General features: G+C 41.0%; 9 protein-coding genes across 9 annotated transcripts; 1 reads left to right on the plus strand and 8 right to left on the minus strand.

The window, feature by feature from the left end:
* Positions 1–6,043: 6,043 nt before the first annotated feature.
* On the minus strand, positions 6,044–8,128 carry fam181b (family with sequence similarity 181 member B). Its single transcript, XM_084019088.1, is given in 3 exon segments — positions 6,044–7,874; positions 7,877–7,947; positions 7,949–8,128. Coding segments are annotated over 3 exon segments (1,227 nt in total). The 5' UTR covers positions 7,981–8,128; the 3' UTR covers positions 6,044–6,750.
* A 2,954-nt stretch (positions 8,129–11,082) lies between these two features.
* Positions 11,083–22,535, minus strand: prcp (prolylcarboxypeptidase (angiotensinase C)). The gene is made up of 9 exons (XM_084019423.1): positions 22,089–22,535; positions 18,549–18,689; positions 18,373–18,474; positions 17,967–18,148; positions 17,568–17,725; positions 15,081–15,253; positions 13,106–13,273; positions 12,809–12,996; positions 11,083–12,088 (listed from the first exon to the last, which is right to left on the minus strand). Exons 1-9 carry the CDS (start codon positions 22,272–22,274, stop codon positions 11,866–11,868), a joined length of 1,521 nt encoding a protein of 506 aa, XP_083875549.1. The 5' UTR covers positions 22,275–22,535; the 3' UTR covers positions 11,083–11,865.
* A 1,131-nt stretch (positions 22,536–23,666) lies between these two features.
* Positions 23,667–27,347, minus strand: rab30 (RAB30, member RAS oncogene family). The gene is made up of 5 exons (XM_084020425.1): positions 27,205–27,347; positions 26,193–26,291; positions 26,011–26,094; positions 25,742–25,925; positions 23,667–25,386 (listed from the first exon to the last, which is right to left on the minus strand). Exons 2-5 carry the CDS (start codon positions 26,283–26,285, stop codon positions 25,136–25,138), a joined length of 612 nt encoding a protein of 203 aa, XP_083876551.1. The 5' UTR covers positions 26,286–26,291; positions 27,205–27,347; the 3' UTR covers positions 23,667–25,135.
* Positions 27,348–27,733: 386 nt separating this feature from the next.
* On the plus strand, positions 27,734–29,505 carry ndufc2 (NADH:ubiquinone oxidoreductase subunit C2). Its single transcript, XM_084019620.1, has 3 exons — positions 27,734–27,977; positions 28,621–28,764; positions 29,310–29,505. The coding sequence occupies exons 1-3, from the start codon at positions 27,839–27,841 to the stop codon at positions 29,357–29,359; spliced, it is 333 nt and encodes a 110-aa protein (XP_083875746.1). The 5' UTR covers positions 27,734–27,838; the 3' UTR covers positions 29,360–29,505.
* A 309-nt stretch (positions 29,506–29,814) lies between these two features.
* Positions 29,815–30,323, minus strand: thrsp (thyroid hormone responsive). The gene has a single exon (XM_084019619.1). The coding sequence runs from the start codon at positions 30,234–30,236 to the stop codon at positions 29,817–29,819; it is 420 nt and encodes a 139-aa protein (XP_083875745.1). The 5' UTR covers positions 30,237–30,323; the 3' UTR covers positions 29,815–29,816.
* A 1,219-nt stretch (positions 30,324–31,542) lies between these two features.
* On the minus strand, positions 31,543–33,211 carry guca1c (guanylate cyclase activator 1C; the record flags this gene model as incomplete). Its single annotated transcript, XM_084019605.1, has 4 exons — positions 32,953–33,211; positions 32,480–32,629; positions 31,842–31,929; positions 31,543–31,676 (listed from the first exon to the last, which is right to left on the minus strand). Exons 1-4 carry the CDS (start codon positions 33,145–33,147, stop codon positions 31,543–31,545), a joined length of 567 nt encoding a protein of 188 aa, XP_083875731.1. The 5' UTR covers positions 33,148–33,211.
* A 2,229-nt stretch (positions 33,212–35,440) lies between these two features.
* On the minus strand, positions 35,441–39,350 carry c15h3orf52 (chromosome 15 C3orf52 homolog). Its single transcript, XM_084018880.1, has 7 exons — positions 38,991–39,350; positions 38,692–38,769; positions 38,465–38,551; positions 38,092–38,224; positions 37,816–37,976; positions 37,134–37,204; positions 35,441–37,036 (listed from the first exon to the last, which is right to left on the minus strand). Exons 1-7 carry the CDS (start codon positions 39,057–39,059, stop codon positions 36,841–36,843), a joined length of 795 nt encoding a protein of 264 aa, XP_083875006.1. The 5' UTR covers positions 39,060–39,350; the 3' UTR covers positions 35,441–36,840.
* A 1,195-nt stretch (positions 39,351–40,545) lies between these two features.
* On the minus strand, positions 40,546–51,777 carry LOC311019916 (capZ-interacting protein). The gene is made up of 6 exons (XM_084019578.1): positions 51,627–51,777; positions 43,466–43,549; positions 43,217–43,285; positions 42,953–43,021; positions 42,133–42,345; positions 40,546–41,584 (listed from the first exon to the last, which is right to left on the minus strand). The coding sequence occupies exons 1-6, from the start codon at positions 51,630–51,632 to the stop codon at positions 41,195–41,197; spliced, it is 831 nt and encodes a 276-aa protein (XP_083875704.1). The 5' UTR covers positions 51,633–51,777; the 3' UTR covers positions 40,546–41,194.
* Positions 51,778–54,392: 2,615 nt separating this feature from the next.
* Positions 54,393–57,854, minus strand: mlnr (motilin receptor; the record flags this gene model as incomplete). Its single annotated transcript, XM_084018886.1, has 2 exons — positions 54,393–55,840; positions 57,071–57,854. 2 exons carry the CDS (start codon positions 57,852–57,854, stop codon positions 55,533–55,535), a joined length of 1,092 nt encoding a protein of 363 aa, XP_083875012.1. The 3' UTR covers positions 54,393–55,532.
* Between the last annotated feature and the right edge of the window lie 1,979 nt (positions 57,855–59,833).

Raw genomic sequence — 59,833 nt, forward strand, 5'->3', positions numbered from 1 at the left:
TACTTTGCATGAAGACAAGCAGAATTCATAAAAAGAAGTGTTATCATGCCTTGTGCAGTGGCAGACTTGGCAGTATTAAATTAACACAGAAAGTCTATACATATCCGGCCCTCAGCAAAAATGTAATGCCACAATCTTGTTTCTCAAGTTTGTTGTTACCGAAAGCCAGTAAGTGATAAGGGAAATTAATTTTGTTTCGTATTGTTGTCTGCTGAAATGGTAGTGGATACAACTAGATGTCAGGACTTGCCAAATGGGGCCCACTCCCAAAGCCTCCCCTCAACCCGAAGCCCACACGGACTTAACTGACATCACCCGAGTCTGTGAGTGCAAGAGCTCAAAAGAGTAGAAAAAGAGCAACGGGACACCACTTTGTGACATGTCACGTTATCGTGACAGCACCCACATGTTACAGGCAACGGTTTGAGACTTCTTATTTTACATTTTTGCCGTCTTCACAGCCAAGAAAATCAAGGGAATTAAGCACCAGGATCTCGTCTTACAGAGTGGATGAGAGCTATTGTGAAATAATCAATTCTTGTTTTTGTCAACAGCATAATTAAGCAAACATTAAAGTAAATGGTTAATGTATAAACTTGAAGTGTAATATAGCCTATTCTTGCGTGGTTTTGAAGCCTTGAGTTCAGCAACTCGTTTTTTTTTCCAATCAAAAATAAAATGAATTTTTGGCAACCAAATTGTTAAGAGATGTGTTTTCTTTCCCACATTTCAAAATGCCCCACAATTACATTACGTAAAGGCATGTTTTTTTTTCTTAACTGGGTACAGGTTGTGTAACAGGAGGTGTCACATAAACAGTGTCAGTATATTTCATCCCACAAGTCATGTAGCTGTTGAAAGGATGGGACTTGGCTCACTGAGCCACTGGACATGTTTCCCAAATTAATTTTCCTGCAGTTAACAATTAGCATCAACCACTGGCACACAGCAGAGAAAGAAAACAAACCGACAGGTAAATAAATGAGCGGTCACAATTAGTTTTATCTGTAAGCGTTTGGGCGAGGCAGCAGGCCCTGCACAATTGATTGGACTGAAAAGAGACATTGATAATTATTAGTATGTCTGAAGTAATGTTTGTGCTAGCTGCTGTCACCTGCGTGGTTGAGAATCCTGCACTGTTGGTTTATGCACAGAAGGCCAATGCCAAAGTGGTGGGGAAAGGACTTAACTTTTCTGCCTTGATATGGAACATGGACACACTTTGTATAAAGATAATTGGGGGCTTGAATATGTAAATCCTGACTACATGTGTGTGGAGGATTTGGAAAAGGTTAATGACCTCTGTTCTCTGAGGTGCTGCAGGAGTATGGTGGGCTGAGAGCACCAACAGTTACACCCTGTCCCCTCTCCTGTTTGGAATATTCAAAGACATGTCAATGTACATCAGCAGCATGTGCTCAAAACTCAAAAGGTTTGCAACAGAAAGTAGCCAAAATGCTGATGATTACCTCAAATATTAGGCAGGGGTTGTCCCAGAAAAACTGGCCCTTCCAGGTGACGGAGCATGTCGCTATTTCAAGGCTAAGAAGGTTTTAGAGTCTGCCTGCCAGTTGTGAACATTAGCAATAGTAATACCATCACTGTACTAAAAGAATGAGGAAGCACAATGCAAAGTTCTTGACTTACCAGCTGATCCCCTTCACGACCTTCACCTGTGGTCACATTCTTTCGACAGAAACCAAATGGCAGTGACAAATGGCAGAAATTGACAGGATGAGGGGGTCATCAATAAAAGTTGACCTTGGTAGGAAGCCAGATGCACCTCTCCTTGGAGGTGCACAGAGACACTAATTGATGGGGGGGGGGGAGCCTTGAATAATTCAAGGGGGTCCAGAGCTTGACAGGATCTATTTAGAAATATTAGATATTCAGTGTGTTAAAGCTTCTGTTTAGCTGTTGTCAGGGATTCCAACATAGCAGTGACTTTCATGACCAACTATGGGCAAAACACACAGAATATATATTCTTTAAAAAATATCGTCCTACAAATTAAAGTACAAGAATGGCAGCATTTTAATTGTCTCTCAACAGCTCTAAGCATGGCGAAGGCTGAGCCAACAGCTCACAGCCAACAGTGCAAACTACTGCAAAACTTCGAACAGAGCTAAGAGTGTTTACCCGAAGGGTGTTATCAGCTGTAACCGCCATGAGTGCAGTGCAGAGTGGCTGCCGTGAGCTATCCCGAAGGGCACCCTCCGATACATTAGCATGCACTGGAAATACGTACGACGTATGTCAACAAAGCACAGAGGGAAAGCAAGTTAATTCTCTGCTCAGGTAGACATTACTTCACTATATCTTTACACAGCAAATAGGTGTTTGCTGCTCTGTTTATGCTCTGAATCTTGCGTATTGCACCTTTAGCACACCAGACATTTAGAGTCATTTTGCTTTCTTAGACCCCTTTGATAATTCAGGTTTGTCCATTTAATGAAGTAAAAGGAGTTCTCCTTTTAAGTGATAACAGGAGCTTCTTCATCTGAATAGGGAATGGCTTTTAGATTGATATTTATTCATGTGATTTGCATGAGAGACTTCTCTATCAACATTTGTTGCATCTGCTGGAAATGAAAAATCTCCCGCAGTATTGTTTATTATTTAGCCAAGACTTTTGTCATCTGAAAATTTTGCAATTGTTATCACACTGACAAAAACACACACATGTAAGCAAGAATATACCCACAACACCCTGAGGATGAAAACATCATAGCTGCTGAAAATGAGTGCAGACTTAAATGGAAAGCAGTGAGACATGAAATACATATGGGAATAAATATATTGTGCTGCGAGCAAATCGTCTTTTTGGGGTAATCTCACTAGCATAGACAAGAAAAGGATCAGGCAAGGATACATTATTCATTGTGAATTAATACTCACAGATAGTAACTGCGATGGTTGAAGCCTTGCAACACGAGGTGTGAGACTGAAGTCATCTCTGCACTGACTTTATTTACAGCCTTGCCGTAGGAGGTCCTTGAAAGGTGGGAAGCAGTCTACGACACCCTCTGTGATAAAATAACATTTCTAGAGTTAAGAGTTTAAGTTTAATTTAGAGTCACTTATCTGAAGTCTTTGATAGGACATTTTGCTGATGAAGAAAGGCACGATTTGGACATTGAAGCACAGCAGATATTACCTGCTAATATTTGGTTATGACTGATATATGACGTTACAGATGGTATTAGCATACGTATGTTTGCAAAAATACAAAAAGACGAATGTAATCTTTACAAGCAGATGAACTATAATCGGCTGAGCCACTCAGTTTATTTCATGAAGCCCAGCAGGAACCTGTTGTGATGTGTAATTTTCCTTGAAAAGCAATTAATTAAAGATAATGACAATGTCATGCTTCAATAGCCAACATGTGAATCATTTCTATCATTGTATTTATTTGCCCTCCGTGAAACCAACATTCAAAAATGATTCTTTGACTTGAGACGAGAGACAAAGTCACCGAGACAGGCTTGTGGATATCATCTGGCACTCTGCTTCCGTCCCGGTGGCGTTAACAAGACATGGGGAGAACTAGCTGTGAAAGGTCGGCGAGAGGGCAAGTGTGGATGGATACTCAATTTCCAGTGTAGCACTATGAAGCAAACAAGTCTAAAAATGTGTAACTTTTCTGCAGTTCATTTCAGTACTGGTTGTATTTTTACCACGCTGCTGTGTTTCCATTTGCCATACAGGTCTGCATATACAAGATATCATACCACGTGTGTGCATTTTCAGCATTATAGGACATCACATACCATGCGAGAGAGAATTTGCTTAATGTTATCTAGTTTACCTAGATATCTCTTATTATTCCGGTCCGTGCCGGCACAGATCTTGTTAATCTCTTTGACAAACAGTGCATCTCCAGTGTGCCATAAATCAAAGCGGGATACAGTTGTGGCTCCGTCAGTATAGCGTCTAATCTGAATGTATCAGCCAGTGTCAACTCGGGGACGGAAAATCCATATGGCCTCTGTGTGTGTCGTATTCTGCATTGCAATTCTCCAGATATAATGTTGTCCTGCATATGACAGAGTATTGTTGACCAATCTGCAAGCAAGGCCAACTGGCAGGAGGGAAGAAACAAATCCTGGCCGACGACATTACCTTCAAAATAGAGCATATATTACAATGAATATGTACATCACCATATAATATTCTTATGGGAGTACGCATCTTAACATTAGTCAAAGGAGATGCATTTATACCAACTTTGAAAAAAGACAGATTAAAAATAGTTTACAAGCATTCATTCCCCTCAAACATACTCAATCAGGACACATTCATTTTTATGGAAAAACATCAGAAAACGCACTCAGTTTGCACCACACAAGGCTGGAATTCCATCCATAATCTCATACATCACATCCAAGGGCCTTGCTGTCTGAAAGGGAGTGGTGGGAATGTGGTTTTCAATGGAACATTACTGCCACCTAGTGTTTTTGATGAGCAACTTGTTGCAGGCCTGAGGAAACGGCACTGATGGACAGTTTTGTGGTACTCTGCAATTTTATGTTGTTTCTTGATTGAAATTGGGCCAGAGAGGGAGTTATGGGTCAATACATCGTGGAAAACACAGAAAATTGCTCTTGCCTTCGTCAAAAAAACACCAAGGCACGCCCAGTGAACTTCATATGAGCTGCCAGTGAACAACTGACAGTCGTTATAAATGTGTGTACACTGTAATACAGAGAGTGAAGCACTGAGCCAGATCTACAGAAAAAGTAATCAAATAGTAAATAAATCTGAAAATTAAGAGTTTGAGGGCTTAATTTTACATTCATCTTCTATAGATTCTGACAATGCTGAAACAACTGGATACCACAGAAAGTCTCTTTGTGTTGTTAGAAAATACTTCAATAATGTTCTCGCTAGAATGTCTGTAAAAAATTATTCAGACAGAATTTCTGCACTATGATGAGGTTTGCCTCCATGTTGGAAGCTACATGAACGAACCTTCAACAGCCAGCAGAGGGAGATAATAATCTATACTGTTGGATATTCAAATGTATAGGGATAGATCCCCTGTGAGGAAGTTGTGTGGTAGTTTAAATCCCCATCTAATATAATGTCAAAAGTGCAAACAATTAATGGCTCCTCAACAATTATTAGCACAATGCCCGTATTATTAAATATTTAGCCAACCAATGGAGAAGTGGAGGGGAGTAATCCTTTAAATCAATGCCACACTTCCTCCATCTTTTCTCATTAGTAGAAATAAGACTGTTGATGTTAGTTAAAACATGGAGGGCAGTTAATGAAGGGCAATGTTCATTTACATGAACTCTCATTTTTCTAATTTCACAACACTTTGAGGTGTTTAAGCCACACAGGAGAATTAACAGCTAGTTCACTCCCAGGAGATGTGTTAAAATTAATCATACAGCATTGAACTCTGTAATTTTATTTAACATCCCTACAAATTAAACTGGAATGTATTGGTCCACACACAAAAGAATATTTATACAGTATGCAACCTACATTTTCTTTACAAGCAACATTAGAGTAAACCTATTAGTGTGAGTTCTATATGTATTACTTATTGTATGTTATTATATTAATGTATCACTCTGTTACTAGAACAATTATAAACACATCTATGATGTTATACAATGTAATATTTCAGCCCTGAAGTAAATAGTACTTAAATTGTTTTTCTTTATTGTTTGGTGTGCTGTCTCAACTGTCAGAGTTTATTACAAGACAATTGGACCAGTTTGCATTCAAATAGTAAGTAAGTAAAACTTCATTTATGAATTTAAAATCCAGGGTTACAAAGTGCTTTGATGAATAAATACAACAATCAGGCAAAAAGTTGAACAAAGAACAACAAATAAAGTAAATAAAAATATCTTTGAGATGAGTTTTAAAATGCTTAACAGAGTTTTTTTTGTTTTTTTTTGCTTTGTACCCTCGATGAACAAAAAAACAGACACTGTTGTCACAGTAATAAAGACCAGCTTTATTTTGTCCTCTTACAGTAACTAGATACATTTAAGGCTTTTTCAACAACAACAAAAAAATCTTTTCTGAGCTGTAACATGTTGCAAAACAAACATGGCATCATTGTTGTAAATATAATTTCATCAAAATGAGTTTCCCCCTCTATACAGAACATTTCATTACACAAACGAAAAAGTGCCTCACTGAGAGATTGTTTCTGCATGTTTTGTCAAATGTTTGCTGATGATATAATTTTCCTTTAGTGAACTAAACCATTTCTGTAGCTTGTATGTTTTCTTTTTGTAAAATATGTTAGAATTAAATGTCCTTGTTAACAAATTCTCAGATTAATAAGATACATCCTAATGAACAGACTCACGGAGGCAGTTGACAAAACTGAAAGCTACCATAAATCAGATGTATTTTCATTCAAAATGTCATTAGTAATTGCCTGAGATAAAGAAAAGAATATGTTTCAGATGTGGATATTAATATTAAACATGTCGTCAATAAAACTGGGATGTTGAAAAGTAGTATCCAGTTACTTGAAAAGCTTTGGATATTTTTTTATGAAAGACAACATTTTAAGCTGCTTGTTTCTCTCGAGAAAAGTGATGTGTTGTTGTCGAGCGGGGGTGATACAAAATATTTAAATCCAGCAATATTACTTCCACAACAGATTAACCAATATAATACAGTAATATGCAGCTCTCTTAGACTAGTGTTAAACTTATCACAGCATTTATTCTGCTTATTTCCAGCACTTCTAAGAACAAAATGGTCAGATTCTCATAGAGATGAATAATTAGCTTTGTTATAACCACCAGTTAAATCGTAAGTGGCCTGAGGTATGGAGCAGTCTGTGAAGAAGTTCGGGAAGGCCAAAGTGCACAGTGCGTTGTCGCCTATGGAGCCAGAAATAGCCTCAGAGGGACAGTAGACAGAAGGCTGGGTCAGGCCTGTACGCAGGCTCTCCCCTAGTTTCTTAGAGGGTCCTGAGCAGCTAGTCCAGGGCTCGGCGTAGAGGAGACCACCAGCTAAATGGTGAGCATCGTAGGAAGCAGGATCCAGACCTCCCATATCCGGCTGCACCCGGACAGGCATACTTTGATAAAGGTCCTGGTCACTGACCATGTTGCTGTAATCAGGCCCCAGGAGCTCAAAGAACTCTGCAGCCTCAGGATTGCCCCGTTCCAAGTCCTTGAGCGTCATCCCAGATGTGGAGCTGACTTTGGAGCAGTTGGCAGGCTCGGTGAAAAAAGAGGGGGGCAGATTGCGATGCCTCAGAGGTGGTTTCTTGGCTTTTTCCCCTCTTACATCCTTCACAGGGCTGAAGAGAGCTGCCAAGCTCTTGCTCTGCAAGTTGGCTTGGACCCCATCACGTTTAGGTAGAGTTTTGCTCTGCAGGGGCTGAGCCAGGGGCGAACCCTGTCTTTTAACTGGGGCTTCTGCTACGTTTCCGGGTGTTATAATACCTGTGCACCTTTTGATCTGCTTCTGTAGGTACTTCCGGTGGTTGACTTTCCTCTTGGATTTCACTGGCTTGTCCAGAGCCAGCTTGATGTTGCTCGAGGCAGAGTCTATGAAGCTCAGCAAGTCCCTAGTGGTCTCTTTGTAGTCCTCGTCATTTTCTGCCTCACCGAGGAGACTCCCATCCAGACTTTTCTCCACATCGTACTCCATCACAGAACCAGGGAAGCAGAAATTCATGAACTGAGAGTTCATGATTGCAGTCTGAACAGCCATTACTCTGTTGAGCCCAGCGGCTACACCTGTGGCACCGGCTGTGATCCCTGAACCAAAAGTTTCTTCAGAGCATGTCTTTTTCTCCCGTCGGACAAAGACTCGGTCCTGATGCTGCTCATGAAGTTGCTGTAAACATTCCAGAGTAGAAGTGACGAGCTCTGGGGAAAGCGAGGAGATCTTTCGGGGGGCTGGACTAATGATGTCAGAACATCAAAGAGGAGGGGCAAAGAGGCCGCAGGACTTAACTCTTTGCTTGTGCCTGACCACCTGCATCTAAGAGGGATTTGTCTAAAATTCCCTGCTGAGTTGAAGATAATAACCTCTGTCAGAGGGCTCCCCCTCCAGTTTAACTGTTTATGTGTGCTCTGAACCAAAACAGCCTTTCTGCAAGTGGAGGATATTACTGTAACAGTGAGGAGAAAAGCCTTTAAAATGTAGTATTTTTCTGGGGAGAATTATACCAAATTCTCTGTTAAATGTCTGCTTTGTTACAAGATAACATAAAATCACATTTAAACGAATTATCCCTCAAAAATCCTCAACTAATGTGTGTCCTTATTCATAAGATTCATGTTTGTTTTTCCAAAACCTTTTAACAACTTTACAATCACCGTGCTAACTCTCGTGTTTCCTGTCTGGATCATGAAATACAAGTTAACTTCTAATCTCATTTCTGTTCATTTAGGCACTGAAACAAAACCAACAGGGCAATACAGTAGAGAGAAAAGCCTCATTTTCTCTGGGAAAATGTTTGTGCCACAACAGATGTCACTATTTGGGAGGATCTTCCCAACTGTTTGCTTGTGTCTTGATCTGCTCATGGCAAAAGTTGATTTCTAGTGCATTCCCAGGCCAGTGGGAATTTCTGCCCTGGCCTGACAACTATTATGGGCTGCCTTTGACATAAAGCCCTACAGGGTCTAAATAGCCTCCATTCTTCGCCCGGCACTGAAAGGGAGCTTTGTGCCAGAGATTCATTAAATTGCACCTCACAGCCCCTTCGTAAAATGGGTCTCAATAATGAACAGTCGATTTAACTAGAAAAGCTGCCGGAGCTGTTAAATTAAAGGGGAATAAAGTGCAGTTCGGGCTCAGTGTGCCAGAAGAAATGTTGACCTTAAGAAATCCTGGGTATGAAACTTCTGCTTTAAACAATAACGTATTTACAGGAAGCTTCTTGGCCAACATTGAATACAACAGAGGATGTGTCCGAGAGCCAGACTGTTATGTTGCCAGCACTTATCCCAATTTAAGTGGAATTTCAACTGAATTTCAAGTGAATGAACTGTAAGGCATAGTTTAAATAAACAATAACATGCATAACTTGCTGTTACACGCTGCACATATATTATGAGAAAGCACACGTTTCTATCTGGATTACATTAAACATTAAATATTCTTATTTTAACTCAACAGATGCCGCAGCTGAATAATTGAAAGAAGATCTCTTCTTTAACAAAAGTGCGTGTTGAGGTGAGGCAGTGACTCATTTAAGAGTTTCGAGGGATGAAAAGAAAAGTCTGAAGCAATGAGGGAGTGAGGCCGTTAAAAATTCTTTCTTATGTTAATTCCTGGGGAGAAAAGGGGACAGTGAAAGTGATAGCACTGATCTAATTATCTGTGGCTCAACACAAGTCTGTTACTGAAAAGACATCTAGAAAAACTCTAATCTATGAGGAACACAGTTACTAAATAAAGTGTAGATTTTTGTTTATACATGTGTGGGAAGTGCAGAGACTTAAAGTCAGTTGCACTCATTTTGTCTGGCATTATATCGTAGTCAGGCATTTATTTGCAAACTCAAACCTTTTAGTTCATTACAGTAATACGTGTAGAAGGAAAATGAAGGTCTGCTGAAGCCGTATCACAACACAGCTCATGAATTCAATGGAGGAGCACTGTGCTTTTTATGCCTGCCCAAAGCGATCCTGCCTCCCTCTCTTTGCTTGCAGCACAATTTGGCAAAGTGACGTCATCACAGTCATGGCGGCTATACCCCCCCCCCCCCAGTCAAGGGGCTTTGGCTTTTGTGCTGGTGGGTCATTCAAATCACAGAGCCTGACGCACGGATCCCGGAAACAAGTTTCTATTGTTGCAGAAAGGCTGAGAGGGCGAGAGGGGATGGGTTGCGGTAGACCAGCTTGGAAAAAAATAGATATAAAGTGAGAGCTTTTGACTTGTTTCCACTCTCAAGACATTCAGTGTAAGGATATTTAAAAAATTAAAATCCTTTAACCCACCAGGGTCTATTTTTGTGTAATCGCCGAGGTCAAACTCTAGCGTGAATTTTCCAAAACTCATGTTTAGAGCTTTATTTGACACTTTTTTTAATAATCTGCTGTGCCTTTCCCAAAATGGTTAAGTACACAGATCCATATTTATTGTTAAACGCTACCACCACACCCTCTGTCCCATGGAATTCACTTATTCAGCACCCAACCCCAAGGCAGTGGGGCACTCAGTCCAATGTGATGTGACACACACAGGCTTAATCTCTTCCTACTAGTGTGTGGTCTCTGTCTGAGAAGGGACATCCTCGGAGTTTGGGGTCGAGAGAATACTAATAACACCTTTGATTGATGGCCAGTGTCAGGGACTAAGAAAAGACTGGCAAAATTAATGACCTCTCAAAGTCCTGAGAAAAGTTTAAGGACGGCATTTAGTGGTGGAGACCCCGTCCTCCCCCATGTTTAGCTGTGTTTGGGGAGTTTCAAATCCAGTCAAGCCTGTGACAAAATGTTGAGAAGTCAGGCATTGTGTCTCCCGGAGGAGAGTCAACCCACATACCAGTGCTGGACATGTTCCCCATCTGCTTAACCAAGTCATGTCCTGTCAGCAAGCTTTGCTTAAAAACAAGAGTGGGAGGAAAAAGAGTTGGGCCAGCAGACTGAAAAGCAAGATGTTTTTATTGTCAAGTGTATTAGTCTGTGTATTTTCCCGGTATTTGAGTCTTTAAGATAAAAAAAGAAAAGAAAAGAAAAAAAATTGCGACTACAAAAGGCTTCTTGGTCCCTGCCGATTCCTGATTCACCCTTCCATCAACCCTCTTCAACCTCTCTGGCACCCCAGGAGTTGTATTAATAATATTACTAGCAGGGGGGAACAAACCAGGGCCTATGGGCTGCCCTGTTGCTGCAATTTAGAGCTTCAATGGCAACGAGTGAATGAATGCGTGCCAGGGGGAATCCCACAGGTTCGTCCACAGGGGTGAGGTCAGCAGGCGGAGCTGCAATAATCTCCCACCACTAACTTTATTGGCCTCCTCTGATTTAGTTTTTATTAAATCTCAGGCACATGCAATTGTTCCTGCTAGGTGGAAGTAACTTAAAAGCCTCAGAGGACGATTAGAAATATTAAATGACATGATCATTAGTAGTGTTTTTTCTTATTTTATTTTATTACTGGAAGACGTGTCTCATGGGAATGACAGCATATTACATAAAGTGGTATAAGACAAAATAGAAAACGTAAAAAAGCGAGGAAGGCACTGTTCTTCTGTGAATAACAATTCAAGTTTAACATTACACTCACTTTCTCTTTCTATTTGGTGCCAATCTCTTCTCCTGAGACTTCTTTAAGTGTTAAGAAGAATAACACAATATACACATATTTTGAAAGAAGAAAAACACCTGAGTGACACATTGGCTGACACAAAACATATATTTAAGGGATGCCAATTGGTAATGATAACAAAAGGAAAAGTAAAGAATGGAATAACTTAATTTGTAACGCTGGCGTGCAACAAGAAAACACAAGCATGGAGGCAGATTTCACATGGAAGAAACAACAAAATGAGGATTGTCCAGTCTTTTGATGATGATAATGTGATTATATGACTTTATCTTATTTCTTCACATAAGAAAGTACCTCTCCAAGCCCTTGGATATAGTTTGGCATAAAGAAATGGAGTGCGTCTCATTAGGTCAAAGAATATTGCAATTTGATACTCCAGCACCGAACATGATTAAGATTGTTCTCAAGCGATTATTGACATTGTTATTAAAATCAAGAGCAGTGTTGCAATTTAAATATCATCATGTTAAAAAAAAATCATCCATACCATTCATTTAACAAAAAGGCAAACTTTGGTGTAATGATGCAAAGTGCACACTGTCGAATACGGTGTCACGCAGATTAACACTGTGCTGCTTTGAGGGTCTAAGGGGTCGATGCGGTTCTTGGGGTCTTTTTAGCCCGACTGATCCACTTTTGAAAATACATCACCTCTAACGCCCGGGCTGCACGGACTGAAGGCGGGTCACCGTCGTTGCTGTAGCGGAGGTCTAAGTGATGGGCTCCGTCGGGAATCAAAATGGAAACCAGAGAATCCGTTATGTTGTGAGTCACTCCGCCAGCCGACCACGGGTCCAGACCTCCGTTACTGAAACACAACAGCAGAGGCAGAGGATCTACTTGTGTATCACATATTAGGGTTTTCATTTATAGTATTTAGGGCCACACAGTAAAATCACAGGTGACTTTTGTTTGGAAAGTATAAAGTCTACGCCACCTTCACAAGAGGTAAATGAAAGTAATTCAGTTTACATAAATAGCACCATTCAACTCCAGAACCAATAAAAATAAGTCAAAAGGACATAAAATGCAGACATCAAGACTAAAAACACTATAAACCGGCTACACAAAATAATAAACACTTACATTTTAACGGATTAAACTACAGCAGCAAACATTGGTACAAAATTGGATCCTTAAGCTGTATATCATACCTGTCAACCTCCCACATCAGTTAGTCACAAATAAAACGGCTGGTCTTTGTGTGGGCGCTGTTTTTTAATGATCGGCATATGCTCCGTTATTTGGGCTGTTTTGAAAACTCACATAAAAAGTTCCGATTGCCAGAACTTTTTATAGCGTGACAAAAGCATCTAATTGGTATTAAACCTAATAACAGCCACCTCAGTGTTTGAGCTACAGTCTTTTTCATTAAAGTTTTAAATACTTCTGTCTACCTCCTGTGGCTATCCAGGTGGGGACGCTTTACTCGTCTGTAATAAAAGCCAGTAAAAAAACAGCACTTTAACGGCTCTCCCTGCAGTCGACAAACCCCAGAAAACAAAGCGAACCTTCAAGCCACGTTTACCTGAAGATGATGTTGCTGTGAGAGGCAATGTCCTTCGCCCCGTAGACGGTCCCCGCCCAGTCCGCTCGAGGTCGGACACCAAACATGGCTTTGCATTCATCAGAAAAGGCCTTGAAGTTCCATTCCTCGGGTTCAAACATGTCCTGGACGCCATCTGTGCACATGGGCATCACCATCTCTGTGCAGGCCTGGGAATGAAGGATTGAACATGGATTCATCGCGACAGGTAAAGCTGCCTAGTGACACATCGGTGCAGCGATTAGTTCGGCATGGCAGGAACCCCTGTGAAAACCACACCTGGTAAAACCAGCCGAGGGCGCCGAGGCTGGCGGTCGCTGTCTGCGATGTGTTGAGACAGGAAGAGCTTCCGGTGTAGTTGTAGTACACCTTTGCTGCGCGGGAGACACCTTGCAGCAGCTGGTGATCAGACACAGTGGCATCGAAGGCCAGATACTTGCACACCACCTTGAAAATACACGCACAAAACCACGAGGATTAATAAAAAAAGTGTGTGATTACATTACACGTTAGGTAAGCTGCTGAGGCTATTAACAGCTTCACATATTTTCTTTTAAAATAGCACTAAAGAGAAAAATATAAATATCTAGTCTACAATAGAGTTGTTTACAAAACTAGAGATTGCTTTCTTGTGGCCTATAAAGTGTTGTTCCACATAAAAAGTGGTGGCGCCTCATTTGCATATGAAATTCCCTGGAATGAACTTGAATTTATTGCTGTAATCTTGGCACGAGAGGAAAAAGCATCCATTAACTTAACGCTAATGATCTAAATTTTGTAAAGTTTCGCTCTCCTTGCTACTATTTTGTTGGACCGCGGCTGATTTCTCAGAATTAATAGCGCGGGGGATAAATATTTGAGTTTCAGCTTCTGCTTAATTTCAATGTGTGTTGTTATGGTTGCAGCAGCAGAGTTGGCTGTTGTTCTGCACTCTTTGTGAGGCGGAGAAACTCGGCTTTCTTGTTTGGAGGTTGGAGGGGAGCTGCGCTAGTGTGGAGTCTGTTACTAAGGCTTTTGTCTGCCGGCTGGGGAGGAGTTGGTGGTCGATGGATGAGGAGGGCCACAGACATGTCCAACCAAAGATTTATACCGTGAAAAAAACACTGCAATTGCTCCAAAGCATCTTCTCCTTACTTTTCAGATAGGATTAGGCTTATACATTCATCTCTGCCAACAGATTTCCCTCCTCTAAGCCCTCAATACCCCGTTCTCACACTCACTCAGATAATCACATTAGCTTTGTCATTAAAAAGGTCCTCTTTGCAACCACTGCCTAAACCGCTTAAACCACCCATAGGGGTCGCATACATTAAAAGGCAAGGAGCCAAAAAACTCAAAATGACAATTTAGTGTTCAATTCACCCGACATGGTGCTCTCGGTTCTATTCAGCGCCAAAATGATACACAAATAAGCAGAAAAAATGTATCGCACTAGTAAAAGTTTTGGGTGAGTCTGCTGCGTTTTAGGGTGCTTGGTAGGCAAACAGAGTCAGGGGTCAATAGAGTTTGGTTTATGCACGTGACATGCCAAGGTGACTAGTAGAATACACTGCATCCAAGTCAATCAGCCACCACTCACAAGCAGCTATACTGTCACAAACTGCTCTACATGAAAACAAAGGATCTTTTGTAAAGTTGCATTTCAAAAAAATAGTCACAATACTGCGATTGCAGTTTTTTTTTCTCTCTCTCCCAAATTTGGCAAGTTTTGTGATTATTCTTTCACACCAAGTGTCGAGTGAAGTATTTGTTCCAGCCTCATTCAAATGAGAGTGGTGAACCTTTGTTTTAATGGCCTCATGAGCTGCTCTGGGCAAATGTCCTCTTTCTGTGGTGCCATGTGAGCGTCCTAAGAGGAACACCTCTGAGATCTGACGGAGTGTGCAAATGAAAGGACTATTGGTACCAAAGAAGAGAAAGAATGGTGGCTTACTTGTAGCTGCTCATCTAAAGAATACTTAAAATTGAAAAGAAACTAGATCCTTGTGAATATTAATGAAGTTAATTGACAGATGTCGTAAACAAAAGTTTGGAAGACTACAACAAACACTTGTAACACAATCGGCTGAATCACACGTTCACTTCAATTAAGAGCAGACTGTCGGGTCAAATCAGGCATTTAACCAAACAAAAATGGAAGTTGCAATAAAGTAAAGACCATTAAAAGTAAATCAATTTAACATTAGATTGGATAACTTTAGCCAAAATAAAGTCCTGAATATTAGCTACAGCATATTATTAGTGGATGTTGTACCTGAATAGGCCAGGGAGGAAGTGGCTGCAGGAAATTTGCTTCGTAGGGGTAGTCCACCATAGCCAGGTCCACCCAGGTCTCCTGAAGCCAGTTCTTGAAGCCGACAGCATCATACATGTTTTTTAGGGGGGTGCACAAACCGAATTCTTCTGACAGCCACTGACGACCAGACGCTTGTCAAAAGAGAGCAAAAAATAATTAAATGTCATCACTGCACTTCATAAGGTAACACCGTTAGCTCTTACAGCACAGTTGCTGTTGTTAGCACTGTTAGCTGCAAACTGCCAGCTCAGCTCAGGGGTGCAAACTCATCAGGGATGAAAAAGGTGACAAGGACCCAAACCCCCTCGCGGAATATATATATATTCATATATATATACACACACAATATATATATATATACACACACACATATATATATATATTGCATATGCTTCAATGTTATTCCTCTGCCTCACTGAAGGGGGCTGGCGAGAGCCTGGAAAATGGACTTCCCTTCCAGTGAAGGTATAAATAATGGGAGACCAATGCCAGGGCTAAAAGGTTTGCTTCAAACGACGGAACATAAAATAACTCGATCGACTCCTCACATTGAAAGACAAACTGCTTTGAAAATATTTGGAACCTCAAGAATAGATTTGACTCTGGACGAACGGAATAAATATTAGCAAGGGGAGGTAGGGGGCTTCTCACCCCTCATTCGCTAACATTACATCGATATCAGAGTAAGCCTTTGCTCCGTTGATTTTCCATTATTTATTTTAGGTTTTTTTTTTTAATGTGAAGGTATGGTAGGTACATTTAACGTTGTTTTCTCGCTTAGATTTTTCAAAGGTTCCTGAGAAATAGACACTGTACTATCCGATAACACCGTTATTGTAACCAGCAAAAATGGTTGTGATTTGCGATGCGTATGTCAGCGAACTGTCTGACATTAGCACGTTAGCCTACGTTAGAAAGCCTGATGGTACAGACACACCAACTCCGGCAGCAGACGTCAAGTCAACGGATCCCATTCATTGTCTATGTAGAGCAGGAGCTCCGCTTGATGGATACGGCACGTCGAATTGGCGGCCCTGTCGCCGTACGTGAATTTGCATAAAGTTCGATGGATTGAACTTTATGCAAATGCAGTCCGTCCAACGCAATGCCGCCGGCTCCAGAAACTTCGTTCAAACTATCAAACTAGGCAGTGTTGATCAAATATGAATCCAGATTATGTTACTGCACTACACATTTCCCGCCTCAAATGTTTTCAGAAACATGCTTTAGCGTGTAGTTTAACTGTAAAATGAGATCGTTTGTGGCCCGGCCGCCATGTTGGAAACGGCAGAGCAAAACTCAAGTCCCGCCCACTTCGCAGGACGTCTATCCAATTGATCCAACTTGAACACAGAAGCGCCCACTCGCCGGTGCGTTCGACGGTCCGTTGCGTCGCTGCCGGAGTTGGTGTGTCTGTACCATGACGTTTTTGAAGCGTACCAACGTCACTCCTGTCTAGTACGGCATCAAGGCAGCTACAGACCCGAAGATGACATGATTACACGGGTTGGCCAAACGAACAAGCTTGGTATAAATATTTATGACAGCTTGCGTTCGCCGATTACTTGGACGCCCCCCCCCCCCCCCCCCCGAAATATTTTTATTGCAGATCTCCATGAATCACACAAATGACCTTTTTCGGAACAAAAACGGCGAATTTCGCCGAAAGGTGACAAGTTTGCATCCCTGTCAGCTATCGCCATGTTGAGGGGCTGAACGGAGGCAATGGAGATGCTTTGAATTTAAAATTTAGCACAGAAAGAAAAGGGGGAATAACGCTACGCTAGTAAAATAATGCCAACATTGTTGTTGAATAAATTGTGGCGTGGAGTAGTGTGCAGGCGTATTTCCCCATTTTTTCCCTCCACATATCACATCTTTTGCCTCGTAGCTTTTGATTCAGTCCACAGAATCTCAAGATTTTGGGACAGATGTTACCAGAAAACAGTCAACATGCACACGAGCATCAACTTTTGTTATTGATGTAGCCCTAATGAGATGTGATAGGAATAATAAAATACCACTCCAAGCAATAAAGCTTATTCTACAGTTAAGGATAGTGAAAATGGAAAAAGCTTCCAGGGGAACCAGGGCATCCTGCGGTGGACACTCTCATCTGTATCCAAGCGGAATACTAAAGAACTGTGCTCGTCTGAGTTATGCGATTGTAAATTTTATGGATCCACACATTACAATCTGTCCTCTGTGCTGTGAAGAGGCTCCAGACTTGAAGCCCACTTTATATAACAAGTTTTAGTAACAGCTGTCTGGTTTCAGGCTTCAGGAGAAAATGAATCAAACTCACGAATGTAGACGATACGGACAAACGTGCAGAAACTCTTAAAAATCCAGGAGCCTTCCTCATATTCATTTATCATTCAGAATAATTCAAACGAGACATATTTCCTACAATATGACACAAATCATCTCGTCTGTGCGACTTACCGGTGGAAAAGACGTTGTTAATAGCCTTCCAGGACCTTCTGATGTTGGCGTCACAGTTGTATCCACTCCTGGCGAAGTCCTGTGTGACTATTTTGTGGAAGTCTCCACACGGCACCATGCCGGGGAACTGCCATATCGGTGCAGACGCTGCCAGAGCGCTGAAATACAAGAAGAAGTTAAAGCATTTCCTCAAAATGACACAAGCTGCACATCCGTTATTCTGGCTAATATTTGTTGCATTTGTGCAACATGTTGATGGGACACAAAAGTGATTGCAAAGGCATTGTAGGAGTCAATGGGTCGCTGATTCAAACTCTGTCTCATACGTAAGCTGACTTGTCTGCTACATCTTTGGGGGAATCCTGCATGAAGGCACCCAGACCTGCACTAATATCTTACCCGACTACTACATTGGGGTATTTCATCCTGAACCAGGCGGCGAGCATCCCTCCATAGGACCCTCCCACGGCGATGGCGGGGCTGTGCTGAGCTCCAGGTAAAGTGCTCTTCAGGTTCTGGATCAGCATTGCAAAATCTGCCAGGGCTTGCTCCGAGGTCAGGTAGTTGAGATGTTTGCTGTCCTGCAAGCAAATAGTAAAGTTTTGGTGTGAAATTAAGAAATGAAGAAAGCACACAAATGCTGAAACACTGGCTGAAATTAAACAACTCTTAGACTAGAATTTCAGAATGGCATCTTTTTTGTTTGAACTTTATATTTATTACTGGCTGGGAAAACATAGATGTGATCAAACTTAATCAGATTTGAAATCAGTCAGCCCTCAGTTAACCCTGCATCTTCACTTACAGCGTAAGAATCTTGACCAAATGGCAGGGACTCTCCATAGTAACGATGTTCTGCAAAAACCAGCATGGCGCCCAACTCCTCTGCAATTTCCCACATGAAGCCCTGCAGGAGGGGGGGTTGAATTAGAGAGAGGACTCTGTGCAGTGAGAAAACAAGGTCACAGATGGGATATTTACAGTGTTGTTGCAGAACCAGGTGATGTCGCCCTCGTTGCCAGTGTAGAACAAAATAGGTCCTCCGGGCTGCTGCCAGTGTTTGTCAGCCACGAGGTATCGCTGCTTGAAGGTGCCATCCTCGAGGTAACCAAAGTGATCGATCTGTATCAAATCAAAACAGAAAAACAAGATAGAAAACGAGTGCATAACCTTCAACGTGGACGTGACACACATGATTACACACATCATAAATCGCTCCAAGTGTAGCTGAACTGTGTAACTTGCGATCGTCAAAACATCCAATTTAAATATCTCATATGAATCCATCACACGCATTAATCCTGATGTTAAAATCTACACATTTTACAGGATGCAGTCCAGTTCATATGAACCGCACTGAGCTGGAGGTCATCAGCAGATACCTGGCCCGGTGCCAACGACGGCGTTGTGAGATGACAGTCCCAAGGTTGGATTCGAGGGTAATTAGCCCCAATTTGTATTAAAATATGTTGGAGCCAGTTTAAGGGATGCCACATTAGTTCCACTTGAGATGAGCTCAGGGATCCTGTGGCATCCCCCCCTCTTTCAGCTACATATCCTGTATTCTTGATGAAACAAAGGCGGAAAGAAACCAACAACTTCACAGAGGGGACGGCCCCCTCCGGGCGGCCGAGCTGTCCAACCCTTGAAAACGGCACCAACACTTAATACAAAATGTTTTTGTTTTGTTTTCTCCCCCTCCTCACTCACTTCCCTCCTCGGTGAAATACAAAGGAGGCAGCAATTTTATGAGCCAGTGACACCAAAAAGATTCCGGGGCCTCAATGTGTTCATTCAAGCCTCGAATCCTCAGCGCTTGGCAATGCTTTTAAGTGTGAGGGGACCATGAGACGGTTCAAAAGGAGGAGTTTAGCAGTTTAGCAGCAAAATAAGTGTAATGTTGGAACATTTAAGTTGCTGTTTGTCCTTGCAAAAATAAAAATAAGATTTTGTGTTATTAGTTCTTTTCAATTCATACCAGGATTTTCAAACTGTCTGATTTTAGGAGTCAGCTTCAATTATCGAAAGTAAAGTTTTCTTGCGATGCAAACAGAAATATTCCGATAAACTGATCTAAATTCCAGAGTGAAGAGGTTGAATGCATAGTGCTTCACCAAAGAGACCCCTGGTGTGTAATGTATCATTTGCACTTACTCAGTATGCACATCACAAAACCCACAAGATCGGTTTCATAACAAATCCACACGCTGATGAGTAGCGCCGCCGTGTGGTTACTGCCGGCAGTGTTCTCCCATTTCAAATTCAATTCCCATGCTCCACATCTATTGGAGCAGAACTTTTAACTATTCTTCAAGCATCTGTTGTGTTACAGCAAATAAAGATACGAGGGGAACGACCGGACCCCGAGCTCCAGTAAACTACAACAGTTAATTTGGAGGATGCGAAAGGACGCTTCCATTTATTGTCTGATGGAAAAATCAAGAGGATTTCCTCTTCTTGATCACCTCACGGCAGCTCGTCCCACAGAGTAGAATAAGGCAGCATGACTGATGAGTCTTTAAAAAAAACACACACACACACACAACGAAAACAGCAGACGAGCTACCGGTACTGAAAAGTGCATTACAGGGATTTTATTTGTTGTACTTGTCAAGAAAAGAAACATCATTTTTGGTTGATTGGCCAAAAAACACGCATCAGACAAGACAATGGGCTTCAAGGGAGGAAATGGTGTTTATCTTTTTGTCAGTGTGGCTGATTAGGCAGGATGTCGGGGGTGGAGCAGGTGTGGCGCATTGTCCCCCCCCCCCCTAAATACTGTTTTTTTACACATACATCATCAGCAGTTTGTATGTTTTATACTCAGGAACGCAACTAACAGTTATTTTCATTTTTGATGGTTCTGACAATTATTTTTTGTTCATTCATCGATCAAACATCGGGTTTTTAACACATCAGAAAATAGTGAAAAATGCTTCTCATAATTTCTTAAAGCTCACAGTAACATAATCTAAGACAAATATATTTAATCTGCTATAATGTGAGACAATGAAAATAAGAGAATCTGGAACCATCAAACTGACTTAAATGATTCATTGAATATCAAAATAGCAGCAATGCTAAATCAATAAACAGGTCATCTCTAAAAAATATGAATATTCTGGGCTTTGGTAATATATGCGTCACAATAATCTGTAAAATCCTCAAGTGTTTATTAATCCTGTCAACATCGGTTGAAACAGCCTCAGGAATTGTTTCCATTTACAATCCTATGGACTTGTGATTGTAGTTCAGTGTCTACAAACAAACATGGATCAAAGCTGTCCAACGTCCAAGTGAGCCGGCAAACAATACAACCAGATACCGAGAATATGTGGTTTGACTCAACATGCATCCCTGATTGTAGGAATAGGAATGTCATTAAAGCTGCAGGCAGCGATGAACGGGCCCTCACAAGTCTGTGGGAGTGTCTGTGTGTCTGTGATTTCTCTATGAGAAGTGAAAATGTAGGTTACCACGTAGTCCTGTTGTACTTTGGTATTGCAGAAGTAGGGGGAGCGTACTGCTATTTCACTTCTTTATTCCAGACTTCACTGGTTACATCTACTTCTGTTCAGTCAGTCAGTCAATAAATCTCAGTGAAATGTAATCCTGTAGGACACGCACTAATCAAACGCAATGATGCCTTCTATTTATAGCCTTGTACATTTTGGATAAGGCGGATTCCTGTGGTCAGTATGTGACTCGATGTGTGTGTGTGTAGACGTCTTCAGGTTTGGACTCCTATCCAGCGTGTGACATGTGAGGCAGACTGGATGATGTAAAGTCAAGTCACAGCAGATTGAGACCCATGAGAGGAAGCTGTTGTAAGTGTAAATAAAATCTAAAATATTTACTATACGTTTCAAGATGAGTGCAATAACCCGTGCTCTGGCCCTAATTAATATACAACCACAGTCTTGTTTGTATGAGTCAGGTTGAAAAGTCACAACGATGCATACGATGAAGTAAATGGAAAATGTTAAGGCTGAATGAAGATCTCTCAACCCGCCCCGAGTGAATGTTTCACGTTCAGTGGACCCCGGAGACCTTTTTAGGCACGAAGCCAGACGGGATAGCTAAGGTTCTCGGCCACAACAGAGCCAATTGTGATGGTTTTCCCTTCACTACAGGAAGCCCAAGGGAAACACCTATTGTCTGCCAACACAACACATGAACAACTTCTACGGACATAAGTGCATTAATATTTTAGAAAGAGCAAGTGTTTGTGGATGTATGTAGAGCGGTGATAAATAAAAAGGGTGAGCAAAGTATCAAATAAAACAATTATAACTTCTGAAAACATTGTTTTTTTTGTGTAAAGATCATATTACATGACACAAGCCCAGCCATATTTACTGTTATTTTTAAACTTACTTACTTACTTTTATACACAACTAAATTCAGCCCTTAGGGTGCAAACCCAAAAAGTTAAAGTGAAGTGAAACAAGCAGAAGTGAAAGAGGAAGAAATCAGTGTAAAACGCAGGTATGTTTACACTAAAACGCATGTTAAACTCACCTTCTGGGCAAAGTAAAATGTTTGGTAGCTGATGGGGGTCTCGGTGGAGTGAGACGACCCTCCACGTCTGGTGAAGAGATGCGGTTTGATGGCGATCACGTGAACACAGCAGCCGAGCCACAGCGCTAGGATGCAGGTAGCTGCAGCAGCTCTGTCCCGAACCCGCGTCCCGACTCCAGCCTGCATCGCTGCTACCGTCAAACACCGCTCACGAGAAACTGCCCTTCAGCACAAGACAATGCGGTCGCATGATCTCTCTCTCTCTCTCTGCTTGCACCGGAAAGAAGAGGTCTGTCCCGTAAAAGAAAGGAAGTAAAGACTCGCCTGTCAGCAGATCCAGCGAGGTGTCGGCAGACAGCGTGTGACCTATATTTAGCAGCACGGCAGAGGGGGGGGAACAGGAAGCGTCGGGGTCAACGTCTTCCCGACATGTTTGAACAACTTCGGCGTCAATGTAGCTGATAGCAATCAGCTAGCAGAACGCAGGTGGCTCCCACTGTGGAGTAAACACGTTCGCAAGGGTTGATGGGAGTCTAAACGTCCATGTGTGCATGTTGAGTCTAAACACGGGAAAATATACCGGGGCATGTTTATGCTTCGAGCATAAAATCCCCTTGCGTTGCCACCACGGTGTATATCTATACTTGTTTGGGGCTTTTATTTATGAAAGTATATACCGGAAACGTGGCGAATGATGATACAGATTTGCTTCCCTCTCCCTCTGGTGGTCACTGTGGTGAACTGCAGTAGTGGTGCAGGGAGACGTAAACCACTCCCGGAAATTAGCATTGCACCGGTTCCCCTCACAAACAGACTGTATTTTTTAAATACTGCAGTATTAATATTTGTATGGGTTTCATTTTAAGTGTAAAGGCCAGTAATAAAAACCTCATATTAGACTGTAAACAAACTACACCACGGTCTTGGCCATGACTGTACAGGCTGTCGGGGCGGACTCGTTGGCGTGATGGCCTTTAGCCATTCGTTAGCAACCACATCTTTAAGACACATAAAACGTTAAAAATTAATGAGAGGGATATTTATTTACGTAAGGTATGTCGTAGAACAAAGCGTTAACATATCCTAAGCTTTTGTTATTTAATTACATACCTTATTTTATTTAAAAATGACTTCTTGACGGGCGAACTGAAAGTGCGAACATGCTAACTAATATCCTGGTCTACCCTAGGACTAACAGAAGTTTATCTTATCTCTTATCAGTATTGGTAACTGTATTAATCCTACTAAAGTTTAAAATAGCGATAAACGTGCTAGCGTGAGTAGTTTAACCTGAAGACTGTCTATATAGCTTTCCAGCATTAGCAGTTCGTCAGTTAGACTGACGCTGGATGTTGATCTTTGCATTTGAAAATCACGCCCTCTAGTGGTGACAACGAGGAACTGTCACATTAAATGTGTCAAGTTCGCGTTGATGCAGATAGTACTTACGTTTCCGGTAAACCATTTCAAAATAAAACAACAAAAAAATCAATATACACAGCTTCAGTTACGAGTTATTAACGCGAAAGGGCAGCGTAGTCGTAACGATCGGCTATAAACAATGACAATTACACGACATTTAGTGTAATTATTTATTGTTATACACAGTATTTTTAGGGATTATTTTGTACACATAAAGGAAAATAAGCACATCATCCCAATAGTGTTTTCCTTTGTATTTCCCATGTGTTGACAAGAAAATGCAAGGGAGTAACAATAAGTCACTGCTGTTAAATCTAAGTTAAAAGGCAAAACAAAATGCTCGCCAGTTGTACAAAGGGATTACAGAAAATAAAACGTATAAAAGCAAAGTGCCAAGATGTACTACAAGTCTGTACAACAAAGGACAACATGTTACAACAAAAATAATAAGTGTGCAGTATATGGCATTGTGCAATACAGTACATTACAGTTATGGCAAATATATGAAAGATAAAGTTAGACGCTACAAATTATGGCAAAAACATGCTGGACAATCAAGACATTTCACAATAAAAGCATATGAAGTACACAACAAGTCATATACGAAACTACATGAATATACCCCTTCAAACAAATAAGAAGTGATACAATTTCATGGCTAGGCAGCAACAACAAAGGCAGAAATATTCACTTCTATGGATAAAAGAAACAGCTGATAGTCAAATAAAAAAATCAACTGATTTAACTGTTTATAATCTCTACTGATGACTGAAAATGTCTGAGGCCTTTCCAACTGCTTCACACGATATCAACAGACTATTCGCAAGCACTTTTAGTACACTGAAAAAATAATGGTGTCACAGAATACTGTTTCAATGTAGTATTTATATGAGTGTTTATGTTATCTGACACACACACAAAAAACATTTTAGCAGCAAGTAAAAATATTCTATTGGGGAGAAATATTTCACAGTTTGTAATGACAAATAAAAAATATGTGCAAATAACTACTCAGAAATTTGATTATGAAAGTTAATAAAATTGTATGCAATTCTCAGAGCAAAAGAAACTAGTGGGGATGACTTTTAGGCTAAATTTGCAAAACTTTTTTTGCAACTTGATCAGACTTGTTAATCAAAAACAAACGGTATGTAAACATATCGTTACCATTTACTGATAACCTCCAATGATGATGACACATATTGTCAGCTATGTGGAATCTGTCCCAGAATGCCTGTAGAACTTTTTACTCACGTAATACTGCTGGTGAATGTTGATTGTTTCATGAAAATGGATCCTAAGCTCCAAACAGGAAAATTTGGATATTAAACCATGAAGAAGACAAAATGGAGCCCTATTGGATTCCTGGACGCATCAGGAAGACGTACGTTACTTCCTGTTGCATTGAGGACACTGGTCTCCGTACTGGCAGCATCTAAAATGCTTGTTCCTGGAACGCCAAACTTAAAATTGACTAACCCCCTTGTACAGCTTTAAAAAAAGGCATGGGACTAGAAATGACGGGACTAAGAAGTGGCTTTATGCCATTTTAGAGGGACGGAGGCATTGGCGCTCGACCATTTGTCCTCTACAGTCAATGGCTACTGAGTTAGTCTGAGCGCTCCCTAATTGAGGTTGCAGCAGGTCAAGTAACTGATGGTTTTACCCTCACCGGGCATCGGGGCAGTGTCATTGTTATCCAGCTTGTTCTGCTTGGCATCGCGAATGAGTTCGCAGGCCAGGTCGAGGAAAAGTTTCTCAACGTTGTCGGACTCTTTGGCCGAGGTCTCCAGATACAGCATGCTCTGAGCCTCGGCGAAGTCTTCAGCCCTCTGTCGGAGAACCTCTCTCTTCTCTGCCAGATCTATTTTATTACCTGTAGGACGCATAACACAACATAACGAGTCACATCACAGCACAGATTGTCTCTCTGAACAGTGGTGGGTGTATGTGAGACAGATGGAAGTGTGTGTGTGTGTGTGTGTGTGTGTGTGTGTGTGTGTGTGTGTGTGTGTGTGTGTGTGTGTGTGTGTGTGTGGGATGTAAGCAAAGACTGTGTTTACAAAAATGTTTTCTGTTCTGAGAAGTGAAAATGTATGTTAAGAAAACTGGCTTTGATATCAGCGCAGTAATTTATGCTCATAATTTCAGTGGCAGTTCCAATAAAACATACTCATATTCACAAACTGATGACAAAAGGAGCCCCAGAAGTAGAAAGTCACGCTTCTTACCGACTAATATAGTCACCACCTGGTTGTTGGCATACTGCTCAATCTCCCTCAGCCACTCTGGAAGGCACCGGAAGGAGTCCTCACAGGTAATGTCATACGTAAGAATGAGGGCGTTGGCACTACGGTAATAACTCTGAGTAATGGAGCGAAATCTCTCCTGTCCAGCTGTGTCCCATATCTGCAGCTGGAAAACAGAATACAGGGAATAAACAACTTTACACCGATGTTAAATATTTGTTTTTAAAAAAATCATTTAAAACTGCGTGTACCTTGACCTTCTCCCCTTTGATCTCCACTGTTTTAATCATGAAATCTACCCCAATAGTAGCCCCTTGTCCAGGCGGGAAAAGGCCCTAAAAAGAAAAACACACATATATATATATATAGCCTGATATTGCAATACGCTGTTATTCAATAACTCCAAAACTCAGAAGCTCAGTCTCATACGAACCTGAGTAAAGCGCCGGACAAGACATGTCTTCCCAACTCCGGCATTTCCTATCAGAACTATTTTGAACAGGTAGTCATAATCTTCCATGCTCATGCTAAACTGTGAAAAGGAACAAAAGAAATGGGTGATAAATAAAGGCATTAATGCAACATTAAATCACTGATCCCATTTGTCTCTAGGTGTTGAAACGACGATGTTTCCGAAAAGACTGTGAAAACAGAGGAAACTGGAGTAAAGTGCCAGCATCCCCCGGGAGGAGCCTGTCTGACATTTGACCCCATTTTTATCTGCACTAATCAGAGGAATTGTGAGTTAAATATGTCTTGGTTCAGTATGTAGGTTTGAATTCATATCATAATAATAATAATCTAAATTCTCAGTTTACTAAAATGGTTATTAATGTTGTAGTTGCACCTCCTCAGGCTCCTCGTATAAATCAGAGAACAGGCCTGCATTTTATTTTATTCTCTCCGTCTCCGCAGTTTCCTCCCATTTTAGTGCACATTGCCTCATAAAATTCCTAATAATTTGCGCTCGGCGCAGGTTTCGGGCGCAGGTTTCGGGCGCTGTGCAGCACTTCAGTGGGAGACCGGAGAGTCGGGCCTTCAGCCGCGTGAAAACGACACATTTCATTTTAAAGAAACCAAACTGTTGCTTTGCAAGACGACGTGCATCACTAAAATGCCAACGACGAACCATCTTTAACGGTCCAGATCGCTTTGCATATCAATCGTTCCCTGTGTCGCATTTCCTTCTTCGCCCTTTTTCCATCTCGTTTTTTTTTTGTAAAGTCGAGTCACGCTCTGGCGTTTCTGCACGGACGTTAATCCGCGTTTGAACGTTACATCACCAGCTTCATTTACTAGTCTGAGAGTTGAGTTGCCATTTAGGGCGAAGCTAGCAACAGTAGCAACTAGCAGCTACCGAGCCATTTTCTGTGCTGTCTGCAGATGCAAGAGAGACAATCGAGCCCGGCCCCGCGGATCCAGCCCGGAAAACGGGTTGCACTTACCAAAAACACGGGGATATCCCCGAAATTAAAACCGCTAGGAATGCATAGGTCACCTCATCAAACAGGCAAAGCCACTGCTGGGCAGAGCAGCATAATTCCTCTGGCTATGTCTCCTCCTCAGCAGCAGCAGCAGCCTGTCTGCGATAGGGAGGAGGAGGAGGAGGAGGAGGACTGCACTCGATGATGTCATCAGCTCATATGCAAAGTAACCCAGCAACGCTATGAATTCAATGGTGTTTTATTTTAATATTAACTATCCATTGGCAGTTAAAATTCCAATAATGTTGTCTCTTATTTGCTTCCATACATTAACAGGTGTTTACAGCTAGCCTCGTTTAATGCACATTTACACACGTTGAAATTGTTTTGTGTACGTCATGTTATAATACAATGTAATTAATGTAATGTTATCGACGAGTAATCACCTCGCTGCGAAACGTAAAGTTGTGTCCGGCGTTGGTTGCTAGGAAACAGAGGAGGCGGAACCGAAGCGTTTGGTCTCTGCTGCGCCCGGACGTTTTCATTCGGTTGCACACCATGTCCTTGACTTCCTACGAGAGGTGATAGCCGAGAAGTAAACGCAGGCAGCGGGGAGGTCGCTTCAATTTGTGGATAGACGGGAGAATTTCTCGCCATGGGGTTCGTACCAGACCAGGGGAAGTCTCTTCCTCCTCCCGCCATCGCTAACAGGAACTCGGTGTGGCTGGCCGGGGTAGGCTGGTGCTCCGCGATGCTCCATAATGCCATTAAACACAGGCCGCCGATGAAATCAGGTTAGCATGTTTGTTAGCTGTCTTTCAGACCCAAACTTGTCTACGGAGGCGCACTTTCTTCTCACTCCCAGCTAATCAAAAAGCATAAAAACCGGTGCAAAGAGTCAACATGTCATTACAGAGCAGTAACATGTTTTTACAGGTGAACGTGTGTGGTTGCCTCCATTTATTTCCTCTTGATTTCAAACGTCTCCATTTAGCTTAGATAACGAATTACCTGCTTATTAATCACAAGCCAATGTTAACTATTAAGTAGTTCATATACTGTAACGTTAGACAGACATAAACAAGTCTAAGTAATGTCAGCATTCATCTTATCAGCTTTAGTAAACAAAATATTCACATCAAAACCGCAAAAAAAACCATTTTTATGGTGATCAAATTACAGAGCCTTTAGAGATAAACTGTATATTAAATCTCATACACTCTATTTATGCTTTGTTTCTTTCTATATTATAGTTTGGCACTTTAATCAATTTCAGTACCAGGTGATTTGTTCCTTGTTATTTTGAGTATACAATGCAAGTCTGAGGTCCCTTTAAGTTCACAAAATGAAATCTTGTATTTATTCTTTCATGGCAAAGTTCATATAATAGTACTGTGATGATATGTCTTCGTCATCTTTCCTTTTTCCATTCTTTAGGTGTGCACCGACAGTTCCTATTGGCAACCGTTGGTTGGTTCATCGGCTACCATCTTACAAAATATGAAAATTACACCTTCGCCAAACTTGATCGAGATATGAACGAGTATATCAAACTCCACCCAGAGGAATTTGCAGCAAAGGGTAAGTCAATTTTCAGTGCTTTAATAGAAGACAAAAAAAAAAAAACCCCAACGATACACTCCTATACCTAAACTCCCCACTAGTTAGTTAAAACCGAAGAAGCCTCTTGGATGAGAGGGGAAACGTCCAGTTGCCTACAATAAAGCATTTAAAGATTACCATGACCCGGATGGCTGAGAATGTTCACAGACAGGAACCAAAAACATAGTTACTAATGTTTAATACATGTTCCAGCATGTTTCTTAATATTTAATAATTATTCAAATCTGAGTAGGGACACTGATTTTATCCCACATCATCCACCTGTCTGTGCCGTAAAGCAAATGCTATTGAACATCACTTAATTGTTTTTGATGAAAATTTGGTGGCATGATTGTTGTATAAAGACAAGTGGATACAGCATTGGAGGCAGTGTTTCCTTTAACTCCTCCTCCTTGGGTATAAAGCCCCGAGCTGTGTAGTTTATGCCATATTTATGCAGTGTTTGAAGCCATGTATGTGTGTAATTAAATGGTTTCTCCCTGTTTTATTTTGTATCTCACCAGAAAAAAAGACCTTTGCAGAGATCGTCGAGCCCTTCCATCCTGTGCGTTAAGTGTTGTTGGCTGGTGAGATGGGACGAGGAGGGAGAGAGAAAACACCTGCAGACTAGCAGCTGTCCTGGATGGTCTTTTTGTGATACCTTTCGATCATTTCATTGTGTGAAATATAGTTATGTAAATAAAAAATACCTGAATTCAACATTTTCTGGCAGAAATGTTCCTAATGAGTCAAAAGCGTGAGTTCATGAGTGCATTTCAACATATATCAAGAAGAGAATACCGCTGTTGTTTCATGATCATTTAATCAGGCGACACTTAGCCATATCTTCAAACCATATATTCCAGTTATGAAGAGATATAATTGATCAGTATTGAAAATGCACGTTTGTTCCTTTTACATTAAGTTAAAGCATGAGGTCATTTGACATGTTCAAGTGACTTTGTTACATATACAGCACTTTGACAAACAGATTTCTGTTGGGTTGGTGTCCACATATCTTGCACGTTGTTTTAATTTGCAACTCCAATGATGTCCATATATTTCACAGTGAGGCTCTGAGACTTCTTGGTGAGGTCACTCATCACAGAAAACAGACCTCTCAGGTGGAAGTGGAGGAGCGCTTCAGGATCTGTGTCCAAGAGAGGCTCCAGGGTCTTGTTGAGTGCTGTGTTGGCTTTGACCTTGTGGTCATCCAGGAGGACCAGGCTGGACTCCACGGTGTTTCTTATGGCCTTGAGCATCAGATAGCCGCTGTACAGGTCTACGCAGGACCCCTCTGCTGCTTCACAGTCCCACAGCTCATCAGCAGGCACATCTCGGAGAAGGCTCGGCATGAGGATGGTCTGCTCCATGTTACTGATAGCTGAGCCGTATCGCCTCAGAGCCAAGAGCAGGTTGTTTTTGTTGAATTTGGCTTCGGCAGACTGCATGGTTCCAGTTGGATGTGGACGACTGTTCCTGTGCTGTGGTGGCTGACAGTAGGAAGCAATGTGCAGTGCAACGCTACGAGAGCAGATACGGGCAATTTATATGATGAAACCAGGTGGGGTGTGCGGTTATGTAATTACATCAGCCGATATATTTAGGGACGGTTTGAGTGCTTTGTGGAGTCAAACTCTTATCTTTATTTGTTTTACACAATGTGAAATTTCTCCAGGGTCATAACAATGTCTGACCAGCGTGCACCACATGTCCCTCTGTCAAATCATTAACCGTGCACACCACTATGCTTGAATGCCCTCAGTATAAAGCAATAAAGGGTTTGTATGTATTAATTAAAGTTAAAAAAAGATGAGAGATGACAAATTTTACCCCAGCAGAAATAACTAGTGTTAAACCAAGGTTTATTTGCAGGTCATCTTAAAGGTTTGAACTCCTAAGTCTTCTGTTTTCTGCACATAATATGAGAACTTGGATGATTAATCTTAAAATGTAAATTTTAGCATCATGCTCTCCCTCTTTTTGGATCATAAAATGTCGACTCAGCTATAAAACCTCAATGAAGAAGCTCCTTGGAATATGTGAGTTTAACTCTGTATCTGGGTGCGTTTATTTAAAAAAAAAAAACATTTTACAAAACAATGTTGATTTTTTTAAGGCAACATTATAGCCTTGATTATTGCAAAATAAAGCAAATAAGTGAATTTCAGGTACACATTTACATTCAATCAATACATTCAAATAACATCCAGTTTGTATACAAGCAATAGTGTAGTTTTCATGAGCAACAACGGAAAACAAAGAATCTCATTGAGTGTTTTAGATTTGAACACACAGTTTTTACCATGTGAACAGTGAAATGCTGAAGTTTTATAAGAAAGAGTTTTCGCCTTCTTGTGCATAACAGTTCTTTAACCAAGATTCCCATACAATATTTCCAGCTCAATAAATTCACAATAAAATAAGTCAAGGTGACGTATACACCTTGCTTTGCACCATCTACTCCGAGATGGACCTCCTTTCACTGAGACTCTCCAAACACATCCCCTGTTAAAATGTTCTCAAACTTTACAAACACTGAAGGGCCACTGTGTCAGAAATGTGAGAGCACAAGCAGAGCGACAGATCGTATCTGTGTGGGACTGCTCGGTAAGTTCAATCTGTGCACTTTGAGATGAGAATTGTCTCCTCACCAATCAAGCACATGCACTTTTTCCTCCACACTGCTGCATTCTGAAAATCCTCCAAAAAACGATCTCCATTGTCCATCACCATTAGAGCTTGTTGATCAGCCCTTCAGTTCCCATCTTTCTTCTGGCCTCTAATAATGATTTCCAGGACGTTGGTGAGATCCATCATCTTGGTGAGCATATCCATGATGTCGGGATGATCTTTGGCTCCGCTGATGAACTCCTCCAGTGTCAGCTCACCTGAGAAGGCAAGTAGAAAAGATGAAAATACCATCAATGCATTTCAAACATAAGGGGTTTTCAACCAGGTTTTTCTAACCATGAACACAGTTGTTATTTGGAGTACTAATCACTTATTAATAATCATTACATCAGTCTTGGCTTGACAATAAAAATAGTCCTTACCTTCTCTGTTGACATCGATCTTCTCATATATGAGAGTTACAATTTCTTCGGGAGGCACTTCGTAACTTCTGGTGATATCTTGAATAGCCTGATAGAGGAGTTTACACCAATTGTTATTTAAATGGACACTTGTAAAGGTCTATAATTGAAATAAAGCACTGTGCCTTTCCTCAAAGGACTGCTGAATATACTTAATAAGTGAGTAATATGTTAAACTAAATAGTTTAAAATTACAACAGTATTTGGATTCTATTACTGATTCTAAAACACCAACTACTACAACTATATGACTTTTATAGCAACCTGAACCACATGCACATTAAAGTGCATTCCAACGTTATGAACTGACTTGACTGGGGAAATAAGTGCTATTATTGATATAGTATTGATATAATGGTGAAAAGTTGTATTGAAGTCTGTGATTACTCGACTGTATATGCTTTAGTGAGTGAATTAGGTTAAAGGCATGGACACATTTAGACTTGGGCATGGATAAGAAGCCCACTGGATTATGGGCTGTTCAGGGCTGAATGTCTAGTTCAGGGCCCATCTTTCAGAGTAGAGCTTCTAAGCATTATATTCAGGGAACTATGAGCGGCTCAGTTCCTTAAATCTGTTTCAAAGAAAATATACTGCACCTTGAATATAGTCTCCATTTCATCCTTGTCGATTTTCCCATTTCCATCTTGATCAAAGAGCTTGAAGTACCACTTTAGTTTCTGGTTAACTTCTCCTTTCAGTAATAAACTTATTGCTGCAATGTATTCCACAAAGTCCATATAGCCGTCCTGCAAAAGGGCACATTAAAGACACAGTAAGGGGAGGACTAGGAATCTATTTGCTTATATAGTAACAATCAAAAGGTATCATTTCGATAAAGATCGTCAAAATAAAAATTGTATAATTTAACATTATCATTCTACGCCAATGTAAACCCTTGCGTAATGTAATTCTGGGGAAATTATAGCAGATACTGTTACATATTACAGACAGAGGGCTCACCAAGTAGAGAAAGGTTCAACCTCAATTAATCCAAAGACCATTTAAAATGCTGTTCATGTCAAACTATTTGAAATTATACAGGAAGACTCTCATTTTGGTGTTTTCTTACCCCATCCATGTCAAATGTGAGGAAGACCTGGTCCACATAGCTGCTGGCCTCTTCTGTCATACCGGTCATTTCAAGCATGGTCTTGAGCTCAAACAGCGTTATGAGTCCTGAAGGCGATTCCCTCATGAATTTGGTGTACCAATGATGCATGTCCTCTTCCAAGATATCATCCATGGTGGAGTTTTGTCCCCCCATTATTCCTGCAGAGATGTGTCCAGGTTCCTGCAGAGAGCCGGTGGAGAGGTTGAGTCGAGAGGGAACAGTGTTAAGTACAGAGCACTGCAGCACTGAGGTCTGGCTGAAATTGCATGCAACGACCACCTTAAGCTTTAAGACTTGGCACAGCCAAAAGAAGAGATAACCCTTTAATAGGATAACTGCAGACTTCTTCCAAGAAACTGAGGGCATTGCATCCGTTATGACTGAGCGGTGCTTGGTGACCACTATTCAGGGAGGTGGGATCCTAATAACTACACTCATGTGCAACAAAAGATGCTCTTAATTGAATAAAGGATTGATCTTTTCTGTTTCCACCTGCATAGTCACATCTTAATGCATGCATTCATCTAAACTTGCCCATATAGCTGTAAGCCCACACACCTCTGGGAATCCTCGAGAGAATTTCTCTTGGAACCGAATGATCCTCTTTACAAAGACGAACAGACTAGGGGATATTTCTGAGCTACCGAACACACATTAAGCCTCTCCTGAAATATGACATGAATGTATCATAATTTATTATAAAAAAAAATTAACATACGTTATGTATGGGTATGGTTAAATAAAACAACACATCTATACGCATGTGTGTATTTTTTCTCAAAAATCATTCAGAATTTTAAATCATGTGTTATGTGCATTAGAGGCACTTTTTTTTTTACCTGTTTTTTTAAAGAGTTTTAAAAAGATACAAATGCAACAAAAGCTACATAAAAATGTAAAAAAGCAATAATGTTATAATTCTGATGGCTCAATAATGCTTAATAATAATGAAAAGGCTGCTGCTGATACTCATGCCATAACATCTACTCTTCAGTCAGACCTCTCAGGTCATCCAGAGCTGGCGTGTGTGCAGTCACATGTGTGTCTGTGTGTGTGCAGTCATGTGTGTGTGTGTGTGTGTGTGTGTGTGTGTGTGTGTGTGTGTGTGTGTGTGTGTGTGTGTGTGTGTGTGTCTGTCTGTCTGTCTGGGATGGTGTGTGTTTTGGCAGGATAGGTGGTTGTCAGCATGGCTATTGCTGTGGTATTTGACTTATTATAATGTAATTTAGTGCTGTATGCACTTTGATACATTGACATGAAATATTCTATATTGACTTGCCCTGCCTCACACATTTTGTAAATAATTAAACCATTTCCATGCCCTTCCAGCACCAGTTAGCTCAAAATAACTCAAACATCTTCAGTGTGATATCAACATGCAGGAAGGCTGTTTTTTTATTTGTCACTGACCCTAAAATAAGATATGGTTAAGATGAAGGTTATTAAATAATTTATTGAAATACAAGACATAATAGTCTAATAATATTAACTCAAGCCTTATGATGAAAATCAGCATTCTTTTTTATTTTTAAGATAAAAAAGATGCACTGACATACACACATTTCCAAAATGGATAAATACATGTTTAACCAGCGCCGGTGACCTATGACCCTCCTAGTGGCTCTGCATAACCAATTTCAGAGGATTATGGGCATGATAAAAGATAGAGAGCTGTGGTGTTTAAGCCAACCAGGTTATCGAGGCTCAGATGGCTTATTATAGTAAATCTGGCTTTAGAGGATTAACAATTCTCTAAATAGCATTGTGGAGATGGGCCACCAGTGAACACAGGCAGCCCAGGCAGCCAGTATATATTAGCCTACAAGGTATACCAGGATACATGCTGCTGCCCTGTGTCACAGCACACGATCCCTCACTATGTTAACTTTAGCAGAACGGAGACGTATGCAGAAACCCAAACCTTGAATATGGTAAAAAGCTGTCCAGTTGAAATCAATAAATCTAGTCTAATCAGAAATGTGCAGGTTTATTCTTGTTTATTCAAACTTTTGCAATATTTGAGTATTTCCAAAAGCAGGTGGACTGATTTTTGGATTTATGTACAGTAATAAGCTGTCGAAATCTCTCAGATTCCACCGATGCACTGCTGTTTAAACTTGAACCTTTGAAAGTTTTGAACAGCATGTGACTCTCATGCAACAAGTCTGAGAACAGCACGTGAAAATATATACTTCCCCCTCAGAAAAAGGTGGTCTAGGGGAAAATGCACAGTATTTTCTATTTTTAAATACAGTACGATGATCCTCAATAAAACACCGCTGGTTGTGTGTGGGGTCAAATGTTTTTTATATGCACAACTCTGAATGATAATGTATAACTAGAAAAACCCCAATCTCTGACTCTGAAGTTACACAGTAACCGAATGACTGATGTAAACTAATGACTGAATGCTTCACAATAACTGCAGCTTCCGCTGTGACAAATGTTGTATCTGTAAAAAATATATTTATTTAAAAAAATTACAGGGCTTATATATTTTATCATACATGGATAATTTTTTAATCAAACCATTATCAACTTCTCTCTGAGTTCTTACCATAAAAAGTGAATTTGGAAAAACAATTAATTGCAATCCGTGTCTTATTTGGCTCCAGCTTGAACTCTTTCATGATGAACAACCAGCTGAAGGGACGACGAATTAATAACCATCTGCTGCATGCGAAGAATAGCTGTTTGTGACCAGAGACACTTTGGCACAAACATTAATGACGGCTGAAGTCTTATTAGAGGATAGACATGTTGACATGCCAGGAAAACAGTCTGTAACCTCAACCTCACTAACACACAGCTCTACATGTGATATCAGTGCTATTAAACAGCCTGCTATGAACACAACTCAAGAGGAAAACATCAGTGCAAATAGTCACTCGCCTGCTCCAAACAGAGAAAGCCAGAGAGAGACAAACCAAACAAAGGACATAGCAACTGTTCAGTTACATGCTTGACATGCACTCCCTCTACTGTTAAGTAGATTTAAACATACAGTTCATTCTTTGTATGTAGAATTCATCGCTTCATAGTTATAGCACGTTGATCACAGCACTGTTGTTCTTAAGGTATGTTTGCTGAACAGCTACTACTTTACTCAGACGAGGATCTAATGATATGTTGTGGTTTCTTTCTTTTGACAAATGTACTTATTGTAAGTCGCTTTGGACAAAAGCGCCTGCTAAATGCCCTGAATGTAAATGTAAATGTAAATGTGGGAATGCATAGGCTTCACTTTCAAAACGAGCAGGCAAATCTCCCATGTACAGTTCTCCTTAGTGTTTGACACTCTATATGCAAAATTATTCCACAGTTTTGGTTTGCAAATCCTGCCCTGGGACGGAAAATAATGGCACACATATAAACACATATATGTCTATTAAAAAAACACTTGGGCTTGTAAAAAAGATCATACCTGAAATCACAGAATGAATATAAATAATTACAGCACTGACATTTATACCAACTTATTTACAATCAAACTTGCAGTTAAACAAGGCACAGTAATTCAAAAATAGTGCAATACCACTAAGTTTGACAGTGGATGTCCATTGTAAGTCCTGAGAGGTCATGCTCTGTTGACTGCATTAAGAATGGTCTTAAAAGCCAAATAAACAGAATACACAGTGAGATTAACCATGTGACCTACAGCCACAATGGGTTTGCATGACTGTGGGTTCTTGTGGTAAAGATGCATCGTAATGCAACATTTTGACTTGTGGGAAAATCACACAAGTCTGACACAAACCACCTACAGTAACGTAACTGTAGGAAGTGTTTGTTGACCGTCTCACTTAAATGACAAAGAAATCAAGTCTGTTTTTTGAGCATTTGTTCCTAGTGGCTTAAAATCATGTTTAGGGAAACCGGATCAATGTACATCTGGCCTGACTCATCTGGCTCCTGGTCGTATAAAAACTGTCTGAACACGTTGTACACCATCTCCCTGCTCAGAGTTAGGTTTCTCAGCTGATCCTGCTGCTGTTCAGGCATGACAAATGTCAGCTGGTAGTCGGCGATGACCGACCCGTTCCTGTGGGGAGAGTAAAACCAAAGTTCACGCATGTTTCCCTGTTTAAAATGTACAAACGACAAAAGGAATCATGTAGTAGAGTGTAAAGCGTTTTTACCTGAACGCATATATCTCAGCTTTGGAGAAGTATCGCCCCAGAGCAGGGGAGGATCCGTAGAGGTCAACGAGCTGAGTGGAGCAGGTTGACACATGCAGGAGCAAACAATGAGAATAAATGTGTTTGGCCGATACCAACATACTTTCACTTTAGAAGGCTTTCACAAACATTTTAACAGGTTTTTGTTTTGTGAAGCTGTGTTGGCATTACTGCCTTCATTTAAGTAGCTGTTTTCATTTGGAAATGATGGATTTAACATCTATACACTCGTCATCTATAGATGAAGTCGGCTATGCAGTGCTCACCAAATAAAACTATAGTGGCAAATGTGATTATAGAGTCAAAGTTAAACCTGGAGTAACTCAGATGAGGTAAAAGTTTTAGCAAATTGGCAATGGAGGCAAATACACCTTAATATCTTGTTGTATTCACTTTTCTTATTTATCATATTTTGCTAATGCATGATTTAATGTACAACACATTAATATTACTTGTTATGAATGGGTTATACACTGTAAATAATATAGCCTCATCTTGCTTCAATAAGACAAATATTTACTTTTACCATTACCATTAATTAATTGCCTTACTGTGCACGTCATTACACTGTATGTAAATACATCCAATTAATATGCATGTATTAAGTACATTATTAGAAATACAGGTCAGAATTGGTACAAACCTTTTCTTGAAGGTCAGCAGCGAGTGCTTGGCTTTCATTGGAGGAAAGGGTGAAAAGTTCCTCTCCGAACATCAGATATGGCAGTTGGAAGCTCCCGTTGAAGTATTGAGGAACTTTAAACAACGATCGGTCAAAGTTCTCATCCACGTCCTCGTGGATCTCTGCTCAAAGAGAAAGTTGGAGAAAGCCTTAAAACCATATTACAGCTCAACATTTTAAAAGGGGAGCCTCATCTTACACTCCCCAATATGCAACACACTCATCATGAAACCTTACGTGAGCACACAGTCAGCGAAATCAAAATCACGGCAATGATGAGGAAAAAGATGAAGACGATGATCATCCACAGTCTGATTCTCGGGAAGACAACCTCACACAGCTCTCTCTTTACCCTGCACACAGAGCTCATCTAAAAGCAGAATGAAAATGGATTTTCAATACGTTTGGTACAATAGATATAACACAAACAAACGGAGCATGAATACTTGCAGAAGGTTATTTATAGCTGCTTTGGTTTTGAGGGGAATGGCTGGGAAAATGGGTGAGTCTTCCCACGATAACAAGTTACACTTCCTTTATTCCTAGTGTAGGAGGACATTTCCAAGAACAGCAAACCATTTTTTAAATGAAAAAATATCTATATCTATACCTCTTGAGGAGTGTATACATTTCCCAGATCCCTTTGAGCGTCTGCTGCATATCCAGAGGGCATCGCCTCCCCATTACAACCAGAACTCTGACAAAAAAACACAGCAGACATGTTACTTTCCTCCCTTTCTCGGGACATGTTCGCTGTCACCAAAACATATTTTCCACAGAAATTGACTAAAATGCATGTGTTATTCTGACTTCAACTAACTTTTGATGGAAGCTCACCTGCACAGAAAGCAACCCTTCACCTTCTATTGCATCAGGGATCCTGTAGGCCACACCATCTCCATTACCTGCCGTCACCTGGGAGAAGCCACATATTGCGAAATACTCCTATGAAATGCTAAACACCACAACGAGATTTATTGTGCAACATGATGAGGAAGAGGTAACACAGAACAGCTAAAGATGATTTACATTAAGTTAGTTACAAACAAAAAAAAGTAGTAATGATACAGTATATGGACATTTTTAATTATTAATCACAATTTTGTGTGTCATTATGGAGCCCATTATAAACCTACCCGTTCATTAGAAATATATCCTGCTCCATCATTCCCATTCGTTCTGAAGGTCGCCAGCTGAATGTCCATGCTGGTTTGCTTCCAACTCCCAGTGCGAAAATGGGAGGAATTTATTGTACGCCTGGCTGAAGTCCCAACCCGGAAGTGGCTACTATTATCAACTTTTAATGTTGATACCGCAGTGTCCGCTTGGCCGTAAACATCCCATCCGGTTGAATTTTAAAAAAAGGAGTCGCGAGCTCACATTGTTCGACCTGACAGCTCGAGGAGGAGTTCTTTGATTCCTTCTTTCTTCCAGTCGAGGACATCCGGTGCCTCTTCCACTGATCGTCCTTCCCAAGCCAGCCAGGTGAGTTCCTTCAAGTTTCGCTACAGCTGACGTAGGAAGGCGTCATCGAGGAAAGGAATGGGAACGGGTGGGAGGAAACGTTCACACAGTGTTATGACCCGACACATCGCCGGTGTTCCGTGGAATGTAAGCACCGTACTGTGATATACAACCACTTAACTCTTAAGCTATGCAGTCTTTTTTAATTATAACGAATACACGTATATGTGTAGGTATTTGAAGTAAACACACGTGACCCCCCCCCCTCCCCTCGGGTAAAAGCCTCCAGGATTTTACTACTGTTGCCTTAACCAAATGATTGTCTTCATATGATGCGTCAAAATGCCTGTTGGCGCCTGTTTTCTTGCTGTAGCCTATTTGTTTATTGGCCTGTCTAGGAGCCTTTTCAAGCTGTTGACATTTTTTTTTCAGTTATTGTGTTTGCATACAGGTAATGACATAGGCCTATCAAAATATGTCATAGTAAAAAAAAAAAAAGTAAATTTGTATATTTTTGGGGGTAAGCAACATGTACAGTGCACCTGCACCCACCTGCTGCTACACTAGAAATAGCAGTAAAAAAAATAAATAAACATGGGCCTTTTGATAAAGAAGTTAAATGTATTTTTTTATTTTTTATTATGAGATTCAAGTCACATTCAAGTTCAATTGCACTTTGGGGATAAAATAGCTACCCAAGGGACAGAGATACATTTTTTTTTATTCTTATTGCTGCATTTCTAAATGGTTACCAGTAGAGGTCGACAAAGGTTAACACTAGTTTCCATAGCATGCTAGTAATGCGTCAGGCACAGCTAGGGACATTTTGTCCTAAAAAGATCACATCATAAGTAGAGATATCAAAGTAATCTTTTTTTTAAATAAATAACATGATTAATTTCAGTATGATAATTGTTCTCTAGCTTTTCTCTGGAAAATGACTAAATGTATAATAATTATCAAGGTGTAACTGGTCGAAGTGCAATAAAGCTGTCGATCAAGCTGTTTGACGTAATCTAACCTAATCTATAAAATGGAATTTATTAAAACCTCATCTGAGTGAAAACGGCCTAGATAGTATTAAGCATTGTCCTGGGCAAACAATTGTCTTAGGAGTTAGGAGACACATAGCATGAAGTATTTACTGGCAGGCCTACCAGATATTCACCAACACACGGTTTTGACTCATAATGACTCTTTGAACCCAAATATTTGACCAAACACATGTAATGTTAAATTTGTTTTCTTACAGAAGAATGAAGCGGTTTATTTTCTTAACATTTCTGTCCATAACTGCAGAGGATCTGAGCCACTCCACAGTAGCGCATAGATATTTTATACAAAATGAAAGACAAGCATAGAATTAGACCAATTTACATCAAAAGAAAACTACATAAGAAAAGTACATAATTTCAGCTAAAGTGATAGGAATTTGATATGAGCATACCCGTCATTTTACATGTATACTGTATACCCTGATACATTTTATATATTTATATATTTTGCCTTTTGTAAACCCAACATTCACTATTTCCAAAAGAATGGAAAACTTCTGACATTGATGTCTTTACATTGTCTTTGATTTGTAAAGAAAGAAAATGCAATTTGTCACAAAAACATGAATCTGTTCATACAGACTTGATACAATATGACATAAAATGTCCTCCACCAGATAATGGATGTATTATCAACTGTGATGCTTATTTCTATGTGCAGAGAACAGCTGTGTCTCATAACTCTCCAGTGTTTATAGACCTGTTCTGTGAATGACCAGGAGAGGGTGACAGAGGGACCAAAAAACATAGCACGTACCAAGAAATTAAAACGTGTGTAAATATATACCGGTATACAGTATGTATAATTTTTTTTTCTCCCATTAAAGTAAACAATTAGGCATCTCCTCCTTCCCATTTGTCTCAACACTGCCCTCTGTCTGCATGGCAGGGCAAGGCTCTGAAGGCTGCTGTTGCTCCAAACCCTCTGAGTTCTGGGCTTGTTCGGCTTCCTCTTCTACCCCCGTATCGTCCCTTTCATCTGGGTCGTTCTTTGCTTCCTCCTCCTCTGTTTTTTCACAGTCCCTGTCCTTCTCATCAGCTTCTTTCAGACCTTCTGGATGTCCATATTCAAAAACCTTGTCCACGTCCCCATTTGGTCTGTACAGTTCACATGGGGACAGAGCACTCCCGAAGGCTCCCGCCTCCTCTCCAGCTGACCTCCTGTGCTGTCTCGTAGGCAGGCGCCGTTTGAATGATAGTCGTGCACGAGTCTGTGTGGAAATAATGACAGAACCAGCAGGGAATTTATCTCATTGTTCTAAACAAAAAAAAACAGTAACCAAAAAAAAAACAAGGCAGTTTGGATTTATACGACAACTAGGAATCGATTTTGCAATGTCAATTTATTTGTATCATCAAATGATTTGTTTAACTGTCCAACTCTCAGCATATGCGTGAGAGCACGGCACAAAATGCTACCAAGGAAGTCTAACTAGGCTAAGGGGATTAGATCGTCAATCCTCCTTGCAGCAGCACTCATGCACTACAGGGGCATCTTGGTCCAGCTTATCCCAGACCTGCTTAACCAGACGATGCAGAACCCCCGCTGAGAAACACGTCAATGGGGACGGGGACCACGTGTGCGGCTATGACGTCATAGCTCAGTGTGAGAAACACTTCAGGGGCCTTCATGTAACAGTAGCTCATATTTGACAACATGATCAAGGGTGCTCTTCAACACGACGCAGTAATACCACACACTTGTCCGACCTCATTATAAGGAGATGTTGTAATAAATAGCAGGAGTCCATATGTTTACCTTGTTGATGCTTGGCAGGGGGGTGCCTTCGGGAGGGCTGTCGAAGCTGACCGGATCCTCGTCTTCACTGGACAGATGTGAGGACAGCAGGGTGGGGCTCAGGGGTCTCTGCGGGCTGCAGGGTGTGATGGGAGACAACGGGGCTGGCTGGAGCTTCGCCTCAGGACTCTTGGGTGAAGGCAGCAGAGTCGTGGGTGACAGAGCAAGATTGGCCTACAGGGGAAAAGGAAGATCCTGAAGCTATGACACTATAATCTCCTCAATACATTGTGTTCTAATAATAATTAATAATCTTAATTGTAAAACAAACAAAAAATAAACACTGGCCTTAATTATTGGAATTAAATATATTTAATGTGTTAATTTTTCAAAGTGAACATACTACAAACCTAAAGTGAGAGAACGAAAGTACATCAAATCTCGATTTAGTCCCAAAACCATGGTATCCTACCTGCACTGGGGAGAAGAGGAAGAGGGAGAAGCGGCAGCCCTTTTGTCCCATGGCTGCCCACCGTGTGAATTGCTAACTAATGGAAGGATGATGGTGAGTTTGTACAAAGCTGGGTGGCCCATGATCCAATTAGTTCATTAATCTGAGCCAATTGTGGCATCAGGGACAAGTCCTTCCCCTTTTTCCTCAGCACGAAAAGCCCAGGCACCAGTGTCAACCCAACAGTGGGTGGCAGTAACGCTCCACATCTTCATCATATAAACTCCTGAATACTTCTGCCTGTATACATCCTGTAATAACAGCTCATTGGTGAGGCTGGCATTTGTTTTATTTCCTATTTCCCTCACAAAATCTTCCGATGTTGAATACCTGAAGTTTCTCAATGATGGCGGAGTTCCTCATCTTGATTTTAAAGGGGTTTGCTGGGGCGATAGTTTTCTGCAAGTGAACACAGTCGGTCCACAATTAATGAAAAGACATTCACAAGATCATCACAACCATGTTTTATTCATTTCACTGGAAGAAAGACAGAAGCACATCTTCTCCAAGGTTTAGGCAGAAGAAAAATAGATACATTGTCAATTTCTACTGTCATGTCGGACATTGGGTCAGTAAAGATAGAAAACAACTTACATCTGATTCATTCTCTTCCGTTTGGTTTTGCAACGTAAGCGAACAAGGAGGTCTTCTTCGAAACGGCAACTATAAACAAAAAGGAGGAGGAATTGTGAATTGAATCTGTAATCATTAGGGATCCATATGTATTCATCAACTATTTAAGTATTACACTATGTATGTGATGCACCGTTCTTCTACGGCAGCTTAACATGACTGTTTTTTGTATATTTTTGTATGGATACATCTAAGATATGAATAAAATACCTCGCCATTTGATGGGGGCATTGGTAGAATGTGACCTTTGAACCTTCCAGCCAGCTCAGCCACAGATGGCTTGGAGGGAGAATCCTATTGGAAGAGACGGACAAAACCCTTTAGGTTAACAACAGTCTCCACATATTGTTTGCTACATTTTTAAATGATGTATTGCAAACCTGTTCAAACAGAATGCATGATATATGCCTTTTAGGGCAGCTTAAAAAAAAAACCCAATACATTCTCATTAAGTAATGGCATGAGTTCACTCATGTGCAGAAAGCAAATTTTGCAGCTGAACAAGGAGGTCTTCTGAGATAAGTAATTTCACTTCCCTCTTCTCAACAGGCAAATGCACATGGGTTGCGAAACACAGCAGTTAGGGGTGAAAAAAACAAGTTCATCAGTGTGTTTGGATCAATGCTGTCCTTGGAGGAACTGTTCTCTTGCTGAAGAGTGTATTCTGTGGGTTTGGACACAGGAAGTGATCCCCTCTCTCTCTCCACAGCTGTTCAACATCACGCTGCAGCCTGTGACAGGAGGGACCTGTCCCTGCAGCCTCACGCTATTATCACTTCTTGGCCCCTTCACTTTCTGTCCCTCCCACTATATTCCCAAGCTGATTGCTAAACTTCCCTCCTCTGCTCCCACTCCCCTTTCATGACCATATGTGTGGTCGAAGTGATACGTTGTCTGATGGCTGCAGGCTGTAATGTGCATGATTGTGAGCCTTGAAAACAACACTCCAATATTACTGTTTTTCAGGTTTATTTTGGCTATAGGTACTTGGCTTTTTTTTGCAACATGAGCTGGGCCTGGGCTGCAGATTCTTTTGCAACATGTCACCATTTAATGATTTGCATTCTACAGTCACTGCATGTGGCGCTCCTCCCTTTCTCTTCCTGGCTTTGATGCTACATCTTCTTTCCATCCTACTTTTATTGTCCACCAAAAAGGCTCACGCCTTCTACTCACAGCTGCCAATCCTGTCACATTTCCTGGGCGTGTGCACTCCCTGTTCCCTGCCTGCGCAGTTTGAGCCGTAGCACATGGAAACCGGGATCTCCCAAGCTTCACAGATACACACATTCCACAATCTTATCACAAGCTTTATTTTCCTTTTCCCCCTTGTTCTCAACATGACCTCACCACCTTGCTCCCTCCACCCAAACGTATTAAAGCATCAGCTAGTCTGGTAATGCTTCCCTGCTTTGCCCGTGCCCTAATCCACATCCCAACCCTTTTCCTGAGTTCTCTTTTCTTATCCGTGATAAACAGTAATCACCAGAGACCACCCACCCTCCACGCCATTATTTTGTAACCTTTAAATTGTTTAACTTTTTCCTGTCCTTCAAAAACAAAGGCATCGTTTGGAGCATAAACTCTAGTCACAACAGTGCAAGCAAAAGAAGTGTTTATTTAAATCACTAAGAAAAATAGTTTGTGTCAGTTTTACTTAAACTATATTAATATGACAGCAGGGCCCTCAATCAATAATTTCTTTGTCTCATTTCTATTCCTGACATGGTTTAAAAAGTCGTGATAAAACATTATATTCACATGCATAAACTTTAACTGTTAATGTTTAGTAGTAATTATCACTTACTTACAAAAGTGACTTAAATAAAACGTGGGAGCTGCAGTCAAGACTTAAAAGGCTTCAGCTGCATTAACTATTCAGCAACTTGCTCGTTTTAGAGAAGGTCATTTCAGAGCCATTAATATCCTTCCATGCATATTTTCAAAGCAAGCTCTTATCTTTAATGAGCTTCTTCATGTCGAATGAAAATGTCATACTCAATGCAAATATCTCCCAGACTTAAAATACACGGACCATGCATACAGTATGTAGTCATAGACGCAGTTTTAATCATGTTTATTCATGTTAGTTCAAACGTACTCCTTTATTATAGAACTACAGTATAGCATAGTTTGTTGCAACCTTTTTATCTGCTATGATTTAAACAAGAATGTTATTTCAGCCGTCTTATGCAAAATATACAATATATAAAGTCTAAATAACTGAACTTATTGAATAATGTGGCTTTTTGTCTTTGTCTTTTAATTATAAATGTTATGTATAAACTGTTGGGACTGAGATGACAAAAGAGTCCTGTTTTCCCTATGAGTCATACAAGGCCTTTGGTTGGTTATCAGTATGTTTAACTCAGCTGGGACCCCAAGCTCTGTGGAAGAGTGGGAAATTTTGGTTCACTGCAGGAGAGAGCAGGGCAAACTATTTCTGGGGCTCTAGCCCTGGGAAAAAGCCCCAGAGCTGTGCAGGCAGCCTGGATCCCAGCTATGCTCTGTAACCCGTCAGCTCCTAAGAGAGTGCCCCTGGAAAGGCAAGACCACATCTGTAACATAATGTAATCTAGCATAAAGAGAAATCGAGGATGTCTAAACTAGGAAATACTGGGGGGGAAAGCAGTGCCTTACCCATGTGATTCAAGTTTTCCAAAAAGGGGCTTGCGTCGACGCTAAAAAGAAACAAGCTATTTCTGAACTTCTATGGAAACAGATCCTTTAGCTCTTGCTCGCTTGCTTACACACACACAGTACAGATTCAATGCACTTTTTCAGGAGTGTCATAAATGAAATAATTTCCAAGTTTGAATCCCTGGGACAGTTGTGAAAATCTGGTGTGGTTAATCCACAGATATGTGGATTAGGCTCTATCATCTTATGGTACTAATGTGACCATAGTGTCATATATCTTCAGTGAGCTGTGTTTGGATAAATAGAGGTAAATCCCAACCAGCATCTTAATTTCCAGGCTGTGGATATAGACACGAGGTTTATTGTATGACCAGCAGATGTGGAAAGAGAACACAGAGACAAACGGATCACACAAAGCCTGAGACAAAGATTGTCTGTTCCTGTTATTCCTATTTCCAGAGGCAGGGGAGAAGAAGCACATGATATTCGTCTCAGTAAGTCCTAACATATCTTGCTTGATATAACAGCGGTGGTCAGAGAGCAACATTAATCTACCATGGAGCTGAAAAAGATGATGTCCAGCTCAGGATCTTTAACCCATCTCTAGGAACTCTCAATCCTCATAAGCTCTTGCTGCTGAGCCCCAGTGAAAATCTGTGAAGATAAATAAAGCACACCAAAGTGCAGCTGTTTGAGCGTACGCTTGTTCAACAAGATGATCCAGCCTAATGACTTCAGTTTGAGTGTGCAGACATTGTTTGCATAAGTCAGTGTGTTCTGCCAGGGGGGAAACCACCTTAGTGAGCCGAGCCCTTCTGCATACACTTGTTAAGTGGTAAGAGAGCAGACGGGCACCTTCTTGCTTGCTGCCTTTTCCAGGAAAACATGATGTGTTTTTGGACTGGACCTCATCTGAATATCTCACTTTTCCACTGCCCTCTCTGGCACTGTGTGTGTGTGTGTGTGTGTGTGTGTGTGTGTGTGTGTGTGTGTGTGTGTGTGTGTGTGTGTGTGTGTGTGTGTGTGTGTGTGTGTGTGTGTGTGTGTGTGTGTGTGTGTACGCAAGACAGGCCCTGAATCAGAGGGATGAGGTAAACCCTCATCTACAAGGCATTGCTGCCCCTGCCCTCAAAGGAAATGGGAGGTGCTGCAGACAGACTAGTACTGTGTAGGGTGGGGAAACAAACATGTCATAAAATAATAAGCAATCAGAGAGAAGGAAAATAAATCCAGATGACCATCGAAAAACAAAAGCTGCTCACAGAGTTAAACTTCCAAAGAAAGACCACAAGACCAATATATTTAACTGCAATTTGACAAAATTATGAAGACGGGAGAACAGACAACAGAACCAGGCATGTCTGTGGAATGCACCTTGATATCTCAATGTGATAACAGTAGCCTGCTTAAAATATTCTGAACTGTTCTGAAAAAATGTAAACATGTCGCAGCAGACAGTACGTACTGCAAATGTTTGAACCGAAGCAAGAATAAAAAAAAAAAAACACAAGCATCTGTTGGGGGTTCTACATGGTGTTCTGGTATTCTCATTCAGTCTGATCCAGCAATCACAGAGACAAAAACCATCTGGCCAGTGGTTCGTAGAAGCTGAGTAGCACAGACATGGGCTGACTTCATTCAGTGAAGCCCTGCATCTGCCCCACTACAGCTTTGTACGGGTCCCACAGAGATCCATTGCCATCCGTTCATCCATGGCAGGCTTGGGGCGTCGCAACTTTAGGACCAAAATTAATATTCTACAATCAGGAAGGAATCATTCCCCATAATGAGTAGTTTTATTTCTCATACATTGTGTTGCTATGTCTGTCTTTTTAGACATGTCTGACTTTCTTGTTGCTGTTTTTAGAAGTAAAGTCAAATATCACAGTCCAGTTTCCAAGCCACTCTGCTGCCCTTGTGGACTTGTCTCTATGGTAATCTGTTTACTGGGTTGTCTTGGTTGCAGCCACCAGTTAATATTAGTATTTTTTTTGTATCTTCCAAAAGATGAATGAATTTCTAACTTGCAGCATGCACCTGCGCCCTACGCCAAAACCCTTACCATAAAAATCTCAATATTTGCTTGAATAAAAAATGTCATGTACATGCAAAAGTACAAGCATCTTGCAGCACTTATTGTGTTTGCACTACTTTCTCCCAAATAAGGAAATAGAGAGCATGGCTAGTCGCCAAATCTAGGAGCGGGTGTTTGAGGAGGTGCAGCCTGTATGGTTTAACTGTTCTGCAGGGAGATTTGGAAGTTATAAGTTATAAAGTCATGATGATATTGTGTTTTTGGAGTTTCCACTTCCTCTGTCTGGCTCACTGTTGCCCAATCCCATGTGCACATATATTTGTAGGCTTTATACTGACTAAATTCAACATGTTTGACAATCTGCAGATATCTGAGACAGCTTGAAGCCTGTCTCTGCCTCTCTGACTCAGTCAACATGTATCCATCCATGACATAACGTCCCTGAAAGTCAACAGCATGTATTTTCTTTTACAGACCACAGCGTTCTCCTCACTATCTTGTCTGCAGTTCCCACCCAGGCTATCTCTCCGGCCCACGCACTGCTCCAGACTAAAACTCTCAGGGGGGCGCAACCTCATCCCTGATAGCAGGACTCAGAGGAGGAGTACACTTCATCATGTATAGTGTGGCTACGTCCTGTAACCTGCAACCAAATTATATACATGTTTGAGATAAAAAAACAACCACTTTGCAATTAAAATAGCTATGAAAATAGCTATTAAAATTGCTATGGGATTATGAGGTGCAGGCTTCCACACAACCACTTTAAAAGAGAGGTCAGCAAGTCAAATACAGGCAACAAACCAGGTAGTAAAACTATCCCACATGAAACAATATGATTTTCAAGAGTTGTATTTTGGAATAACTAACACATACTGGAATCAATTCAAACGCTTCAGGCAGCAAGTCACACTGGAATTTCCAAAGACGGAGAGCTGCTTATTTTTTAAGCAAATATCTGTTTGTATGAGCCTGGTGAACATATCCTAACTTTTACAATATTTCATGACCTTTAAACAATTTTCTTTATATGCCATGTTTGTCTAACCAAAACACATTGTGTGTATAGGTCTGACAAACATTATCAAACATTTGCACAGACATATTTGAATGTTTTGAAACCTGCATTGTTTACATTGACCTTCTTCACCTCCCCTTTTATTTGTGACTTGTGACATTACATCAACTAGTGTGTGCTTAAGTTACTAGTTCACTTTTATGATGAGTGCAGCCTAACTCACATGGAAACAACAGTTCATTTTTGCCCAAAACGTGTTCTAGTTAATCACCAAGGACACAAAATATTTTATGAAACAGTGCAGACTAACTGTGGTAACTACAGTGAAAATATGAATATTCTGCAGAAAGGATCCAGCTCTTCCGGCTGTTTGTTTCTTCTGGTAAAAAACATGCCAAATAGACAATATGAGAGAAAGCTGATGTGGTTTGCAGGATGTTGTAATGAAAAAAACACAAGAGGAAGCATCACTGAAATCTGAGTTTTGAAATTCATATGACTGTTTATGATTATTTAAAGAATTGTTAAAAAAAAGCGTATAAAATCAGAAGATATTTAAACATTATATATGAACACAGATCCAACCATAACCATACCGTGAATTAGAGATGGGGCTAAAGTTTCTCAGGCTGTTCTTGATGCTGATGATCTACATTCCACTGAGCTTCACGGACAGTTAGGTGTCTGTTCATGTTAAGGACATAGTGAACCATTCATACGGCACTGAAACACATATAGGTTAATATACAGCCTCAAACACCTCAGACTTCATCGGTCATGTCATGACTGGACTGCAAGGATTATAGTGTTCGTAGTAGGTATAAAAGTATTGGTTCATAAGAACATATTAATAGTGTGACACTATATAAATGCCATACTGTTGTAAAGCAAATTGGGAAAAACAGACTCATGAGTTCCCGTGTTATTGGTCTCTTAACTTTACTATGAATTACATAATAAATGTGCACACCATATGGTTGGCAAGGCTTTCCCAAATATGCTGTGGTGTTGTTTTTCCATCAGAGGAAAACCTCCCTCACAACCCGACATACACATATAACAAATCCTCAGGTGCATCACACAAAACATTTCCAGTTCGTCCACTTCATAGCTTGTCGTTGCCAAACAGGAACATTTTAAGAAGGCTTGCTTTGGGCAGTTGTAAATCAACTGTTTGCGAACATGAACGGCTCTATCCTGAAGCTAGAAACACACACAGCAGTGAGAGGTGATGTCATCAAAGTGCAAAGCTGAAGCAGTCTGAATGACGTGAGTGTGAGACTGACTTTACAGGCTAGCTCGGAGCTTGTTTACAGGCGCCTTAGGCAAAATGCAGAATGGAAAAAACTATCCTAGCAAACTCAAAATCCTCCCAACATCTAACATCTGGGACAACTGAACCATTTTGCCTCAATTAATTTCAGGTAGTGCTTAAAGTATTTCTACAAAGCCCTTAAAATCAGGAAAAGACCAATCTAAGACAATATGGATTCATATCACAATATATAATATCAATATATTGTCCAGTCCTAATTCCAGGTGTCCAATTGTTTACTGACAGCAGAAATAAAAATGTTAGCCAAAGAAAGTCCCCTAAATATATACATACTTTTTTATCAATCTGTCATCTTTACAAGATTTGGAGGCAGTCCAAAATCCGTTCTCTCACTTTTCGCAACGGGGAAAGAACTAAGTTTTTAAATCCAAGTGGAACTGACTGAGAGCATATCTGAGCCCTAACACTGGACGGTGTAAGTATAGAGCAGTTCTGTGGCAGATTACTAATGTGCTCTCTCCAGTGCCGTGGGGGGAAAAGATGGGCGTTTCTCTTCCTATTTACCACATGACATTAAATACTTGAGAAAGATGTTAAAAATCAGAGGAAACGACTTGTTTTTCAGGGAGGAGGCCACAAACCTGGCAACAAACCCTGCATGAAAACCATGAAGACGCACACTTTTTAAAGGACAGCTGGACCCTTTGATAAGAGAAAGTATGGCTCGTCAGCTGAGGGCTCTATGGGTGGGACATTCCTGATGATCAGACTTAAAACCCAAATGCAGACTTACAGTGCAGACAGAATCAACTAATGGCATTTACTTCACTTCACACAAACACTGACATATCTGTCAGCTCCCTCTCCCCCCACTCACACTATGGTTAAAGCCTACTTTTAAACCTTTTAGCCTGCAGCTCAAACAGAGAGCCAAACAGGTACCATGTTTACGTTGAAGTGTGTGTGCGCGCGTGTGCGTGTGTGTGTGTGTGTGTGTGTTCATAACAAAACAACTACACCCTTAGGAAAGAGAGGTGAGTCAAAATATGTATAATAACATAAACTGTTTATTCTAAGTAAAGAAATATGGTGGCAGATAATATCAAAGTTAAAAAAGTAAATACTGTCAAAGTCATTAGGAACGTGTACAGTGGTGGGAAGTACTTCAGGTATAAACTATTGACACAAATGTAATAATATTGTATGTTAAAGACAGGCATTCCCTCCAGGAATATCAAAGTAATAACACAGACGGTTAAAAATACTATACTGGGCTCCTATGATGTAATGTTTTTATTTCCACCACACATGGAAGCAAAAGCACATTAAATGTTAAAAACATCTGCCCAAGGGAGCCTAAAGTACAGGCGACCACAGACGCTCAGAGCCATAGAGTTGTTACCTCCATCCTGGGGAATGTGCCAGAGATCGTCCACTCCTGCCCTTTTCTGTTGTTCGGCCTGTTGGAGCAATCTGTCCGCTAGTTGTGAGGAGACCGAGGAGCGCAGCGGTGCAGAGAGGAGCGCTGTGTTTATATCTGGAGCCAAAGCAGCCTCATGGAGGAGGAGGAGGAGGAGGAGGAGGAGGAGTGGACAACTTTTACGCGCGTTTGGCTCCTTCAGGGCTGTCAAGTCAGTCAGGTTCAAATAAATACTACTTCTCTTACAGACTTTCAAAATAAAAATGGAGCTTGGTGGGTTTGGCAGATGCCAACTGGAATTAGAAACATGTTTTAAGTGCAGCCAAATAAGCAATGACTGGAGTGCACGACCAATTTAGATGATCAATTGTTAGTGTTTACCACTAGATGGCTACCGTGGCATACCTTTAAATCAGTCTATTTATCCTTGCTCGTCACCATATGGAGCTTTAATGCTCACCAGAATACATAACTGCAACTGTTTCCAATAAAGTTACCAATCAATCTAAGCGTCAGTCCCACTTTCTATGAGCCAAACTGTTCAAATAAATCTTTTTTCAACCATACTTGTTATACCTTTTGCTTGAATCTCCCTCCATGCTTGTAAATATTTTTACTTTTATTTTGAAGGCAGTCTTTTCATAACTGTCATGACTCAGCTGGGTGACAGTGTGTATACTGTAAGGCACGTGTGGCACGTAATAAATGTTTATTTTTCATAATGTATATTGTCATAACCTCCCTGACTTAATTTAACTTAATTAGAAAAAATGGACTAACTTCAAAACAGATCATCTTTGATATCTTTAGGAGTTAAAAAAAATAGACATTCAGCCATAATATCAGATGCAACTCCTTGATTTCATTTAATTTACTTGACATCACTTACAACATTTTGTTTAAAAACAAGTTGTGATCTGGTTTCACAGGTTTAAAATCCACAAACAGGTTTGTGTTGTTTGGAGAGTTTACATTTTTCTCTCATAGGCCTAATGGCCAACACTTCACAGTGAATATAAGCCTCTGAATTGCAGGGAACTACTTGTAATTTGGAGAAAGAGCAGGGCATTGACTCTGCTGTGTGTAACACAGTTCATTAAACAACGGAAACTCTTAACCAAAAGCTTTAGAAGACAAGGTGATTAGAGCCCTACATGAAGCTTATTATCATTAATACTGCCAATAAAGGCATTTAAAAGCATCATGGGAGTGCCTGATGGTTTGTAGAAGCCAAAGACACAAGTGTGTTTGTTGTTTGGGTTTTTAGGAGGAGGAGAGAGAAAGAGATGACAGCAGCAAGGCGTCAACAGAAACCAGCAGGAACGATAATGAACCCCTGCAGACCCTCTGGAAGGAGTTGTCCTGCAGACCCTTCTCCCAAATAACCATTTTAGTGCAGCTTCCTGAGGCCACATGCATGGACCAGCAGGCACCGGGAGCCAAGCAGGAAGTGGATATGTGATGCTGATAATTTGTGGAAATGGGCTGAAAGGGGAAGCTGGTAAAGAGCACAGGGAGTAGTGAAAACCAGGAGTATTAAACTAAAAGAACACTGTTTATGTAGTTTTAAAGCAATGTTTGACCAATCTAAGTCACAGGGAATGTTTGATATTGCTGTAATTCATTTTTTACCAATAGTCACAATTTGTCTCTCCTGACAACAGTAGCCCTTGTCTCCCCCCTCTGGTGTAAAAGATCATTACACTGAAATGATGTTAGCCTGTGCAGCTGAATCAGAAGATAATCAAGGGTCATTTGGAGATGGATCTTATTGCAAAGCAGTACCGTTTTGCATTACAGGGTTGTATAAATCCTCGTTGTTTCTGCCAATTCAGTCCGTTCCATAACCCCCCTGTCTTGTTTGGGGTTTAGTATTAAATCAAGTTCTTTTAACTCTGAAGGCTAACAGATGGCTCAAAGCAAAGGTGGTTTATATGTGAATGCTATCTTGCTCCATCCATAGGAGCTCCCCAAATGAGGGGAGGAAGAAGTGGTGATTAGCTAAAATCTTGCCTCTGGCACCAAATTGGTAGGATGGTGCCAGAGACAGATGCAGCCAAACTCTTTGCTTGCAGATTTAAATGTTTTGTGCATGAATTATAACATATATTTTCATCTCAGTTACTTAATAACATAACATATATTATCAATGTAATATCAACTGTTTGATTATTTGTCAGATTTGCAATAATAGTATTTTTTGCTGAGGAACTTCTGTCCTAAAACACTCAAATTATTACGTGAATTATTTGTATTATTCAAATAAATCACCGTCTACGTATTACAGATCCAAAAGACGAGAGGAAGAGGCGTGTGCAGTATGTTAAAGGTTTGCTGACGAAGAAGTCATGACCTGAAAAGTTGAGTCAAAACAAACAAACTGTATATTTCTAATGCTGAATGATTTGAGGTGGTGTGTGGAAGGCCCGAGGGAGGTGTTGACAGCTCTGGACGAGCCTCTTATAGACACTCTCTTCATTATCAGCAAAGAAAATAACCATCAGGGGAGTCGTGCTGCTTGCTGATCTTTCCCTGGGTGATGGCAGGATGGTCTCTGGCATATAAGCTTTTACCCGCTGCTTCAGACAGAGATGAATGACTCAGTGAAGTAAGTGTCGTGGAGGATGAGTCAGCCCGGAGCGACTCTGTCTCTTTGTATTTGTGCAGGCCAAGGCCCGATGATTCATTGGCAAAATCACGAGACTTCCTTTTCTAAAGAACAAGATGGATAGTCTACAGCACCTGGAAACCTGGAGTTTATTTTGGGATTAGACAGTGTTCAGGTTAAAAATACAACTTTGACGTTACCTTTCTTTGCGAGTGTGTATGATGTACAAAAGTGTACAGTTTGTAAACCAGAATACAAACATCTAAGTAGAATAATGGCGTCAAGATGTGGAAGCAATAAAAGCAATAACCTCTGCTGCTGCTGCTGACAACCTAATATGTTTTATTTTCCCTTTGAAATGCAGTTAGCAGCCATTACTTTGAATATGGTGATGCAGGGACGTCGGTTGCGAGCCTAAATCTAACTCAGCGGGCAGGTAATATAATAGCTGTGTCAGATTATAGGATGGCCGGCACGTACCAAACCTCAGGGCTCAGGTGGCCTCTGTATCTCACACACAGACATCAACTGTCCCATTTTCATAGTAATCTGCTTTTATGAAGTTTATGTTCCATCTATTCACTGGAGAGATCGTACACAACGCTGTAAACACACACACCTACACACACACACAAAACCTGAATACCCAATCTAGATCTGCACAACTAATGGACCACAGCTAATAGATTTACTTGTTTTGTTTTTCTTGATTTATGAGAACGACAAACAAACTGTATGATAACAACCATTCGCCATACATTAAACAAATTCAATCTTGAAAGGAGACGAGACTACAATTAAAGATGATACATGAGCAGTCATTTCAAATGTGGCAAATGTCATCTGTCACTTATTAATCAGGGCTGTTTGTGAACTCAAACAATGTTCATTAAGCGCTGACACCAAAGAAACAAAAACATGAAGCAGCACACAATGTAGAGGTAAATACTTTTGCATGAGGCGTAACAATGAAACAGGAAAACATAAACGGCAACTTGGAATGCACTGAATTGTAATTTCTTTGACAAAAAAAAAAAAGTGACATTGTTGAAAAGCATCATCCAGTCACTGTGAACAGACTTTGCATTGAAGTGTAGTGGAGCTCTCAGCCCTGCTTTCTTCTTCAAAGATAAAATGGAACAAACATCCTCTACACATATTCATCAAGTTTCCTCTTTAGCTGCAAATCCTGAACTTTAAAGAAAACCTGCAAATCTCCCTCAGGCGATGAAGTCAAACAGGCCTGTAACAAACACTGCTCAAGAGCGTGCTGAAGCCCCTCAGACCCCAGTCAGGCTTTCATTCAGGGTGGAGATGTGGTCGCTCACGCAGAGCTGCCTCTGGCCGCGGTGGGTTGGCCTGGGTCGCTGGTGCAGCAGGAAGAGGCGTTTCGCTGCAGCCCTGTACTTCCGAGACATGAGGTTATAGACGACGGGGTTGATGGAGGCGCTGAGGTAGCAGAGCACCATGGAGGCCATGTTGAAGTTCTGGCTCAGCATGGCCGTGTCGTAGTCGTCCGACTGGGCGAAGAGGTTCCTGCCGATGTGGTAAGGCAGCCAGCAGAGGATGAAGGCCAGAACCACCACCACTAAGTGGGAAATAAAGTTAGGAGGGGGAAATGAGTTTCACTTAAAAGTGGATTTAATAGCGTGGAAAATTCTTAGGATTAATACCACTCTACACCCATAAATGAATGTGTTTCATAAACACTCAACTAATCTGCCGTATTAGAACCGTGTGGGAGTAGTTTGATCAGACTTAATTGAAAGCTTGGCTAATTGTTGTGTTTTATATTCAATAGACCCATGTCAGCTTAAAACTAGTGAGAGGATTAATATGGATACACTTCTGAAAGCCATAAATCTCAGTGCTGGTATTGAGCAAGAAGCCCCTGCAGATAAAATTACCATCATTGTGTCTGACGGGGGCAGTACTTTCAATAAGGACAATAAATGTTTAATCAATAATTAAAGAGAAGTATATCTAGCCCACATGAGCCTAATAATTTGTGAATTGAAAATACCCATTATCCAAGGAAGACATACATCATGGACTCACAGAGTGAACAGATGCCACAGTCTTGCCGCATGAGAACGGCGATCATCGAGTGCCTCCTGAGATGTGTGACACTGGCAGATTAAAAGAGAGCCCGGGATTGTGGGACCGTGTACATTTCTATTATAGTTGATTTATGGAGGACTCTGATGACAATTCAATTTGGGGTTCAACAAATGTGGATACAAATGGCAGCAAGTCTGACAGCGTGAGCTCTGTGCACTGTGTGCTCCGCTAATGAACCGCAGTAATATCCTAATGGATGCATCTTGATTAAATATTTGGTGGATACAGATTGGCCTGGCCACGGTCCTTTACGGTAAAACAGGGTTTCCTGCACAATATGCCAGAGCTGCAAATTAAGCCAATCATTATTTGCAGTGGCAGGACATGATTAGCTTCAGACAAAACAGAACAATTAACCAGCTGATATTGACAACAACACATATGGCACCATTATGCTCAAACCTGCAGGATAAAAGCAACACAATGCCCCTTGAAAGCACTTACAGGGAGCTGGATTTAACAGAATAGGTTAAACTGCTTAGGATTGAGTAAAACATATGGATTTCTGGGTTTTACCTGCTGTAGAGACAGTAGCAGTCTAAATAAGACAACCAGACTAAGAGTCTCCGTTGTGTTGACTTTAAATGACACCTGAGTTTTATATTCTTTCACTCCTGAACCTGAATTGTCCACCATTTTAGTTCCTGGAAAAAGGAAAGCAAAGAAAGATTTTAGAAATCAGAAAAGACACACTCACCTAGAATCTTGACTGTTTGTCTGTGTGACCTTTCACGGGCCAACGCACAGTGGCCTTGCAGGTCATTTTTGCTTTTCCACAACTTGCACCCGATGGAGCCGTAGAGGAAGATGAGGCAGAGCATCGGGCAGAAGAAGTAGGTGGTGGACACCCAGAGCATGATGTGCAGCTGCCCGGAGCTGATGGCGTAGTTGGTGTGCTTGCACTGCCCTGTGTTGTAGTCCAGGTGTGTGTCATTGTCATACTCCACGCCAACCAGGAAGAGCGTGGGAGCTGCCGAAACCAGAGCGAAACCCCACAGGCAGATGATGATGTACTGGACCCTGCGTCTGGTCACCACTACCCTACTCTTGAGGGGGAAGCTGATGGCCAGGTAGCGCTCAATGCTCAGGGCTGTGATGTGAAGGATGGTGGCAGAGGTGCAGCCCTCGAAGATGTAGTGATAGAGGCGGCACACCACCTCCCCAAAGAGCCAGGGCACATACTTCCACAATCGGTAGAGGTCAAAGGGCAGACAGAGGAAGATGATGAGGTCAGACACCGCCATGCTGGACAGGTAGAGATTGGTGGTGGTCTTCATGTCCTTGAAGTGCTGGATGATGAGGATGGTCATGGTGTTGCCCATCACCCCGATGATGAAGATGAGGATGCAGATGACAGTGACAGGGATGAGGGTGGAGGTTGGGAACAGTGAGCCCTCATAGTGGTGGTCGTCTATGTTGTACTGGTTCTTGGTCTCTGCTCCACCAGCATGAAGGTCCACCTCAGGTCTGGTCCAGGGCATGTTGACCTCCAATAAGTCGTAGCACAGCAAAGTGTGAATGTAGACTGAATAAGCAGCCGAGGAGAGAAAAATAGACCATTACATGACTAACATGTCTTTTTAAAAGCTGTATCTCTTTAACTACACATTATGTCGCCTTCAACATTTCCGCTGACGTGCTGTGGAGATTTTGCAGATGTTGTGTTCTGTTCATTTATGTACATTATGGACATTAATATCCTGGAACATAAAGGCTGCATTATTTTTAATCCATTAGTGTTGCAACGTAATTGCACTGCATTACCTTTAAGCAGTAATATAAACTCTGACAAAGATAAACATGCAATTTATTGTTACACAACTCGAGTGTTTCAAAAATAAATAAAATAAATACCTGGAAAAATATGTTAAAGATATAGCACATTTCCAAAAAGTTTTTAGCTTCAATATAAAGGAAAAGCAGCATGTAGTAAAAGGGCTAACACTGGCAAAACAATCCTTTAACTTCAACTGGAAAAGCCGAGCGTAAAATAAATCTTTTCTGGTGACTTTACCTTTGAATCTCAGCTGGATCCCTCAAACCTTTGAACTTGTTTGGTCTCTCTTGTGTTTCTGTGGGTCGATGGAGAGCACCAGCGGCAGCAGCAGTGGAGTGAAGTGGCAGAGCCGGTCCCTGATGCTCAATAACCAGTCGAGCTCTGGTGAAAGACGAAGAAAGGAGCACCTCCTCCACAGTACCCTTAGGAGTCAGGGAGCAACAGGGAGGTTCTCTCCTGTGTGTGTGTGTGTGTGTGTCTAAGTAATCTTTGTAATCAAATGAGGAAGGGACAGATGACGGTAAAGGCATACAATGGAGGGAATAATATTTGAGGGAACCCCCACCACCACTGCTGCTCCTCTGGGAGAATAAATGCAGATTGAGGAGAATTATAATCCTGATTGAGCATAAATACTTATGAAATATACATAGGGATCTAACTATTAATGAATGCACAAATCACTGAAATCCCAGCTCGTTTGCCAAAACGTTTGGAAGTAGTCACCTTGTTCTCTTTGATTAATTGTCCACCATCCCAATCCGTCTCTGTTTGGCTTCATCACTCCACACATCCACCAGCTGATCTCTTCCTCTTCAACCTCACCTTATAGCAGGCTTGTTATAATAAACCTAACCTCAACAATGTTGGTTAAAAAAGGAATGCAACTCTAAGAATTGACGTATTGTTTGGTCAGTACTTAGAGGTGTGACCACGGCCCTAAAAAGGTCAAATTTTGTCTTGGTCTTCCACCTGGTCACAGTTCACAATATAGGAGTACACGCTTAAATTTAGTGTGACCCACAGCAAGTTAGTGCACAGTGTTATTGGCGTCAGTTCTGAGGTTTTTGGTCATAAAGAATGACATTCCCCAACTAGTGCCTTGCAAGTAAAAGGTGAGGAAGATGGACAGGGGTGTATTTTCAAATCCTGATCTACAGGTTTTCCTATTTTGTGTCCAAAGACATTAGTCACCAAAGCCTGGCTGACCTGCTGGATGACCAACAGTGTACTCTGTTGGTTCAGAGCCATTATCCATTAGATCTAAATGAACCTTTGTAACAAGAGTCAAGCTGACATCGGGGTGTATTTGTGTATTTACACTGAGCTGATCCACAGCCGGATGCACCACTCGGACCTCAGAGGGGCAGGAATGTCCCTCCTCTGTCATTGTTTACTCCTGTCAAAGCAACACGACAGGGAAAGCTTGTTTGCCCTTTTTAATGGGTTTCCAGGTTGTCTCTCAACAAGAGCCAATGTTGTACACAGAATGGTCACCAAGAGGAGTAAGCCCACTTTCACCCTCATTAATCATGGCTCTCCTGCTTACACCGTATGCAGTGAACAGGAACTCGTATATCTTACTCCAGGAGCTTTCATTACACACCCACACATGCACACACGCGCGCACACACACACACACACTACTGTGAGGTGAAGCAGCAGTGTTGAACTCTAAAGACA

Source organism: Eutrigla gurnardus (assembly GCF_963514095.1).
Source record: "Eutrigla gurnardus genome assembly, chromosome: 10".
NCBI lineage: Eukaryota > Metazoa > Chordata > Actinopteri > Perciformes > Triglidae > Eutrigla > Eutrigla gurnardus.

Bases quoted from the DNA above. Each gene is read 5' to 3' on its own strand.
- prcp (XM_084019423.1), bottom strand. From the start codon at position 22,274: ATGCAGGCTGGAGTCGGGACGCGGGTTCGGGACAGAGCTGCTGCAGCT. The intron at 18,690-22,088 runs GTGAGTTTAACA...GATTTGATACAG, and splicing joins CATTTTACTTTGCCCAGAAG to ATCGATCACTTTGGTTACCT. The intron at 12,997-13,105 runs GTGTGGTTTTCA...CTTCATTCCCAG, and splicing joins CCCTCGGCTGGTTTTACCAG to GCCTGCACAGAGATGGTGAT.
- rab30 (XM_084020425.1), bottom strand. From the start codon at position 26,285: ATGAGCATGGAAGATTATGACTACCTGTTCAAAATAGTTCTGATAGGA. The intron at 25,926-26,010 runs GTACACGCAGTT...TCTGTTTTCCAG, and splicing joins TCAAAGGGGAGAAGGTCAAG to CTGCAGATATGGGACACAGC. The intron at 25,387-25,741 runs GTAAGAAGCGTG...TGCGTCCTACAG, and splicing joins GGTGGTGACTATATTAGTCG to GTAATAAAATAGATCTGGCA.
- ndufc2 (XM_084019620.1), top strand. From the start codon at position 27,839: ATGGGGTTCGTACCAGACCAGGGGAAGTCTCTTCCTCCTCCCGCCATC. The intron at 27,978-28,620 runs GTTAGCATGTTT...TCCATTCTTTAG, and splicing joins CAGGCCGCCGATGAAATCAG to GTGTGCACCGACAGTTCCTA. The intron at 28,765-29,309 runs GTAAGTCAATTT...GTATCTCACCAG, and splicing joins AGAGGAATTTGCAGCAAAGG to AAAAAAAGACCTTTGCAGAG.
- thrsp (XM_084019619.1), bottom strand. From the start codon at position 30,236: ATGCAGTCTGCCGAAGCCAAATTCAACAAAAACAACCTGCTCTTGGCT.
- c15h3orf52 (XM_084018880.1), bottom strand. From the start codon at position 39,059: ATGGACATTCAGCTGGCGACCTTCAGAACGAATGGGAATGATGGAGCA. The intron at 38,225-38,464 runs GTATAGATATAG...TTCTGCTTTTAG, and splicing joins ATGTATACACTCCTCAAGAG to ATGAGCTCTGTGTGCAGGGT. The intron at 37,977-38,091 runs GTAAGGTTTCAT...CTCTTTGAGCAG, and splicing joins TTCGCTGACTGTGTGCTCAC to AGATCCACGAGGACGTGGAT.
- LOC311019916 (XM_084019578.1), bottom strand. The intron at 43,022-43,216 runs GTAAGTTGTTTT...GTTCACTTGCAG, and splicing joins CGGAAGAGAATGAATCAGAT to AAAACTATCGCCCCAGCAAA. The intron at 41,585-42,132 runs GTAAACATATGG...ATTTCCACACAG, and splicing joins CCCTGCCAAGCATCAACAAG to ACTCGTGCACGACTATCATT.